Source organism: Electrona antarctica (assembly GCF_951216825.1).
Source record: "Electrona antarctica genome assembly, chromosome: 8".
NCBI lineage: Eukaryota > Metazoa > Chordata > Actinopteri > Myctophiformes > Myctophidae > Electrona > Electrona antarctica.
In genome coordinates this window covers 13013282-13085370 of record NC_136789.1, presented here as the reverse complement: position 1 = coordinate 13085370, position 72089 = coordinate 13013282, and the positions used below count along the sequence as shown (strand labels likewise).

Sequence of the window (72089 nt, the reverse complement as noted above, 5' to 3'; positions counted from 1 at the left end):
GCTGTCTACTGCAGGGTTAATAGTGGTTGCTGAGCCTTGGTGTGGGTTGGAGCTCTTCCCACCTACTGCCTATTGTTCTATTGTTGGCTTTAATTGTCTCTCTGTTCCTGTGCCAGCAAGCCTTTTCTCTGCATCCAACCAGGTGCTCAGTGCCCGTCTCACACTTCACTTGACGTGTGTGTACCTGTGTGTGAATGTGCACTGTGTGTGTGTGTGTGTGTGTGTGTGTGTGTGTGTGTGTGTGTATGTGTCTGCACACGTGCGTGTGTGCAGCGTGCGCGCAAACGCCTGCGGACGTACGCACCATTGTCTGGCCAGTGCAGTCCACTCTCAGGAGAGCCAGCCAGATTGTGCTGCCGGGTCCCAGAGCTGGGCCAATCTACACGCCTTTGTATCGGGATTGGTTGAGCATTGTTCGTCTGCTTTTATGTTCCACTGGAGGAGCACATATTTTTTTCTGCACACTGTTCCTCGCCTTTTCTCACCGAGCACAGTGTTCGTAGTACTCACCGCATTGTGTTAATACCACCTCTACAAAGAGCAAACTAAGTTACATTGGTGCAGACGAGGCAAGCGGTTTGACGGTCCCAGGTGATTTTTTTTTTGTCAAGAGTCATTATTTTCAGGTGTCACCTGGCACACACATAAAAATCCTAATTTACCCAGACTGGTAACACTCTGCAATTCCTGCAGTGTAAGACGACTGCTGTGCTGTCTGCACCATCTGATATAGGTGCTAACAATAAGCTCTATAACTTCACAAAGATAGCAACCATTTGTCATATTTTAAATAGCTTCTTCGAAACAATAAAGGGAGGCTCCGCACACTCAACTCCAGCACCTCAACTAAATCTTTCAGCTTTTTTTTGGTCAGATAGCTTCTTCGATAAACTATTTTCTTTGGTCGCATAGGGAAGGGGGCGGGGGGGTATTTAAATACTTCAATACAATCCATACAGTACAATGTGGATTGTAGGTAGCGGTTATGAGGCGGGGTAGTATTAAAGGCCCTTCTCTAACCTAGGCAGGAATATCGTTTTTATTCATTGTATTGACTTTCCTGCAGTCCCCTAGCCTCTGCTATCGTCTTTAATTATTAATTTCGGGGCATTTGTTATTGTATTCAGTGGGAGTCTTCAGCCTTTCCCTCCTCAGCTCCATGGAAATTGAATCTCCTCTCTGGTGTGGCGCTAATGCAGGCAGTTCAGTTCCTAATGGATTGAGAGCATATTGAATGCTTCAGTTGCTCCTCGGGGTAGGTGCAGCTTAGAGAAGGAATTAGCCCAGCGCCTTGAAAGATGAGAGGAGAGAATGAAGCCCAAATAGAAAAGCTTCATCTTTGTTCCTCTCTCTCTTCCTCTTCCCCCCTCTCAGCTCTTCATCTTACAAACACCTTTTTACTCGTGTTGACCTTGGTGTGTTTATGTTGGGCTCGTCACTATGGTGGGCAAGTGGTTCAATAAATCGTTCCCAAAAGTTTCCAAATGTCCCTTCCTTCACATTGCAACATGTTGTGTGTATATCATCAGTATTTTACAATGGAGTGGTCATTCAGGTTGAGGCTGAGGTGACAGGTGGCCTGACCATCTAGCCTCGGTCCCAGGCTTACTCATCTGCGAAGAGAAAAGCCAGGTAACAACCTAAGGCAGAGACGGTCTCGGCGGAAGTGTCGGGCCGGAACATTCGTCAGATGTATTTCCCCCGGATAAGATATTTTTTTTCGACCAATCACAACACTTTTGTGAAGCGTCAACGTAATTTCCTTGAGCGGTACTTCCACCCAAATCCCGCAACTTTCGCCCAGCGTGCTGACCACAGTGGTTCAGTGGTTCCCAAGCTGTGGGTGGGGACCCCAGGTGGTGATTGGTGATGATTGGCTTCATGTGCACCGTTGTTTTCACACTCAACTGTAAACAAACCAACATACAATCTAGGGTAACAGGCAGCACATTTCTAAATTGACAATTTAAGGACTTTTAAGACCTTTTTACCATCTCTGAAATTAAATTCTCATTGTGTCAAAAGTAAACAAACTATACTATAAAAACTGGTCAAATAGTGGCCAAATTGTCAAATATATGAAAGCCAGTCAGTAGTGAGCTTGTAGATCTGCTATTTTCACAATATCTATCCGTGGAACCAAGTTAAACAAATTGAATACCTCAACTTCTACATTCCATGTGCTTATCGGGGTGGTGGTGGTGGTGGTGGTGGAGGGGGGGGTCCCCAGTTCAAATATGATTATTTTGGGGGTCACAGCCTGAAAAGGTTGATATTTTTTCTTTGCAACTGAATGTCTAGAAAATGGAAATGAAGAGTTTACATAGTACACATACTGTAGTAGATACATAAACTTTCCTTAATGATTATATCTCATTATATCTCATCAGCCATCTTCCCCACTGTCTCTATGCGCCCAAGAGACAGTGGGGGCTGTAGCATGCCACTTGGACAGGCCGGGTCTGATCAGCCTTGGTCGGGTCGCCTGGAGGAGGGTGCTGTTGCAAGACCCAAAACACCCAAATATTCCAGGAAACAACACCGATGATGTGTCCAAGTGTGTGTGTGCATCAGTAGATGTTAACTATATCTGGTTTCAGTATTTATTTACGATGTATTTTCTCTATTATTAAGGTTATTGTAGCAGCCAATTTGTATTGGGGGTGGGGAGCTGTGCTGGGCGGGGGTCCAGAGTAGAGGGCAGCACGGGTCCATAAAATTGGACCCACGCATAACCATAATATGTCTATTTTCAAAACCTATTTTTAAAGTTGAAAGGTTTAATATATAATAAAGCTCGGGTCCTGCACCGGCATTTCGGGTATTCTGCATTTCAGATGCCCGGAACGAGGCCCGCAGCTTTGAAATGGAACCGACCCGTTCCCCGACGGCATGTCAATATTTTGCACCCGAACCGGCTCGGTTCTCGGTTCGGATCTCAGGTATTCGGGTCCGGGTGGACCCGTGCTGCCCTCTAGTCCAGATACATTGCCAAAGCATTCCTGGGGGTCGCCAGCCAAAACGTTGAGAACCCCTGATCTAGTATACTGCTATTGCACGGTACAAACGTGCATGGTAGACCTCTCAGTTTTGATCATGCATTCATAAATAACATGAGCTATAGTCAAGATTGGCAAATTGGGCTTATAATAATGAGATTCCCTAATGTACATTTCCTGGACTGCTGGCCATGGTCACATAATTACTAATATGCACAACAGGCTGGGCACTTTAATTTACCCAAAAACCACACAGAACCATTATTAAAGTGAGTGTTTCTAATTGCAAGTAATGCAATAATATAATTACGAGAACTTGTCCATAATTTAGCATACTGTAGCAACTGTGACACAACATAGAGAAACACAAAAAAATCTCATCTACAAGGTCTTAATATTGGCATAGAGCTGTGCTGTTGCATTACATTGCAATGTCTGGCAATTGTGGGCGAACAATCCGAACATGCTGCATCAGGGGAGGTCTATATATTATACAGTATACTAGTGTATTGTTTAACTTCCTGTATGGTATTAACGGCAATCATGATATTACTTTAGCATGTTCTTTATATAGACTCTGACTCTGAAATCATCTCTGAAGTTGATCTTCCCGTGTTTCATATGTCTCCTTGGTGCTGTTGCATCATGTGTTTTTCTATCGCTTCAGACATTTTTGGCCCAGCCTAAAACTGCATGTGCTAAAATTGATTTTGAGTTGAGCTTCGGCTTGGAAGGAAACTCTCTCTGAAATGCCTCAAGACGTATCGGGGGTAAATAAGCCAAGAATGTGTTAGGGATACTTAATAGAGTGCTGTGCCTTAAACAGCACGGTTTGATCATCCTGTTTAATTATATTAGATGTATAAAATTAAAATGGATGAATAAAGGTTTTTGGATGGCAACACATTTTGCCTATTATTTGCTGTGTATGTGCAGTGGCATATATATAATCAAATATGAATGCTCTGGAACCAAGTTGTGAGGAATTGTTGGTCTGATTTTCATTTGAAAAGTGGATGATGTGGTGACACAGCCACTCTTGCGGTTGTTTCATTCCTTATCAGTCAATGTTGTGCACCTTAAAGGCAGCAGTGATAAAGTGCTGTGAGCTTTGACCAAATACGCAAGAGGATTGGGACATTTATTTCAGATGGCTTCTCACGATGCATACTCAATTATTTCTCCCTAAAGCATGTTTCATAGTCCCATCAACATTCTCTCAAAGGTAAACTAAAGATTAGATAACACTAGTATGAACAATTGTTTTAAGTCCGAAAAAGTTACCAAATGGTTTTTTTTGTAGGATGAAAAGCAGCTGGAGGGCATAAATTAAACTGCCAACATCAGATGGGGAATATATATATATATATATATATATATATATATATATATATATATATATATATATATATATTATTTGACCATATGTGTGAACCATATGTGTGAATGAGCTTTCATGCGTATTTGAAATTTTGCCTAATTTCCCTCACACGTACTATCATCTACATTTCAGGTAAATCTGTGCGCCTGGGGGGGCTTTCAGGTTTTCAGTGTTGTTCCATTTGTTTTCTCCTTCTCTCCCAGAAATGATGTAAATTACCAGTTACAAAAACTGCACAACATATTGCCCATAGTCTGTTCAGTGCAGTGGCTGGCTGTTAAATTTAACATCACCTTCTATATTGACCTGATTTTATCAAGATCCCTCTATGGTCAACTGTACCAGTCTGACCACCTTCCTGCATTCGGTTACAGATAGCCTGCTGACTACCGATGTGGGACTACAATATTGATGTTACTGTATAAGACCATTTTCCTGACACACCTTCGGTATTGTTGTTGTTGGGGACTTAATGGATTCAGCATGTGGCATACAGTATTGGTATGCAGCTTGCATACCGATTGAGCAATTGATCGATGCATTGATGTGTATGTTTCGCACTCACTCAGATGCACATGGAAAAGTCACAATTGCATGGTTGCAAATGTATTATTCCTGAGGTTCTCCTGAGCTTAACTAATTAAACCCTATATACTTCATTGTCCAGTGTCGTCCTAGGGGGTCTTTACTTACCCCCCTCTTTTGCCCCTACAGCCTACACCAAATTTCACCAAAAGTAGCCGGTCTACAAAGCTCACGTTGTGAGCTTGGCTCAGATCGGCTAATTTTGCTGAATGTTTTGCTAATTTTGCCTATTTTCACAGGATCTTCACCTACTATTGTCAACCTACTGTTGTCAAATCAAGCTTTTTTCATCTCCGTTAAACCATATCTCCCCCCGAAACAATTTGAAACAGTAACCCATTCCTATATTTCATCAATGTTGGACTATTGTAATGCCCTACAGTATATTTTGGCGTTAACCAATCCATAGTCAGACGTTTACAATTAGTCCAAAATGCAGCTGCCCGTCTTCTCACCGGTACCAAAAATATTGATCATATCACACCAGTCCTAATCTCACTTCATTGGCTCCCGGTCAAACAAATAATTGATTTTAAGATCCTGTTATTTACTTTTAAATCCCTAAAAGCCTGATGATTTTAATGGTTATGTATTCTTGCTGTCTATGTCCTCTGTGTGTTGTATGTAATGCAATGTAATGCTTGATGTAATTTGCCTTGTTTTATTTTCTCCTGTGAAGCACTTTGGTCAATTTCGGTTGTGTGAAATGTGCTATATAAATAAAGGTTGATTTTATTTTATTTTATTTTTATACGATACTATGAAATGCTCAGAATAGGGATGCTAGGGTTCATGTGGATAAGTACAGTGTTGCTCAATTCTAAGGTGCATTTACTGGGAATCCACAGGGATTTTCTCCTCTCCATTTACAGTACATCCACAACTGGAGGGATGCAGAGGGGAAAAAATAAAGAACTGGTGATACCAAGCTGGACATTCATCTAACAGCACTGGCCGTTTGCAGCATGCACCACGCCACTATCCTCCCATTATAGGGCTTCATGTGCTCAACACTCAGCTGTCCTCTGGGATTCCCCAGGGCCCGGCCTTGGGGCCCTTCGCCTTCCGTCTCACTCCACTGAATCGCTTTGTCATCACATCCCACAAATCCAGCTCTCTGCAAGATTTCTCTGTCACCATGGACGACACCACACTGACTGCTGCCCAAACCACAAAGAATCACCGTGTAATACTATACAATCAATTTCCGCGTAAGGTCAACTTCACAGCCACAACTTGATCCATGCTTTTTTTTTCTCTCTCTCACAACATCCACCAAATCAGTTCCTTCTGTGCATAATCTAGTTCCTCCTATAGGGCTCGTCACGTCAATATATCAAGATTATATAGATATTAGAGTTGTCCTGATGCCATTTTTTTCAGACTGAGTACGAGTACATCATTTTTAGTACTCGCCGATACCGAGTACTTTATATTTTTGTTGAGAAACCACTTATTTTACCCCCTTTTTCTCCGATTTTACTTCATTGTCATGCCTTGTACTTGTAATGATACTGTAATGTTCAATTACCACAATAATAATAGCCTGAAACGATTGTTATTTTTTTGCTTATTAGCAATAAAACATTTTGTGTTTGACTAGTGTCAATTGGATGTTTTGGTACTCAGGTTGGGGGCCGGGCCAGGTTCCGAGAACCGAGTATGAGTACTTGATGGTGGTATCGGCCCGAGTAACTGATACCAGTATCGGGACAACTCTAATAGATATAGATATTGTGATATGAGACTAATGGTGGAAAAAGTAGAAATTCTCAAGTTACAAATAAAGGTCCTGAATTATTGAGTAAAAGTACAAAACAAGTATTGGTATCAAAAGTACCAAAAGTAGAAAGTACTCAATATGCAGGATGTCCCATTATCACAAGTTTTCAAATAAAATGTGTAAAAATATTTTTAAAATAGCAGATCTATGGGGACTAGGTTGGCGGAGGGTGTGTAGAGCCCAGGATCACATTAGATAATTGACACAGGGGTGAAAAATGGGTTACAAAATCGTGGGATAAAAAAATTATAATTAAGGTAAAATAGCAGATCTACAAGCTCACAATGTGTCGCATCGCGACACATTGTGAGCTTGTAGTCTATTTGTAGTCTATTTTCAAATGTCCGAAATGTATATAGGGCTGAAGTGGTTAATGTATGTTTTGTAATAATCAAAATCAATAAAGTAACTAAAGTTTTCAAATCATTGTAGTGGAGTAATATTTGCCTCTCTGAGATGTAGTGGAGTAGAAGTAAAATTATTGTTCATATGGCCCTGTGCTAGTTCCTCCTCTAGGCACCTCTTAGGTGCGGTTCCATTAAGCCTTTGTGAAAAAAGGAAGCGTACAGTATGTTCATTAAGTCGAAAAAAGAAAAGTGAATTGTCGGTGTTTCCATTAAACTGATAAAATGTGCATATGAAATAAGTTCATGAAATATGCAGTAGGTGGCACTGTTTTGCCAGTAAAGTGAGGCTCATATAAAGTAGTCCTAATCCATGTTCACACCATTGATTTGATGCGCTTTGTGCGTGCTCTCAGTTTAACGGACGGGACCCCATATACTGCGCTGTAATCTGATCCCTGGTCAGCGGCTGACCGACCGTCTGCTGCTTTCACAGTATTGACGACACCTACAGTCAAAGAACGTACAAAGAACGATTTGTTGTGTAATGCTTGTCTTAATATATTCGGGGCACATGTAGCCTATACTCGATTGGAGCATACATGGTCGTTTATACTGTAAATTGATTGATTGCAGCTGCAAACAGTTGTGAATAACTTGTTTCATCGGCTATATAGCCTATAGCCTATACGTTTAGGTTGCTTATTTTATGCAATGAATATGAATATATAAGAATAGATGAAGCATATGCATGGATCGAAATCGAATAGCCTGCAGGGACCCAGGCAGCTAGGTTATATAAAAGTTTAGTCTACTACACTACTCATAGTCCACTCATAGTGTGTGTGTGTGTGTGTGTGTGTGTGTGTGTGTGTGTGTGTGTGTGTGTGTGTGTGTGTGTGTGTGTGTGTGTGTGTGTGCAGTGTGTGTGTGTGTGTGTGTCTTGCATCCATACAGTAGCGATCCAGATATCAAAATGATCGGAGCGCCCCGATCAACTCGGGAGGATTCAGACTTCATATGGGATCTTTGAACACACTACACAATTATTAATCGGACAGGTCGGGTAGTAGTAAATTGGGACCTTATACTATCCACAACATCACTCCCTCTCCCTCTCTAGCCACCTCCACTGCCTCTCCATCGTTTTGTTATTTTATTTTCCAACTGTTCAAAAGCGATATAATGCGAGTTCAATGCTTTCTAATTAAAAACCTTTTCCGCAAGTGTTTCCATACACTATTTGCGCATTTCCCTTTTTTCGAAAAAGCCTAAATCCGCAACCTCCAAGCGAAAAAGTGTTTTTGAGAAAAATGGAGACTTATTCGCATTTTGATGTGTTTCCATCCAGGAGATTTTGCGCAAGAGCCTTAAGGCACAAAAAAACGGCTTTATGGAAACGCACCTAGTGCTGTAACTCCTCTTCAGTATCCTCAAGTGGAAGGAACCTTGCTCAGGTGCAAGGAGCAAGGTCCCTCAATGAAACTAGTCATGGATGTTCTTATGCCATCTATCCTTTTTTAAATTATTCTTTATTATTCATGTATCCCACATCCACCCATTTTGTCCACCCAGTGTCAATTGTCTAATGTAATCCTCATGCTTCCTTCAATGCATGAGGAATCCAAGCCGCTTCTTTTCACCTGACAGGGGAGTTTCCCCGGTTGGACGTAGCTCGTGGAAGGAACACGTTACTCCAACCAGTTATTTTGCCCTCCATCAGGTGCCCCGGCTGGCATGGGGCAGGCAGTTTAGAGACCAGGATTACTGCATGTTTTTTGTGAGGGTGCCTACCCTAGGGGACACGGGGAAAACATGCAAACTCCACACAGAAAGGCCCTTTCGCCAACCATACCTATATGGACACTGATGGCGCGGAGAAGAGAACACGCCCCCAGCACCCACAGCGTCCCCAGTGGGATTCAAACCCATGACCTTCTATAGGTGTGAGGCTGTGTGCCATCGTGCCCCTCTTATGCTATCCATCCATGATAAATGCCTCTCCGCATGCCTTAATTATGTCTTTGAATCGTTGAGCACAAAAAAGTTAAACCAAAATTAATGCTTTGCAGTGTATAGGTATAGCTATGTGTTTGCACAGTAACTTTGAGGGCTTTGAGTCCAGATAATGAACCTAGCAGTCAAATACAACATTATAACGAGCCAGCTCATTTTTATTTGTTTTACCCAACTACCTACCTGCCTGCCTACCTACTGAACCTACCTACCTAGTACCTACCTACCTACCTAGTACCTACCTACCTACCCACCTACCTACCTACCTAGTACCTACCTACCTAGCTAGTACCTACCTACCTACCTACCTTCCTAGTACCTACCTACCTGCCTACCTAGTACCTACCTACCTACCTACCTACCTACCTACCTAGTACCTACCTACCTGCCTACCTACCTAGTACCTACCTACCTACCTACCTTCCTAGTACCTACCTACCTGCCTACCTAGTACCTACATACCTGCCTACCTAGTACCTACCTACCTGCCTACCTAGTACCTACCTACCTGCCTGCCTACCTAGTACCTACCTACCTAGTACCTACCTACCTACCTACCTAGTACCTACCTACCTACCTAGTACCTACCTACCTAGTACCTACCTGCCTACCTACCTAGTACCTACCTACCTACCTTCCTAGTACCTACCTACCTGCCTACCTAGTACCTACCTACCTGCCTACCTAGTACCTACCTACCTGCCTACCTAGTACCTACCTACCTACCTGCCTGCCTACCTAGTACCTACCTACCTACCTAGTACCTACCTACCTACCTACCAACTATACTTATCTACCAGGGACAATGCACATATAGTTTTCACATCAATGTAAATGGAACTAGGTCGCTATGCTGCTTACACATCTGATCAGAGCGAAAATAATTATGAAACATAGCGTAAATAGCAAGGACGTATGGTGTTGCTCAGTTCAATGTGAGTAAGGTTGTAGGTTTTCAAGTTCTAGAGTGTCAAGAGTGAGTTGCATTTTGTAATGATGGAAATTGTATATTTTGTACATAAGCTGCAAGCCTATTTGCACATTAAAGCAAGGATGATAACGTGAGAGAATGTTAGAAATAAATTGCTTGAGGCCAAAGCAAAAAGATATGTAATATGAAAGGTCAAATGAAATGCCAACATTTCTATCTATTTTAATGCAGTACTCTACTCAAACAGGTTAATGTAAGCTGTTTATCATATTATGAGCAAAGCCACCCTTGTACTTAATATTCTGAATATTGACAGATTATACTGATGGCTAAAAAATCCAATCTTAGATATAAAAGATCATGCTTGATATTGGTATTGTAATACTATTTTTCAAAGACTATCTTATCAGATGAGAAATCTTGTTTGCACTGCTCGCAATACTAAATTGAAATAGGTTTGGAACAATGCTTTCGCCCACAAGTATTGTATAAAAATCGTATATACTTTTATATCGACCTCAACAGAGATTTGACTGAGACTCAAACATTGTACCTAGGTACATGTACTCAAGTACTGTACAATTTTGAGGTAGTTTTACTTTCAGTATTTACAAGTTTCAATACTTTTACTTCTAGCCATCTCAGAGGAAAATATTGTACTTTTACCTCCACTACAATTATATATGAAAACTTTAGTTAGTAGATTTATTTAATTTTGATTAGTATTACAAAACACATTAACCACTTCAGCCGTATACAGTATGTTGGCCATTTGAAAATAGCAAATCTACAAGCTTGTGATGCGACGCATTGTGAGCTTGTAGATCAGCCAAAAGATGTTTTATACATTTTTACTACTTTTACTTCTGGTAGACTACTTCAAGTATATTTTGATGCCAATACTTTTGTACTTTTACTCAACAGTACATTTTGTCAGGACTTCTACTTGTAGCAGAGTATATCTACATTGCAGCATTGATTACTTTTTTTTTAAGATTCGTTTTTTGGCTTTTCTGCCTTTATTGATAGTATCAAGTGAAGATTGACAGGAAAGAGGGAGAGAGAGAAGGGGAGAGACACGCAGCAAAGGTTGTCATGAACGGGACTCGAACATGCGCCTGGACCACTTGGCCAGCGGGCGCCTGCATTGATTACTTTTACTTAAGTAAAACATGCAAGTACTTCTTCCATCACTGTATTCATGTCACACATTGTCCACTGAATCCAAGAGAGAGCGAGAGAGAGAGAGAGAGAGAGAGACACAGAGAGAGGGACAGACAGACAGACAGAGAGAGAGAGAGAGAGAGAGAGAGAGAGAGAGAGAGAGAGAGAGAGAGAGAGAGAGCGACAGACAGACAGAGAGACAGAGAGAGAGTCAGGGCTTTTGACTGTCTAATCAGACACACAGACCGTTCCTCAGCGGGCAGATATCTGTGGGAGCAGCAAGCCTGGAGTAGAGAGGAGGGAATACCTTGGAGAGCCACGGACACATACTCAATATGTGTCACAGACTGGAGGACACTTTCTAATGAGAGCGGGAGGCGGGCGGTGCGGAGGGGGCTGCCAGCTTAGCTAGGGGGGCCTCTAGAAGAAGAGGAGGATGAGGAGAAGAAGAAGCAGGAGGAAGAAGAGGAGGAGGTGGTGGAAGAAATCAAAGGAAGAGAGCTGTTGGAGGACAGCATCCACAGGAGGAGGAGACAGATGGACAGGCCTGTAGCCCGGAGTCCTGGCTTGAGGGACGAGAGAGATGAACGTATCGGGCAGAGAGAGAGGGGGGGCAAGAAAGAGAACCCTGCGATTAGATAGGATTTGCTGATTAATGTAGTGTGTGTGTGTGTGTGTGTGTGTGTGTGTGTGTGTGTGTGTGTGTGTGTGTGTGTGTGTGTGTGTGTGTGTGTGTGTGTGTGTGTGTGTGTGTGTGTGTGTGTGTGTGTGTGTGTGTGTGTGTGATTCAAGAAATCTGGCATACATTAGTTTGTTGTTTGCTTAATTAAATGAACTCAGCACAGCAGGGATTGAGGATAAGTCTTTCAATTTGGTTGTATAGATAGATCATCCAAAGCTCCGTTATGCCTAGGAATACTAAAACTCTCAGAGCTCTCAAGATGGAGCTAATCGTTCTGTCGAGGCACATTTTCAGATCTCATAAATCCCACACACTAAGGTCATATTCCAGATCCATATCAGTCTTCAAAAGGAAATAAGTCAACTAGACAAAGTACCTCTCGGGGCACAGGTCTCCACCAGGATAATAGCGTTTAAGATTTGCAAAAATTGGCCTCATGGGGGCGCTATAACAGGCAGGTCAAAGGCTTTTCCTTAGCTCTAGGGAGTGCGCATACAAAGTTGTCCACAGATCGGTGCAGGTATAGGTGAACACATGAATTGGCCTGATATAGTGCCACCATGAGGCTGATGTGGGTTTTTTGAAGTGGCATTTGTTAGTCTGCCTGGGAATGTGCGTGCACAATTTCACGCAAATCACACGCTGTGTTCATGATTTGAGGCATTTTGCTCAAAACGGACCAATCCTGCAAACGTTGGAAGGCAATCTTAGCCAATGGGGATGGAATATGGCGAAGCGGACAGGTCCGTGTTGATCACATAACTATGGAGATAGTGTATACCAATTTGCGAGATGTATGGATGAAATGTGGATGAGTAATGTACAGAAATGTGTTTTGCTAAAATCGGCCTCATGGTGGTGTTATAACAAGCCGTTGTGGATACATTTGGGCAGAGGTTCGTCGTTGGCATCCAGGGTGTGTGTGAGCAGAGTTTGGCATCGGCCGGGCCAACGGTGCCGGAGATTAACTGTACGCAGACGGACAGACACACAGACGGACGGACAGAGACACGGACAGAGTGCAAAACATACTCTCCCCATGCCTTTGGCTGGTGGAGACAACAAACAAGTCAGTAGAGATTGCACAGGAGCATGACACACTATTGCTCAATCATCACAGATGTGACTGACCTACAGTATCTGTGGGCTTCAGTAATGCACAACCTCAGGGTCAAGACCACACCACTGTAGTCTACACTGTAACCCTGACTAGAATAATAACTATAAAGGCTGTTTCTCATTTCATTTGGATGGCAGAGTCCACACCACAACTATGACAGTACAGTGGTGAACAATATACAATTATAGTTATGAATAATACGTAGTGTAATGGTGTTGTTAACCTGTAGATCTCATGTGATAGAGTATAAATTAGGCCATGAACTGTGGCCCTCTGAGCAGACATGCATAATCAATGGCTATAGAGATGACCCTGAAGTTAAGAACAAAAGTGCATGCAGCCATGCAGCGCTCACTTTGCTTCGACTAGGGCATTTAGTTTTAATCAGTCTCCTTGACCATGTTGTCAATTTACCGAAGGGCATAATAGATTATTTTTCTTGCCTTTGATATGTTGTAACTTATTAATACAATTATTCCATGGCCAGTGTGAAACATCCATTTCATACTATGTGTATGGAGGCATCATCAAAGGTTGATATGTGCTTAATGAAGGGTTGCCTGCATAGTTTCTGCCCCTCTCTCTCTCTCCAACTCTCTCTCTCTTCAAGTGCACAGGCAAATTAAGCCAACTAATGATCTGCTGTTAACGCTCTGTTTTATTTCCATCCAATTATTTAAACACAGCCAATTAACTTGATTAATCGTGCTAATTAATGGATATTGCTTTTATGTAGCTTTTGTACTTTCAGGTTGGTATGGGAGCTTTCAATGCCAAATCACAACACATATCCTTCAAATAGTGCCACCATTAAAATCCTACAGTGCGTTTTTGGGGGAAGAGAATTAAATAATATGTTGAATAATATGGTGCTGCAAGTGGGGGGTTTATGCACGATAGTTAAGGACTGCGCTGCCGCTGGTACTCTTTTCCATTATTTAATGATGACTTGCCCATATGAACAAATAAAGTGACTATTAGCTGATTGGTGGAAGTTGGGAGTTCAACAAGGAGTGGTGTGCAAGAACCAGTGTGATTTTGAAAAGGAATTCTGCTGGAAGCCTTGGCAGGCGCAGTCATTTGGCATATCTGACAGAAGCTTCCATTGGCTGTGGTGTTATGTGCATTCTGGTTCAGACTGTTAATGAAAACACTGTGCCTTGGGCCTTTGTGCAGCCTGATAGCCTGTTGTTGTCCTTCCAGAGCGCCCAAATGTTGGATTGGTGCCGCAATATCTGCCTATTGCATTTTCTCTCTCTGACTCACTCACATTCTCTCTTTGCCAGTGTCACCTGAATGGAGAAATATATGATTTGAAGCATGTGCTATTGATATGGCACAAGATATTGAGTGATGAAGATAGACAGATTATTATTATTTTTTTTTTTGTCTGTTGTAGAAACTATTTTTGCACCATACAGCCATAAAAGTAACACAACACAGTAATAAAAGCCACAAAGACACGGCAATACATGTCACTTACTGTAACAATATATGCTGTCTGTAAACGTTCTTTACACAAAGTACTACTATAGGTTGTCATGGATGAACGAAGACAGCATTTACATTTAGGACAATGGGACAAAGGCAGCATGAAACTATGATTAATAATAGCTAAGTGCAATTGTTTTTTTTTTTCTGGTTTTACCCCCTTTTTATCTAGTGCGTTTAGTTGTTGCCAATTCCCCCCGTGTTTCTATAGTTCCTGTCATAACCATATGTCTCCTCCGACACACATGGAATGGCCAGCAGCTTCTTTTCACCTGACAGTGATGAGTTTCACCAGGAGGTCGTAACACATGCAGCAGAACAGGCTATTGCTCCCCAGTTCAGCTCGGCATTCCGAGTCGCTAGTGCAGCGACAGAATACCCTCACCTTCCGGCTTCACACACACAAACACAGCCAATATCGTGTTTTTTGCGAGTGCCCATGTAGCCAAGCAGGAACTTGACCCCTGTGCCACCCAGACCCCCTTTTGTACAGTTTCAAGGTCCTTTTTCACTTCACTTCAATTTGGGGCAACCTTAATAGAGCAGCTTTAAGCTTCGTCTTCAAGGATTTCTTCAATGGTTTCTCTGAATAAAGACTTGACATAAAGCATCTGCTCCTTTGATCTTGTCCTCATTTTAAACACATCTTAGGCTAGAGACCACATTGATCCTCGGAATCACAGCAGTTTTCTAATTTAAAGTAAAAAATTATGGTGCTAGTTTTTTCACATTGTTGCATCAAGAAAGCATGAAAGAAGGTGGCAAAGCAGACATACAATATTCACCATCTGGGCTTAAAAAATACAATCTGAAATGCCACAGGGCAACTGTGCAAATCCTAATCAGGCAGAGAGAGAGAGAGAGAGAGAGAGAGAGAGAGAGAGAGAGAGAGAGAGAGAGAGAGAGAGACAGAGAGACAGAGAGACAGAGAGACAGAGAGAGAGAGAGAGAGAGAGAGAGAGAGACAGAGAGACAGAGAGAGAGAGACGGAGAGAGAGAGAGAGAGAGAGAGAGAGAGAGAGAGAGAGAGAGAGAGAGAGAGAGAGAGACGGAGAGAGAGAGAGAGAGAGAGAGAGAGACGGAGAGGAGAGAGAGAGAGAGAGAGACAGAGACAGAGACAGAGACAGAGACAGAGACAGAGACAGAGACAGAGACAGAGACAGAGACAGAGAGAGACACCTGCCCGCAATTTAGAAAGAGGCTGGAATGTATAATAAATGCCATCACTCTGGAAATTAGGCAGTTTAAATTAATTGGGATTAGAGTGGATCAAACTGGTTCAAGTTGCTTGTGCTCCTGTTTGCAACCTCCCAGATGTTTGAGTGAGGACGGTCACATCATAAAAAACAGCAGCAGCTATATTGAGAATGTGACCGACACCTCATTACTTTGGTAGCATATCATCAATGGCTTTGTATCCATTCTTTTTTTTGTTGTTGTTTTGGTCACCTTTATCTGTCACTCTTTGCATTGTAATGGCATTGCTTTGACTGATATTTTGGGGAAATAGCTCAGCACGCCTCATCCATCTTGCTGGTGGAAAATACAACAAGGCTTTCTCATTTATGCATGTCACTTTCAAAATGGCTTGCCAGCTGTGTTGCGCATGTGTGCGTGTGTGTGTGTGTGTGTGTGTGTGTGTGTGTGTGTGTGTGTGTGTGTGTGTGTGTGTGTGTGTGTGTGTGTGTGTTTGTGTGTGTGTGTTAGAGAGTGTATGCGTGTGGTGGGGGTGGGTGGGTGGGGGTGAAATGCTTAAAGGTTTATCTTTGTTGTTGTGGTTTTCTTTTCTCATGCTACCTAACAGTGTAATGCTGTTTGTTATACCCTCTTAAAAATCTCAATTATGTCTGCTTTGCTAATAACTGCTGCACTACAGATTGAGACTAGCGTTTGAGTGCCATCTAGTGGTAAGCCAATTTGAAAAGACCTGATTCCGACCAGAACATTTCCAACTTCCTTCTCTGAGAGAGAACTGTCAAATAATTAAATAAAACATAGGAAGTAGCCTACAGTATACGCTTTTGATTAGTGTAACCGATTACTGTGCATCTGAATTCTCCTATACCCAATGAGGGCTTTCTCCATTATGTTTAGCCTTAATGCAGAAGAAAATGGAGACTGTAGCACTGAATATTGCAAATGAAGATGCATGCTGTTGAGTTGCTTATACAGCTTGAGCACAGGGCTGGTGCTCCTAAAAATTTCAGTAGGCAGCACCTGTGTGCCTAGTGGAAAACACAGTCTGTCTGGAGCCCTGCTTAAAACTCCCCACTGCTGTATAGATCAAAAACACATTCAAGAATGTACTTTTAGGATTTCTTTTTGGGGTACATTTCAAAAGTAAAAATCACACTTGTGTGAAGTGAGGGGCTCTCTTATATCATACATCATCACATTCCAGCCAATCACTTTTGGCGTCCTCACTTTTCTTTCCTCACTTTTTGAGGGGCGCCAGCCCCTCCTATACACAGGTTTAATGTTTGTCTTTAGTTCAATGTTTGTTTTGTAAACGCCATTGACAATGAAGGGAACATTTACATCATAATGTGCCTCATTACGTCATATTGTCTCTTTATTGTTAAGGGCGTTTAATGTTTGTATTTGCACCGTTTGTTTTACATCACCATTACATCACCAAATCAACATGAGTTAGACTTTAATATATTAGCGCCCCTCACTTCACACAGGTGTGATTTTTATCTTCACTTTTTAAGCCGCCAGCCAATCAAATCATCGATATGGGGTACACACAGACACACAAAGCTGGGCATAGCCCCTCAAAAAGGAAATAAGCTTTGTTAATCAATCAGGCAATTTCCTTTATATAGTGCCAAATCACAGGTTTTTTACATAGTGGTTCTGCAGGAGTCAAGGCTAGCCTAGTCTGTAAGTCTCTTTCTGTTTTTGAGTGGTGTTTTGAGCAGTGCAGCCACTCCAATGTATGTCTGTCTGTCCATTTGAGCACGTTATCGATTACTTTGATTGGCTGATGTATGATGTGATGTATGATGACGTTCTCATCGTCATACATCATTCATCATCATTATAAAAAGCACCGCTCACTTCACACAAGTGTGATCTTTGAAATAATAATGGAAACCTTGTGTGGTGTGGTGTGGTGACTGGTGACATAAGTCAGATATGTCACAGGGATTGATATCATAGTTTACTGATGTCACAGGCTGGCTACATGAAGTCTGAGATCCATATTCTACTTCAAAGGTCCCAATATTTTCCTTCTATTCTGTCTTTGACATTGCTTTTGCATAATTTGAGTGGCTGTTTAACACTGTGAGAATGTGCGACTCTAAAAGAGGCAGCGTTGATGATGGTGATGTTGGTACTTTTGCTGTTGTTCATTTGTCTATGCCTATGGAATTACTCCTCTAGTCTAGATCATACATGGGCAACTGACGGCCGGGGGGCCACATGCGGCCCCTACCTTCACTTAATGCGGCTATACTGACATATGCCTAGTATTAAAAATGTATTGTATTTTTTATGTCCAATGTATTTTTATATAAGTTATCATAACAAATGAAATACAAAAATACTTTTCATGATTCCAATAAAAAAAATAGCTGATCTACAAGCTACATCAATTACAAAAAAAGTTAAAATATGGAGATGAGGTTTCTGGTCCTCTGGAGTAAGTGTGGAAATATAGTGGCCCTCTCCCCAGGATCTCCATCATCACAGTTGCCCACCACTGCTCTAGATAGGCTAAAATGTTTCTTTTCATATAAGCTGAAACTTCTGTCAACTGGGCAAGACCAAAGCACCTCCCATCACATCTACATGTACTGTATAACATCTCTGTCCGTGTGTCTGCAACCATCTGTAGTTCACGTAGTCTATCTCAAGAAACATAATATCACATTACGTCGCTCATAACAAAATGTGTCATGTCTCCTCAACAACCAGGATATGAAGAGAATGTGGAGTAACTAAGACTCTAGGTTACACCAGCATTGTTGTTGTGATGCCATCTTTATTAACATACGTTTTTAAAAAGATTGCTATTGCACGCTCCTAAACAATTGACAAGCAAGTCGGGAGTGCACGGACGCTCACAGACATGCACATATGGTCAGCACCGGATTCAGAGCTGTGATAAGACAGTTCGGTTGCGCTCAGCAGGGACAAGCAGTGTGTGTTCCCGAGGTCCTCATCATCATACAGACAGACGGGCAGCGAAATTGCTTTGGTGCAATTACAAGTCAACTTCAACGTCACATCACAATTTAACAGTTGTAAGAGTGTGTGCAATTAGTTTCCAAGTTCAGACGAATTGTTCAGATCAAATTACAAAATAAATAAAAAGGCACATGACCTCAGTAAGTAGCAGCAGATATGAAATATGTAAGGATGTGGGTGGAGCTCTAAGGTCCAAACCTGGTATTGTTAATGAGCTGCTGGGCATGTCTACAGAAAAATAGCATTTGAACACTTTATGTACAGTTTAAAAATATATATATATTATTCATCCATATATAAAAGTATGTAAATATTATAGTGTGCCATTTTTACAATTCAGCTGTACGGATATAAATACTCAGTTTTACAAGCCATTAAGAATTGCATCAGGATTGTTGTTCGTGTTGGTACTGGCTGACCAATCACTGTTGAGCTGCCCAGGAAGGAGGTCAATGGAACTGTGGAGGTAGCCAAGCCAGAGCAAGTTAGAACTGTGGAGGTAGCCAAGCCAGAGCAAGTTAGAACTGTGGAGGTAGCCAAGCCAGAGCACGTTAGAACTGTGGAGGTAGCCAAGCCAGAGCAAGTTAGAACTGTGGAGGTAGCCAAGCCAGAGCAAGTTAGAACTGTGGAGGTAGCCAAGCCAGAGCACGTTAGAACTGTGGAGGTAGCCAAGCCAGAGCACGTTAGAACTGTGGAGGTAGCCAAGCCAGAGCACGTTAGAACTGTGGAGGTAACCAAGCCAGAGCAAGTTAGAACTGTGGAGGTAACCAAGCCAGAGCAAGTTAGAACTGTGGAGGTAACCAAGTCAGAGCAAGTTAGAACTGTGGAGGTAACCAAGTCAGAGCAAGTTAGAACTGTGGAGGTAACCAAGTCAGAGCAAGTTAGAACTGTGGAGGTAGCCAAGCCAGAGCAAGTTAGAACTGTGGAGGTAGCCAAGCCAGAGCAAGTTAGAACTGTGGAGGTAGCCAAGCCAGAGCAAGTTAGAACTGTGGAGGTAGCCAAGCCAGAGCAGGTTAGAACTGTGGAGGTAGCCAAGCCAGAGCAGGTTAGAACTGTGGAGGTAGCCAAGCCAGAGCAGGTTAGAACTGTGGAGGTAGCCAAGCCAGAGCAGGTTAGAACTGTGGAGGTAGTCAAGCCAGAGCAGGTTAGAACTGTGGAGGTAGCCAAGCCAGAGCAAGTTAGAACTGTGGAGGTAGCCAAGCCAGAGCAGGTTAGAACTGTGGAGGTAGCCAAGCCAGAGCAGGTTAGAACTGTGGAGGTAGCCAAGCCAGAGCAGGTTAGAACTGTGGAGGTAGCCAAGCCAGAGCAAGTTAGAACTCTTGGAGTACAATAATCTGACAGTCTGCAATGTTGCCATGAGCTGGACTTTGTGTGAAAGACAATTAAAAAAAAACTTGAATTAGCATAATTTGACCAGTAAATTAGTCCAAGGGATGTCCCGGACCCTAACTGCTCCCGGTGAGTAAGTTGGTTTCCTCTGTCATTGCATATTGTAACGCGCTTCGGATGAAGGTGCTTTATACTGTATGAATGCACATATTACACATATTTACCATATTATGCATGCCAACCATTCACTGCACAGCCCAGTGACAGCCTTGCAAAAGAAAATACTCTAATAAATGATGGTAATTTTCCTCATCCTCTCCCAAACCCACATGGTTGGGTGTGCACAGCACATTTCACACCAGATTGCTGAGAAAACCAGGGACTACACAGTACACACTACACAATGCTGGAGTTATGCCAAAAGTCCAAAACAGATTTTGGAGAAAATAATAATAATGGGATCCATACCAACAATCTATGACTCTGCAGCAAGCATGGAATCAGTAAGAAACATTGTAATTTGATTAACGTTAGGGTACAGTACAGTAAGGGCCGATTCATACTTCTATTTTACCGCTGTTTCGGCGCTGTAGTGCCGAAATGATTTCGGCTCGTCAGAAATTTTCAGTAGCACCGAAGTGCCGACTTTAGGACGGTCCCCGCCCCCCCGAACCTCAAATGACGTCACATTGTAGGCTCCACAGAGCCGAAACGACTTTTATTCGGCTCTAAAATAGGAGTATGAATCGGCCCTTAGTGTAAATGTGTTTCCAGCTAAATGTTGATAGCCAAGGAGATGTCTGTGTGTGTGTGTGTGTGTGTGTGTGTGTGTGTGTGTGTGTGTGTGTGTGTGTGTGTGTGTGTGTGTGTGTGTGTGTGTGTGTGTGTGAAAGAGCATTGTTATTGGTGACAGGAGTGTGTGTAATGTTACATAAAGTACTATTTGTACTATCAGCTATCTAGCTTTTGAAAAGGCAAGTATTCTGCTGTTATGCTGTCATGGAAAAATAAGGAGGATATATCATTTGTATACTTTGAACCTTTTGCCTCCTATGCCCATTAGAGAAAGCTTTCGTATTAAATAAATGAAGGTGGTCACCACTTTCAAGAAGAGCACTGCATTCATTGAGAGCCATTGGTTGGAAGGGTCTACACATCATGAACCATCATGTACTCTCACATTGTCTGGGACAGGTCTGCTTCTCAACATTAGTTGGATTCTAGGGACATAAAGCCGTGTTCAGGTTCTATGCACCACATATCTGGAACAAATTCACAAAAAACTGCCAGCCTGCTACTGTGCTACAACTCGGTTAATGTAAATCAAAGCTGAAGAGTTAGCCACTGCCACTTCGTTTTACTGTAAAGTTTATTATCTTAGTTCCCCTTTTTAGTTTAATTTACTCTTTAATAACTATTTTATTAAAATGCCAATCTATTGTGCTTCTTTTCCATTGTCTTTAATGTTTTGTGTAAAGCACTTTGAATTGACTTGTTGAAATGTGAATGTGATAAACTTGCCTTTGCAATTCATTTTGAAGTGTTTATGGTTACGATGCCACATTGGGCCTTTCTCAGTAGCCATAGTGTGTAACTAAATATATTCTGACAGTCTTCAAAAATGCTACTAATATGCTTTCACTTGAGTAATTTTCTTCAACACAATTAACCTTACTTTGACTTGAGTAATATCTAAATCAGTAACAGGACTTTTACTTGAGTAGGCTGCCCAGGATACCGAGTCACTTTTAAACAAAATCACACCCGTGTGAACTGAGTGGTGCAAGGTCTTATATAGCCTGATCAGCTGTGGTCTGACGTAATGTCAGTGACCATAGTAACCATGCTCATTTTTTTGGGTCCCACGTACAGGTACACACATACACGGACACATACGTAGATACAGACAAAGCTGGTTGTTGGAGTGGTTTGCACCACTCAACAACTCACACAATTGAGCCCCCCTCCCCAGTTGTACAATTCTCACCAATGGGAGAAAACTACTAACCCCACATTTACTCTCAATTTAGAGAGAGCCATGTCTGCTTGCCGTTTAGGCATTGCTGTATTTTGGAGGGTTTCAGTGCCGTGTCCTCCATTATCTTTCCTTCCTCCCGGCTGTCACAAAGAGCTAGGCACACTGAAAGCTGCCATTTGAAAGCATTTACACTTATCATGCAGCTGTATTGATAGCAGGCATTGAGGGCTCACATGAAAGGCTGACCCCCAGAAATGAAGGCACAAGGCTCAAAGATCTCTGCAGAGCAGACAGACACACAGACTAATGATTGAATAACAATCATTTTAGCATTAGGTCTATGCCATTTTAATTTTCAACGGGAGAAATGTGTGCATCTCAGATAAAAACTCTTCCAAATGAAAAGCAGTATTCATGGCTATAAAATAGACAAATGTTGTTCTAGATTTCAATCATTGAGTGAATAGGTTTATGACTGTCACTTTAATTCATAGCTGATTGCTCCCTCTAGTGGTCCCAGTCTTCCATTTGGATCATTAGGATGATCCTAGAGTTTGACAAATATCTGTCTGTGCCAGACAAAAAGTGGACGTTAACGTTCCCTCGCATATTATACATTCAGTTGAAAGCATCCTTCTCCCTCTTGTCATTCATCATACTGTTGAGACTTTGGCCAAGCAGCAGTAAAGAGAGTAGCAAAGAGGGCTGGACACAATAATTACCATGAATGATAGAAAAAGCCACTTGCTAGATTAGATTTAACAGATCTTGAACTTTTATCGTTTCATGTATATCAAAGCATCTCTCGATTGTATTCCTTTCCAATATGGCTCCAGGCCATATTGGATTCTTTTAAGCAGAGTCTTCCTGTGTTGGCAGTAATCCACAGAATGCCGTTTGTTTTACCTTCCTAATGTGTAGAGTGGGGCAGGGGGGCTTCCAGTGTCCAGTTAATAACAATGAAACAAGATCTGGATGCTCTGGATAGAAGAGTCTACTAAATGCCTTAATTGTAAATGAATGTCTTGCTGCTTTGATTCTATATGGTCATTATTTACTGAATGCAACCTCAAACATAATCACTAGCGGATTGGGCATGTAATACGTAGAGAACTGGACAACATCACCAAAACTGCACTTCACTAGACACGAGAGGGCAAACCGACCCTAGAACACATGGCGTAGGACAGTGGAGGGAGAGTTGAAGATCCTGCATCACACCTGGCCCAGAACAGACTGAAGTAGAGATCCTTTGTTGCTGCCCTACATGCCAGCCGGCATAAAGGGCAGTAAGTAATTAAGTAAGTACTAGTTAATGCATACAGTACATGCCCAAAAATATGTAGCAAGTAAGAAAAAACATTACATAGCCTGCCTACATACATGATGATGTCAGGTATGCATTCTGAAAGTGAGCAAGCACATTTTCTTATGTAGTTTGACGTGACATTATATTGTGCATAGGTGAAGAAGAAAAAATAGAGCCAAAGTCACGTGAATTATTGTCCCGCTGGACTTTTTAAATTGCATTGTAACCTAACTGTAGGAGTGGAAATACACCCTCGCCAGCAGATCCCCTTTGAATAATTGCACTCTTCACCGCGTAGCCAAATTATAAAGTGGACACACTGGGAATCAAACTCTTTCAAACTACCCTAAACCATTACAGGAGTGCTACAACTGTCACTTTTAATTTCACTCACAGAGGCTCCATTGTTCCACCGCCTGTGCTTCTCCCTGATTTTATTAATGTTGTGCGATTACCATACTTTGTCCCCTACAATATCTCAACATTGACCCTTGGTCTCCGACAATGTTGTTAATTAAATATATCTACCGCAGCATGAATTCACTGGGAAATGAAGGTAAGCAAATTGGTTTCCCCCTTCGTTATGCTTCGTTTATTTTTTAACTCCCACAGACCCAATCGACGTGTTCTCTGGAGTTATCCCTGATATTTGTAACAAAGGCACAAGCATGCAAAGGGAAAGAAATATCCAGGGAAAGAAATATCAAACGGCTCAATTACAGGACACATTGACAGTAGAAATGCTACTGGTTAGTGGTTAAAATGTGTAATCTGCTTAGAAAAATCATATAATGTATAATGTTGATAATCACTGAATCATAACTGAACGTACTAGATAGATAAAGAAACTACTGTAACAGCCATTTCAGATCTATTTTCCCTGTGCTTGTCCATGCAAAAAGTATTCAATCAATCAATAAATACAGGACCAACACAATGGTCTTATAATTACCATCTGTGAACGATGCCTTGCATCACATATCCTACTATGGCACTACAGGAATGATGAACACAGGTTGTGTAGATAGATGTTCAAATGCATGTCTTAGTCGGCTGTACACAGCTAATCTTGCATACTACACCGTCATCTTTTCATGAATAATCACAAAGCAATCATCCCTCCAGGCTATGGGATATGCATCCTGCAAAGCTATGGACTGGAATTAGCCAATCGGTGCCTGTTTGTCCAGCTTATGGGATCTAACAACTAACTAGCCTATTACAATGCTCCTGTCCCACCCTGCTTAGAATAGGGATGTACCAGAACTAGCAATAATATTATATTCACTGGCACCAACTGATGTTCACCGAAACGCACTTACTATAAAGATGCCAATACCCAAACACACTTAAAGTATGTGGGTGATCAGCAAGTATTACGTATTGATACATCAAATCTATATGATTGAATCGTATGATTGTGGACCAGCAAAACCTGACATAACATTCAAATCGCAAGCTTTGATTGGTGACACAAAAGGACTTAACAATCAATTTCTTTTTCATATTACAGAGAAATGTGAATGCCAGAAATCTGAGAAATGTAGACAATGTGTGTGAGAGAGAGAATTATATTATAATAAATGAATTGTACATAATAAAAATCCTCACCATTTTACTCTCAGAGTGTACAAATGTAACCAAATGAACCCTTACAAGTCCATTTGTATGTAGTACATTCAGAGTAAAATTTACTGTATACTCTTCTACATTTTTAACTAAAGGGAAAGTTTGTATCACTTTGTCATATTGTTTCTTAACATATTGAAGGGCAGCAGAACAGAAGGACTTAAAACGATGTGATAAAACATGAGTGGGCTTGGCAATGAAGAGGCTTTCCGGAGTTTCCGCCCAAGAATCCAATTACTCTCAATTACACTAGAGTACCTGTAATGTGTCCCTGGTGGCGATGAGCCCAGGGTTCCTCCGGGAGAGTTGTTAACTTTGATATGCTCTCACTCAGTAGATTGAGGCCCCAGAGGGATTTCTTCAGCTGAGGAGAGAAGGAGAGAAGAAGTGAGAAACAATTGGCAAGAAGGGAGGAGAGATGGATGAAAAACAAGACAAAAAAAAGTATGTAGAGGTAAGACAGACAGCGGTAGAGCAAGAGAAAAGCTTCATGAATGAGAAGATAATGTACTCAAAGCTGTGTTGTGTGTTTCAGAGAGAAAGTACATCTGCACTGCAGTCTTGATGTGCATTGCAGTACACTGACATAAGAGCATACAAGGGAGGGACAGACTTTGTGAAATATATTGTGTGTGCGTGTGCACGCATGAGTGCACACTGCACAGTCTTGTGCAATTATGTGCAATGGGATATTAAAATGAATATTAGACAGACTATTATGTGCATGTCTAATAGATGTACAGACTATCGACAGTGAATATAGGTGAGTGGATGTATGAACTTACTATATCAATAGCTACAGAGAGGAAGGAAACTCCATTAGATTTGTCTTAATAATAATCTCAAAATTGTATATAGCGCTTTTCTGAGTAACCAAAGACGCTTTACATGTCTTGCTTGAATGGAAAAAAAAACAAATTAATAGGAAAACGGTATTGGGGTCTTCAATTCTGTGGGAGAAGGAATACATACACTGAAGTGATGCCACCCAGCCAATCATGTGAACCACTACTTCATTCTCCGTTCTGTCACAACACTTCAAATCTTATCTCAAACCTTCAGCAGCAGCCACAACACAAAAGACATTGAATGTCATATCACCCTTCAGCTCCATGGTCAAAACACTGACTGAACATTATTCATTTCCCAAATAGCAACATTTGTATACACAGCATGGCGAAGAGCAGCACATACAGTACCCCCACCCATCAGATCAGGGCAGTAAATCCCCTATTTTTAACCATTGCACACTAGATCTCAGACTTATTTTCTTTGTTTTAACCCATTTTGACCTGAGATCAGATTCTAAAAATGTCTTCTACATCCTGACAGTTTTCTGAAAAAGCTATGTTTCTATGTCAGTCGTTCTTCGATTTTTCAAAAATAGCAGACCTACAAGCTCGTAGCGCGCCACTCGGCGGAGGGGCGCCATCTCAAGCGAACTTGAGCCACGAGACACCACCGAGCGTGCTAAAGCATGTATTACTGTAGGTGTCTGGCGTGTCCATACTACTCCCAGGGCAGCCAAGGGGGCGAAGCTAGTGCTGCACGATTCTTGCTCAAATGTTAATCACAATTCTCACACGATTCTCGTTTTTTCCATGAAAATATTTATTGTCTTTAGTCTGTAGTTGCTGAACATTACTACTTTCAAAATGTGGTGCCTGGAGCCAACTACAGTGGCATTAAACAGACAACATCAAAGTGCTTGACTTAAACATCTCTTAAAGTCTCTCTTGTAGCAAAAACATAAGAGTAACTCAAATTAATTGGACAGCCGACTAGTGCAGCACCATTCTTGCTCAAATTTAGGAATTGAGATTGCGTAGTTTGAATCTAGATGTGCAGCACGAGGCAAAGCCTCGATGTGCAAAGGCCCACTGGTGCCAGAATGTATGTACAGTATGGAAGCCCCCTGGCCACCCTGTGAGTATGGACATCCCAGGCACTTCACCGACCAGGCAGGGACCAGGAGCCTCCCCCCAAGTCCCCTGCCTGGGAAAACAAAACAGCAGTAATAGTCTTCCATACATTCATTTACATTGTCCATACTTTTCCAGACCTGGAAAAGTATTAAATTAAATCCCATACTTTTCCATACTTGCGTAGGAACCCTGAGAATTATGTTGCTAAGACAGATGCTAGGTTTTATTTTTAGCTGGATTCCTGTAGCACTTAGGCCTAATTGTTTTATTTGCACTCTATTTACTTGGCTATTTACCCTGTCATTTCAACTCATTTGTTGACTAGGTTCATGCCATTCACAACAATCATGCACTTTGTAAGTCACTCTGGCCTAAATTGTAAACAGTACCGGTATATTGTCTTTGCTGAAGTAGACTGAAACCCAGAACAAACTCCCTGCAAGACACAGAGGTAACTAAGGGGCGATTCACACTATGGTCCCGGGTGCGCACTCGGGACCACTTGGCAGATGTTGTGGTAGTGTGAATGATGTGTACCGTTCCTGGGAGCGGATCGCCCAACCGTCCCCGAGACCGCATGGGGGGCGGGTCTCTGGACCGTTGAAATGTATTCAGATACGGATCGTTCCAATGTGAATGCATGCGTACCTAAAGAAAGAAGTGGACTGATTTTTTTAAGAACGTGACATGATCTCTAGTCGACGAGCCAAGCGTCAACAAAAAAACACAGACGCTGCACGCCGCGTAACACCAGCGCATTTCTCAACGCCTCCCGTCTCCTGTTGAATCTGCTATACGTGCAGCACCGCAGTACGCGCTGATCTTGGACTACACGTGGCTCTTGGGCTTTGCTTGGCATAATTTCCAAAGTAAATCAAAATAATAATAATGCTAAAGTAGAATCCATAGCAAACTAATATCAACACGACACTGGAGCACAGAACTGACTGACACAGTGAATAGCAGGCAGGCTGACAGTGAAGTAGTATAACGGCAAAGAGCCAAAAGAGGCAATGCAATGCACTGTCTGGATTTATTGGAGACAATGTCGCAGAGTTGATGGTCAGTGTCCGTGCACGCCAGCCATCAAGCACACCGCCATCTGGAGGATCAAAGTGTGTTATGCAAGTGTACCCGGGTGCGCTGTTGAATCTCAGGCAATGTGAATCATGGCCATTGGGGACCAGGCAACCGTATTCGGAAACGGTTCCAATGAAACGGATTCAGTCCCTCTCAGTGTGAATTGCCAAGGTTTTATAAGGTACTGTAGTAGGTTTTAGTTATGTGAGCCTCTTTCATTACAATAACTCTGTACAGTTAAGGATAATGAATATAGCAGGGGTGAAGAGCCACTTGAACCATTCTCTAGCTTTTTCACCAACACGAGAAAGTGTAGGCTAGTATACCAAACAAACCTTTCTGTAATCCAGAAAGGATTTCTACCTCACAAGGTCAGAGCTGATTACTTTTACCCCCCCCCCCCCCCTCCCTCCCCCCTGAGAAGCTGTGGGAGTTGATAATTGAATCTACAGGTATCTGCAAGACCAACGACTTTATGGGAGCTACACACAATCTGAAGACCCTCTGTGAACTGCAGGAAGAAAAGAAGAGGAGCATCAGTATCGGCCCCTGACAGTGACCAGATGGCTTGGCCTTGCCGTTATCCATGTGGCCTCAACCTGTGCTGAAAAGCATTCACAGGATGTAGCACAAAAATGGAGAGAAGAGAGAAAAAAAAAGAGGTGCCATTATCCATATACTTAGTCCATTTGCAGACAGAATATATATGTGCATATTTCCTCCTGGATGTGGTCTGTGCATAGTGGGTTAACCTAATAAAGAGCACTGTTAAGTGCTGCTCCTTACTTCCAAGAGGAGGAACCTGTTATTGTTCAGTTTGGAATGTAAAAATCACACCTGTGTGAAGTGAGCAGCGCTCTTATCATTATATATCATCGTACATCATCTCCATGAACAACTGCATTTATGTGATTGGTTGGTTAAATTTGCATCATATTTGGCAGACATTTGACCTAATTTCTCCTTTCAGTGTCAATGGCAAATATGAGATGTGTGGGGACAAGATTTATGTCATATTTGGTGGACATTTGACATATTTTCCCCTTTCATTGTCAATGGCAAATATTGAGACGTATGGGGACAAAAGCTGTATAGGCTATAGGAGGGGCTAGCGGCCCTCAAACATCACACCCGTTTGAAGTGAGGGGCGTTCTTATCATCGTAGATCATCATACATCATCTCATTCCGGCCAATCAGAATTTGCGTCCTCACCTTCGTCATCAATATTTGTGTTTACGCAATGTTTGTTTACACAAACACTCAAAGCTGGCCATTCATTGTCAATGGCATTCAATGTTTGTGTAGGGACAAATGCTCAAAGCTGGCCATTCATTATCAATGGCATTTCATATTTGTGTTGGGACAAACGCTCAAAGCTGGCCATTCATCAATGGCATTCAATGTTTGTGTTAGGACAATGTTTGTGTTTACACAAACCGTCAAAAGATGGACATATGAGGGCCTAGTGCCCCTCAAAAATATAGATTATTTTGCTGCAAAACCTTATCTTTTTTAATCAACTACTGACAACTGTCCCATATTGTTCATGTTCATTATATGTATGTTTTATGTGGGCCTAAGCCAGGGATAACATAGGCTAGGCTAGAGTGGAAAATACACCCTGACAACAAGGCAAGCAGCTGGCTCGACACATTATACTGTAACTTCAACCTTACTGCTAGCAAGGTAGACAAACCATGTAGGGCAGGCCCTGATTAGCCTGGCTAATAAGCCTGACTCAAATCACACTCGTTTTTTGCCAACGGCTGATTCGGTCTGGCTTATTAGCCAGGCTAGGCCCTGATAAGCCTAGAGTAGACCTTTTTCCTCTGTTGCCTTTTACAAATAAGCCACAATCCAGAGCCTTTTCAGTGTGCCAACAACATGCACAATATAGCACAACCCGATTCTGTTTGACCTGAATGGAACATAATTTTTAATTCATAGGCCTCCATCACTGATAGTGATAACAGATAACACCTGTGTTTAGGCTATTGCCGACTACTGTAATAAAAGGTGTTATCATTCTAATAGTGTTACGTCAATTGATTGATTGATTGATTGAAGTATTTATTAACAGTTTGCAGAATGGGTACATTTCACATGAAAGCACAACTCAATGCAAGATAAAGCATTACACTTGTTTACAACAATGTCCACCATTTTCATTGCATCAGAACATTTAGAGACGAACAAATATAGGCCTACACTTCTATATAAAAACAGGAAATCATGTAAGGAGCTAAAAAGGGAAAGGAAACATACAGTAAGGGGGAAGGGGCGGGGGTCAAACATGACTGCTGCTTTGGAAACCAATTAACCAACTTAATTGTGTAGAAGAAAGTTATATCACATTATATGCATTTTGTATTGTTCACTCAACTCAGCCTACCTCTGCTGCTGGTCAGTTGGGAAAAGGTGCATGTTTGTTTGTTTGGCTGCTGCGCAGACGTTGGCTACCAATCATTTCCAGCCGCCAAAAACAGCCGTTGTGTATAATTTGTCAACACAAACAAAGTTAAAAGCTATTTAGCTTGTAGGCTATATCTGCTATTTTCCGGAGCTCGACCGCCAACCATTATGTGTATAAAAGCAACAGGAGATGCTGGCCAACAGAACGTAACTAATGAAAGAAAAGGCTAATTCAAATGTACCTAGATAAACGGATGGATTGTTCAGGTGCATGTTTCCGTTCTTGAAAGGAAAGGAGGAAGGAGAATAACTAACTGCGTTTCCCTAAAACAGTAGTCTACACTACACTTTAGTACACTAATTAAAATGCAGTTGTAGACTGAAGTAAGTTAACTAACATAAACTTTAACACTGAAGTTCTGCTCACATCAAGCCATCATAGCCTACTAAAAAGATGTGCTCAGCAGAAGGGAGAAGTCCACTGTATAGATAATGTTAAATGAGGTCACACTGACATCTAGTGGTAAGAATAGGCTAAAGCAAATTCCAATCAATGTGTTAAAGTTGCAAGGTTGATACTGTTTTTATGTATATGAATATGTCTTAGTTAAATTATGTAGATCTTCTAAAATCCCCAAGCAAGATGTCAGCAATCAGCATTATTGTAGCCTCGGAAACCCAGAGCCATAGGTGTACTGTACTAGTCCATAACCCTCTGGCTAAAAGTCACATTTGACACATGTTAATGCCAAGGCTATTATTATTATTATTATTAAGGGACCAAGCAGTCCTGCCCTTATTGTTTTTGTCAGTTTTTGTCTTCTCCTTCCCCCAAAAATATCACGGTTTTCGTGATATGGTAGAGTAATGGTAGAGGGCCATGCCAAACGGTGTGGATGCGAAGCCCACGACCATTGGCCAAAGGGTGGCGCTATAGCACTCAATTGAAAATGCAAACTTTGATCGCGCATAGCTCATGAACCGCTTGACCGTCGCCAATGAAACTTCGGTACATACATATGCTTCTCCTCATGCCGATGGTGATCGAGTTGTTTACCACAGAAACACATGATGTAACATAAACCCCATTCGCTGCTGGCTGTCTCACTAGGTGCGGTTCCATTAAGCCTTTGCGAAAAAAGGAAGCGTATGTTCATTAAGTCGAAAAAAGAAAAGCGAATTGTCGGTGTTTCCATTAAACTGATAAAATGCGCATATGACATAAATTCATTAAATATGCAGTAGTTGGCACTGTTTTGCCAGCAAAGTGAGCCTCATGTAAAGTATAGTCCTAATCCATGTTCACACCATTGATTTAGGGATTTGATGGGCTTTCTTTACAGTCAAAGAACGATTTGTTGTGTAATGCTTGTCTTAATATATTCGGGGCACATGTAGCCTATATGTCGCGGGACTCGATTGGAGCATACTGGTCGTTTATACTGTAAATGGATTGATTGCAGCTGCAAACAGTTGTGAATAACTTGTTTCATCGGCTATATAGCCTATAGCCTACACGTTTAGGTTGCTTATCTTATGCAATGAATATAAATATATAAGAATAGATGAAGCATATGCATGGATCGAAATCGAATAGCCTGCAGGGACCCGGCAGCTATATATAAAAGTTTAGTCTACTACGCTACTCGTAGTCCACGTGTGTGTGTGTGTGTGTGTCTTGCATCATACAGTAGCGATCCAGATATCAAAATGATCGGAGCGCCCCGATCAACTCGGGAGGATTCAGACTTCATAAGGGATCTTTGAACACACTACACAATTATTAATCGGACGGGTCGGGTAGTAGTAAATTGGGACCTTATCCTCTCCCTCTCTCTATCCACCATCCCATGCACCGTTCACTCCACTGCCTCCCCATCGTTTTTTATTTTATTTTCCAACTGTTCAAAAGCGATATAATGCGAGTTCAATGCTTTCTAATTAAAAACCTTTTCCGCAAGTGTTTCCATACACTATTTGCGCATTTCCCTTTTTTCGAAAAAGCCTAAATCCGCAACCTCCAAGCGAAAAAGTGTTTTTGCGAGAGAAAAAAAAGACTTATTCGCATATTGATGTGTTTCCATCCAGGAGATTTTGCGCAAGAGCCTTAATGCGCATAAAAACGGCTTTATGGAAACGCACCTACTGTTATCCACTTGTATGTTTAAAAGGAAATGTTATCACTCAATTCATTGTCACACTGTCCAGTAAACAAATGAACAATTTCACTGAAGCTGTGTCCAAATAGGCTGTGTGTCAGGTGTCAGAATAGACAACAAAGGACCTCTAGATCGTCTTCCACCATGTCTTCACCTCCTCATAGGACACTAGGACTAGACTAGAGGGTGATGTTTAAATGTCAGGAAATTGTAGGGGCTCAAACCCTAGTCCATATAATCTTTTATTAATAACCTATAACCTAAAAAAATATATAGTAATTAGAATTGATTTGCCTCCTGTGTGAATAGGATGGGATAGGGTATGTGTACGCTACTGTATTTTAGTGTAAGTCATAATGGTGGTAGGCCTACTTGAATTTGATTAAGTGATATTTGAAAGATTTGTTGTGACTCAATAACAATTGGCACATTTGATAATGAGCTACAGAATGGCCTACACAATACAGAATTTGATTGCCTGTTAAGAGTTTGCATCCATCTAATTACTCTGAAACAGATGCCAACGACTGCCGTTCACCACTGTCATGTCTACTGTCATTACCATTAGTTGTGGTATGATCTCTGCCATAGAAAAAATACAGTTATTGGTGTGGAGGGACGAGCCTCTACACTTTACATCACACTTGTCATTGTGTAAAATGATCTAAAACACAGCATGAGCACCTCTTAGGGTCAGATTACTTTTGGACGAAGCAGGGCTCGAACTGGCGGCCTTGGTCAAACCGGAGATTGAACTGGCGACCTTGTGGTCCATACTCCCCCTTCTCAGAAACGACAGTTTTAAACATTTCAGTGCTTTTTGAAACTATTTGGATAAATGATCGGTTCCAGCATGAAGCTGAATTAGAATTGTATCCATTCCCTTGGTTTCTCTCCGTTCTTCTCTTTTTCTTCTTCCCTCCCTCTTACAGTCCCTTGTTCCCCAGCTTTAGCAGAGCTCCTGCCATTTGACCACAAGGTCATGGGTTCAAATCTGGGCACTGCCAAGTCAGTGTATGAGTCTTGAAGAACCCCCCCCAATCAAAGCTGACTGCATATTGTTCTCATTGCTTATTGCCGTCCTGCTTGGTCCCTGCTTGGTATGCTTGCAGCTATATTTATTATTATTATTTACATTGTATTTATTGATTTTTAGATTTCTCACACACACATAACTAACTCACCTTTCAGAACACGTCACTGTACGCTGTATGCTGCATTGGTTGGTTCACTTCTCATTGACATCTCGCAGGCTGCATCATTGGTAGAATTTCATTTATAAAGCTATTCTTGGTGATCTGCCTCCCTGCATTTCCTCCAAATGCAATAGGGTTAAGAACGGTCTAAACCTCAGATCAAATGCCTGGCTACAGGCAATGCTGGCACTGCCTGTGCAGTACCAGAATTTAAATCTGTGGGGGGTAAAATAATTCTCGCTTTCTTTGGCCCCTGGTCGTGGAATGACCTGCAGACCAGACTCAAATTGGCCTTGAAAGTTCCACTAAGAAGTTTCAAAAGGATCATCTCTGATGTACACTCCAACATGATCAACATCTGCACATGTTCGGACGTGTACTAGCCTTTTACATATTTATTATTTCTGTACATATTGTACATTGTGTATTTTCTCTATATGCACAACTTTGCACCCTGTCACTTAAAGTGTATCAATTTGGAGATTGTATTATATTGTATAGGTACTTTGAGGTGTATCATGGATGTATTATTGGCTTGACATGTAGCATTGAAGTGTCATTTTATTTATGACTTTTCGCCAGTTCCCACTTTGTCTCAAACTCTCAAAGTGTATTTACTGGTTAAAGGACCACTTTTCAACCTATCTTCAGATTTTTTTTCTTGAGAACGATGGCTTTCATTATTGCATTGCAACTTTTCAGGAATAGAAAGCCTGTAGTTTCTATTAGCTTGGATTCCCTATCAATGTCACTGTCACTGAATGACACTCAAGACATTTCTGCATATGATTTTGTGTAACATGCATTGTGTAATATACCTGTGCAGGTATATTGTGACATTCATTGTACATCTGTCTATGCAGTTGATGATGGCTGTGGCCATTGTGAGCAGGGTGCCTGCCGCTTCTTCGCTTGGAAAGGAGCTAGCTAGGTGGTTCGGGGATCTAGTAAGGATGACTCCCAAGCGTCTCCCTAGGGAGGTCCTGCACGTCCCACTGGGAAGTGGGAAGAGACCGCGGGGCAGACCAATAGGCTTTCTTGGTTATAAATCCTCTTAGCAGACTGTTATTAAACTCTTAATAAAAGTGTCAATCGATGATTCCCATCAAGCGAATCAAAAAATGTGTAAACCATGTTAATACGTTTTTTCTTTTTTACAGTGGTAACTGTATGAGCAATACTCTGTGTGGTTGGAGACACAATTTGTATTCCTATAAAGGAAGGTTGTTGTCATTACTTCCTATGCTGAAACACATGGGTCATCATTCATTACACTATTCTACTTCAACATGGGTATACAGTAACATTATTAAAAAGAAGAATTCTATATGGAATAGCTAAAATGCTGACATATGAAAAGATAATTAAAAAAAATAAAAGTTTCAATAACTGCTTCTTCCTAAAAAAGTGATTGCATTTATTCCACATTGTTTTCACTCACAACATTAACTGATATTTACAGAAAATGTATTAAAATTAAATGTTGAACATGAACCTTAGCGTCCCTATTCTGGGCATGTCACAATAGCTGTAAGTCAAATAGAATACAATAATCTACAAGGTCACAACACTCCTGGATGTGTTGCTCCACTGAGTCCACTCCGTCTCATTTCTTCTGTGAAATGACCTTCTTCAAGCAGGACTTCACGTCTCCCCCCAAATCACATCCAATCTTCCAGATATTCCTTTACTCATTTGTTTTCTTTTTGAAGTCCTCCCATCTTCTTGGCTCTTTTCCTTGTTTATATTCCTGCCACTTGTCTAGCAATGTTCATGATCACATAAGAATGCTGAAGCGGTATGGCTGTGATTTGACCAGTTGTCTGTATCAAAAGGCACTGTATGGTATAACTAGTATAAACTATAAAGTATGGTGTATAGGGGGTCTATAGTGACTGCAGAATGGAGTTGAAGTAGCAATCTGCAGTTATCAGTGTTCCAGTTTTCTCTTTCCTGAGGGGCGCTCTTCACATCTGCTCCACAACTCCAAATCAAACTGTTCTTTCAGATGACAAGGCTGTAACACACACACACACACACACACACACACACACACACACACACACACACACACACACACACACACACACACACACACACACACACACACACACACACACACACACACACACACACACACACACACACACACACACACACAGTAGTCGTACTAAATTTGGAAAACCAGACTTCAGAAATACAAAATTACAGAATGCGCCTGGAAATGTCAAATGGAGTTACATAAAAATAAGAAATGTTGAATATTTTACCCACTTGAAGTGAATGAAAATGTTCTTGTAAATATCAAATGAAAAATTATTCTATTAGCACTAGGGATGTCCCTAGTCCCTTTTTTCGCTTCCGATCCCGATACCTCAATTTCTGTGTTAGCCAATACCGATACCGAATACCGATACCAGTGTTGTGATCTCATGTTGTGTTTATAGCTATCTAGCTATATATCTCGTGTTGTGTTTATAGCAGACTCCTCACTAAAATGTGCACTTGCAGTTTGGGAAACTCCAAAGCAAACTCCACATGTCCCAAGGGGCTGCCATAGTGTCAGCCCCTTACCCCTGTGTCGGATCGGTGGTTAGACTGGCATATTCACCGATACCGATATGACCCGATATGACAAATAATGGCCGATCCGATACTTTTCCCGATACCGATTTTTTTTTATTTAACCTTTATTTAACCAGTAAAATCACATTGAGACCATAGTCTCTTTTACAAGTGCGCACTGGCCAAGAGAAGAGGCAAATAAATGTTACACAGCTCAGCCAGTAACAACAAATACAGGACATGACAAGACAAACATATGACATCCATAATACCAAAAACCTACTACCAGGGAGGCTCAGAGAGAGTCTAAATAGCTAACCAAGTACAAACTAAAAAGTATTACGATACAGTATCGGGACATCACTAATTAGCACATACTGCTGAGAAAACCTATTTTCTATCCTACTATAAATGCGCCACGTCTCTGTGTGTGTGTGTGTGTGTGTGTGTGTGTGTGTGTGTGTGTGTGTGCAACAGTGTACGGTTGTAATGCACATAACTCGAGAACCGCTTGCCCCACCGACTTCAAAATTGACACACGCATTCCACACCCCCGCAGGGAGTGCAGTGCCCAGTATCGAGTCGGTCGGACCCACGGTTCTCCAGAACCACCACAAAAGGCTCTGGTCAGGCTCTGCCAGTGGGCCAAATCAGCCTATAACCCCTCACCTGTGCAATTTCCAGCCTCTGCCTCAGCCAATTGATTGCCATGGCAACCCCACACCTGCTAATTGATTAATTAACCAGTCCACTTTTCACAGTCAGTTTGCACTCTTCACACACAGGCAGACAGACAAATACAGAGATCTCCACGTTGGACACAACCAGACAGTTAAAATGGGAGCCAACGCGCACATACAGGTCTAGTGTTTGTAAATACATAAAAAATGGGATTATAATGCATTTCTAATGGATAAAGCCTTGGCCTGGAAAAGAGGTCATCAGGTGGTCCCACTCCCCAACCTTCTTACAGAGTTGTAAATAATAAGTACCGGTAAGTGAATAATACTGACCATGATATTGTCATGATATGATACTATCATGATACTGACCACTACTGCACTTTGTTGACTGGGCCTCAGAGGTCCATACCTGGACCACATACCTGTCTAGACGACTTGACCAGTGTAGCAGTGCGCAGGCTACAGTGCGATAGGCCAGGCCTCTCAATGCGCTGCAGCAGAACCCTGGTTCTGGGTACGTGACTCCATGACAGACCCAGCCCTGCTTTCAGCTCCCCATTGTCACCTCTGGTCACATGGTTTGTCACCTACAGATCATTTCCAATTATTTGTGGATTTATTTTTGTATCATTATTATTCCATTCCAGATTTATTCTAGTAACACTTGATGAGGGACACAACTTCATCTTTAGTTATACTAGAACGTAAAAACAAAACATGCATTATATCTGTTTTTGTGTGTGCCAGAAATGTGGCACTTGTTGGTCAAGTCGTTTTCCAAACGACCTCCAGACACAGAAAGACCCACGTCGTCTAAAATGTCATTAAAAAATGCCATTTCAAAGCAATAATACACAACAAGGACTGCAATAACAGTCCATGAGACAACAGGGGGCTTTCAGGTACTGTAGGATGGGGCCAAAAATGCCCAAAGGCGCTTTTTTCTAATGTATTCAATTGGGAAAGCCGAGTGCTTAAAGGATGAAAATGGATTTAGAGTGGCAAACATGAGAATCATTGTCATCCTTGATTCCTTACCAGCACAGCAACATTGAAGTCCTTTGCTATGGTCTTAAGAGCCCCTGCAACTTGCATCATCAAGGACATGCCTGGAGGAACATGGAAGCACAAAGATCTGTCTGCAAAATGCTTTCATCATTACAGATACCATGTATTCATTTAATCTTCCTTCTCTTCAATATCCTTGGGATTCACGCTCTTTTTGCTTGGCTTTTGTTATCAAAGGTTCCATCTTTTCAGGAAGTCATTTCCAAGGGTATATGTTTTATTAAACCCCTCAAACAATACAATCCCCACTGATCACACGATGCATGCTGGTACCATTTCAGAAGCAGTGGTGGAATGTAACCAAGTACATTTACTTGGGTACAGTACTTTAGTACAATTTTGAGGTATTACTACTACTGTACTTTACTTGAGTATTTCAAATTTCCAATACTTTTACTTCTACTCCACTACAGCTCGGATCCAAATATTGTATATTGTACTCTACTATATTTATTTGAAAACTTTAGTTACTCTTATTATTACAAAATATACATTAACCACTTCAACCCTATATACATATCGGCCATGAAGATCTACAAGCTTACAATGAGTCACATCGTGCGTCACCAAATTAATATACTATTTGAAAACTTGAAATGAGACAATCTGCATAATGAGTACTTTTACTTTTGGTACTTTAATTACACTTTAATTACATTTTTGTACTTTTACTCTTATTTTGAATTCCGGACTTACCAGAGTAAGGGGCGACTCACACGGTCGCAACAGATTGATGTATGCTTGTTGTATACAAAGGGTGTGATACATCTTGCCCCAATGCATTTCCAATGGGAGTCACAGACTGGGGCAGTCGAAACACAGCCGAAAGCCATACAACAGCTTGTAGTCCAAAATGTTGTATCAAACCATGTGACTTCCATTGGAAATGCATCGGGCGGCCATGACACTTACAACATTCATACAACAAGCATGCATCAATGTTTTAAAGGTGTGAGTGAGGCCTTACTCTACAGTGCAGTATTGGTACTTTTACTTAAGTAAAAAATGTGAGTACGTTTTCTACCACTGCAGGTGCACTGCTGGTACCATTTCAGAAGTGAAGATGTCGCTGTTGGGGCAAACCTTGAACGTCCACCAAAACCGTTACTTTTCAGGAAATAGGGGAAACAAATGTCCTGTGTTCCAATGTAGTTATTGTTTAGTCACAAGCTTTGATTAATACTTTTCATTGGTTCGATATTTATAAAAACCCACAGACAGACGTCCCTATTCTGGGCATGACATTATAGTCAAACATTTTCAAAATTGCTATTTTCAAAAATGCCAAAAGCAGATCAACAAGCTCACATGTTGCAGGGCTTCTATCGGTGAGCTTATACATTTTCACTGCTTTTGCACAATGCGAAGTATAACATTTATTGGGGGGGGGGGGGGGAGACGACAACAGTGAAATGCCCAACAGCGACGATATGCAAGGGATAATCAACGACATGCTGTGTGGTTATTGAAAAATAATGCATGATGGGGAGTTAAATCTGTAGATTTATAGTAGGATTAGCCTCTGCAGAGTGCATTATTATTCAATAACCACACAGCTTGGGGTTCATTATCCCGCTTATAGCACGGCTACTTATCAACATTTCAAATATCACTAATGCTTGTTCATAAATTAGTTTGGGCCAATACACTTTAACCAAAATATATCACTAACCCTACCCTTAAAGTGTTGAATAGCTCTACATTATGGTAGTAATCAATCATTGCTAGACAGTGTTTGTTTAGTAACATGTGTCCTTCCTCGACGTCTCTCCAGCTCTTTAGTGAATAGAAAATGCATTTTCAGATCAGGATACCAATTTCATTCAATGAAAAGAGAACCCAAACAAGATACAAAATAAACAAGCGCAATTGGAAGTGGCGACACAAAGAAATGAGCAGACACATTGAAACTGGAACACAGTTGATAAATGGGTACTCTCTCCTGATTGGATGAAATTGGCAAGAGCTGGGGAGATGATGAGAGTCATATTACTGAACAAACACTCCATAGCAATGATTACTATCAGAATATATAGAGCTTCTTTAAAGTTTTAACCTAACAAATATCTACCTACCTTTAAATAGAAACCGTGTGTTAGCACTATCTTTTTAAATAAACACTACCTTAATACTCCAGCAAATGGGAGAAGCCATAGTAACAACCTACTGTAGAAACAACTCATGTTTTTATTTATTTTTATTTTTCATACAGATACGTAAAAAACATATTGCTGCTGTCGGGCAGAAACCTTGTAACTCCATATTTCAACTTTTTCGACGTATTTGAGCTTGTAGATGAATAAGCTATTTTCACAATTTTGTCTTTTTTTAGAAAATGGGAGTAAAAGAGGAACACTTTTTGGACATACAAACAGCGACGATGTGTTTATGTTCTCTCACATTTGGAAGTTACATTGAAATGTTATTATAACTGTTAATTAATAGCAGGAAATTAAATACCGGTACCGTATGTTCACTTCTTGAGGAAGCCACTTTCTTATAGGCAAGATCAATTGACAATTTAGGCATTTAGCAGACGATCTTAATCCAGACCGATTTACAGTAAGCATTAGAAATTAAGTCTGTATGTTTAATGAAGTATGTATGTTTGATTTGACTTTCATCATTCCAATGCCTATAAATACATTAATCATTTTTTCTAAGCTCATGCAGTTCAATGTTGGTCTCACGTGAGAGAGAAGACAGAATATCCTTATGAACCAACCAACTTGCACTTGGTCCCACTTTAATTATTCGTTTCCAAATCAATCCTACATGTATGTATATTCAGAGATTCTCTGGAGTTTAATGGATACTCTGAAGGCCACTTGTAAGTTAATCGGGAAAGCTTCACATATTAGCTCCTACGTTATGGAACATTATGAGAGAGTGAGAGAGCGAGATAGAGAGAGAATTATGAGAGGCAGCCTCACTTGTGGGCATTTTAAGTACCCTGCATTAAAAAAGGAAAGCATCAGTGTCATTTTAGACTTTAGATATATATATATAGATAGATATATTTATATAAACAGATAGCTTCTCATGCACATCCAGGTGGGGGAGGTGCTGGTAGGCAAGGTGTAAATGCAGGCCAAAGAGAACTTCCCCAGGGAAAGGAAGGGACTGCACACTCCAGAGCTAACAAATTCGTATTAAAGAAAACACCCAAAAAATCAAGTGAAGTAAGTGGTGCAACTCCGTGTGGGGGTCCCCGGGGGGGGGGGGGGGAGTTCCAGACCCACAGGAACCGGCCCGATTCCGGCGAGCCGCCCTGCGTCCGAAACGGTTGAGAAATGACAGAGTTACCGTGTGGGGGTCCCTCTACTGTACTGTACTGTCACTGTACTGTACTGGCACACCCGACTATAGATCCCAATCCAATAACGGCACTGTTTGGTGCCCCTCCAGAGGGAATACAAATACCAACTCATCAGGCTGAAGCTATAGCTTTTTCTTCTTTACTTGCCAGACGCCTGATACTATTTAATTGGAAAATGGCAGCGCCGCCATCTCACAAACGTTGGGTGGAGGATGTTATGTCACATCTCAAACTCGAAGAACTTAAATATACAATCAGGGGCTCCACTCAGAAATATACCAGAGTTTGGCAACTGTTTCTTACCTACTTTGCGGTAGTATTTTCTACGTAGTCATTGGCCAACCCCCCCCCCCCCCCCCCCCCCCACTCCCCCTTCATTTTTATTTACCTATTGTTTTGTATTTTATTGTATTTTATTTCAGTTATAGTTGATTTCATTAATATACAATTTGTGGTTTTTACATTGTATTTCAGACTTTTATATTTTATATACATGAATGTTGAGTACCGGTGTCCTGTATCTGTTCTGTAATTGTTGTCATGTATCTGTTGTCTGTCCTGTCTTATGTGCAAACTTCAATACAAATACTTGAATAATAATAATAATAATACAAGGAACTCCAGAGGTTGTTCCCCGACATAAATGACGAGTCTCTTGGTTCTCCACCGCTGGCAGACAGACGTGCTCACCACTGTGTGACTGAACTCGAGAATTGTAGACACTTATCTACTGCCTACAGATCAGTATGGGAAGCTTATTAGCATCCAGATTATCTGGGATAATATTGTGTCAGAAACCATTCTCCATATTTGAACTTTTTGTGGGGGGGGTTTTCTCCATAAATTAACCCTACTTGATCATACTACAGCATCGCACAAAAGCATCAAAAGTAGCAGATCCACAAGCTCTAAACACATCTCAAAGTCATTTTGAGGTTGTAGATATGCTACTTTTGAATTTGAATCCTGAGAAGAAGTAACAGTTTTGGACATATGAGGTTTCCACCCGACAGAGACGATATTCCCCTAGAAGAGCTTTCTTGGGTGGATGGGGGAAATGTTCTTGTGACATTTGAGAAAAGCTAGTGTTATGCTACAGTAATCCAATATCTTCCAGGGCACTATGCCGTACTTGTTTCCTACGAATGGACAATATTGTTCCGTTTAAATATTTTTGTTCCCCGAATGCATGGAATCCCTGTAATATAACATTCGTTTTTATTGATTTGTTTAGTGTTTGAATTTGAAAGGCTATGGTGGCAAGTGAACCTCGGCTGTAAATGAAATCGTCACCAAAAGAGATTACCTTCATGTTGTTTGCCTCCCATTATGGGAGATATAACAGCTGCAACTGAATCCACGATCACTGCCTTGACTGAGCCACCACCAACTGATGCCTAAGTCAGCATGTGGAAGCAAAAGATAAGACAGATACCCAGTCAAATCCTCTGTGTTAATCTATACATTTATAACTCTGAGAATATAACCACATTTGGTTACAGTTGTACATTCTCAGAGTTAAAGTAACAAGGTTTTGCAATTACAGATTGTGCTATTTTAACTGAAGAAAAAATGTATTGATTGATTGAAATATTTATTAAAAGTTTGCAGAATTACAGTACATTTCAAGCACAAACTCAATACAAAGACTGTTAACTGTGAGTGGACGACAATTAAGCATTACACTTGTTTACAAGAGGGTCCACCTTACGTACAAATAGACACTTCTATATAGTCAGAGAACAGAACAGGAATTCATCATAAAGGAGGTAAAGAGGGAAAAGAAACCTATACAGTGAGGGGAAAAAGGGGTGGGCGGTGGTGGGGATTCAGATTTTATGGGGGCCAGTTTCGAATTGCAGCCGTCCGTAGGTGCCCTTTGAGAGCGGTTTTGAAGGAGTCAAGGGATTCGCATGTCTTAATGACTGTTGGTAAATAAAGTATAAAGTATAAAGATTATCCGCTCACTAACCTGTTGAAGCACACCGCCTCGAAGGCTGTGCACACAGCTAAGCAAGGAGAAGATGTCAAAAACACGGAATGTGTGGATCCTCTGAAGGGCTTCCATCTGTAAAACAACATGGCATTGATGTGAATGTGGCTTCTTGCTGTTAAACTGATTATTCTTTATCAGTTAACAGTTTTCCATTTTCTCCCAATTAACGAATTCGCCACCGAGATCGTCTTTTATTTACATATTTATATATATTGATTACGGTTCACAACTCTGTTCTGCTAGAGCCTGTAACACTCCGGTCCCTGTGCGATGAAAAAATCCAGGGGAAAAACAGTGAAAAGCCGCTGTCTATGTGAACAGAGTTTTTAGAATCCTAATATCTCGGATCCTTCTTCCAGGCTTGGTTTTTGATCTGAGAGAAACGGCTTTCAAAATAAGTCAGTAACCGTTGAAGTAAAAGGTTGGCGTTCTACGAGTATCAATTCAGCCACCAGATGGTGGTGTCGGTGGCGAATGAGTTAAGTTGTCATTATGCCAGGTCCCCCATGTGCTGCAGTTCAAACTAAGCAACAGAAATGGGGAGAGGGGGGTTAAGTGACTTTGAACGTGGCATGGTTGGTGATACCAAACACATGTTTTAGAGCCACTGCCGTGGAGGATTCAAACCCCATTCTGAACAAAGGTGGCCTGGAACTTCAGCTCTGCACGACCACAGTATATTATCGTCTCTGTCGGGTGGATTACATGTTTTCAGGTTACATGTTTTCAGGATGCAAATTCAAAAACAGCAAAGGTATCATCAGATATACATGCTTGAAACATGTTAACTCACCTGCTCTTCCATGTTACTCGATTTAGCTTTTAACATTTGGAGCAAGCGGACAGCAGACAGCCCTCCTGTTGTGTCTATATACATCACCCTCTGCTTGAGGTGCTGAGATATGTGCACTGCCACACCAAAGCACACCTGCAACAGGCAAGAAACACATAGGAAACAGTTAGCTGTGTACAGTGTGTCTTTTGTATATAGTTGCTGTGGAGCAGAAACCTCTTATCTCCATAGTTTAACACCCTACTAAATCATACTACAGTGTCATGCAAAAGCATCAAACGTAGCAGATCTAGGGCTCCATCTTGTGCCACCCTTATCCCGTATCCCTAAATGTATTTGCCATTTTTTACTATTTTGAAAAACATTATAAAATAGTTCAACTAGCCGATCTATATTGAGACAGTGAGCTTGTAGATCGGCTATTTGAACTATTTTAAAAGGTTACTTTTGCTATTTTTCAATTTGAATCCTGAAAAGTAACAGTTTTGGACATATGAGGTTTCCACCTGACAGAGACGAAATCATAGTTGCTGTCGCTCAGAAACCTTTTATCTCCATATTTCAACTATTTTGTTGTTTCGTAAAATTACTCCCCCACTTTGTCTTACAAGAGTGTCACTCAAAAGTAGCGAAAATAGCCGCTGTTACCTGGTAATCGAATTGAATTGTGAGGGCAGTGCCAATGCACACCTCTAATTGAACCAATGAAAGTATTAGAAGACCCCCCCCCCCCCCCCACCATTTCCTGAAGAGTAACCATTTTAGGTTTCTGGACCGGCAACAACCACAATATTCCACAGCAGTAGCAGTAAGAATGGTTTAGCTCTGGGGTCTCGTAACAAAAAGCCTAAATTAAACTATGTGGTGAGTAGGTGGTAAACATTCACCTGAGATTTGCCACTTCCTGGGCCTCCAGTCAGCTCTGTAACCTCTCCAGTGTATAAGCCTGAATCCAGCAGTTTATCTAAGCTGGAGGGGAAAAGGCAATGGAATGAAACATTGATAAATAAAGGCCTGTTTGGCCTGGGCCATGGCTCAGTGGTCCAGGCACCTTGGCTGGTAATCCAGTCTGCCGCGGGTTCGACTCCCGATCCCGTTGGCCTTTACTGCATGTCTTCCCCCCATTTCCTGTCAGCCTACTGTCTATTAAAAAAAAATAAAGGCCTGTTTGTTGAAAATATTTTCTGTCTGGCAGAAACCTCCTATGATATTTTAACTTATTTCGTAAATTAACTGCCTACAGCGTCACACAAAAGCATCGAAGGTAGCAGATCTGCACGCTTGAAAACGTTTGTGCTTGTAGATCTGCTACTTTTGCCTTTTCTTAATTTGAATCCTGAAAGGTAACACTTTTGGACGTTTCCACCCGAAATAAGGAAGACGGTGAGGACGTGAGCAACACTGCAAAGGATGTTATTTCTTCCCATTTGTGAACTATATTTCTTCTACTATATGCGTATTTCTTCTACTATGCGCCTGTGTATGAAGAAGCTTCTATGTCTAATTATGTAACACAATCATTTAGCAGACACAATGACCCATGTGCACAGTCCAGAAAAGGACACAATATTTACTGAACACGTGAGCAAAGCTTGTCCATCTATTATACAATTGAAAAGGTGTGCCCAAAACGCTGTGCGCACGCACAGGAACAAAAGGCACCAGCTACTACGTCACTGACACACTGCAACACGCTGCAACACACACTGCAACAACACACTAACACGACACAGCCTTACCCTCCGCGTCGATCCACGGCTATCTCCTCATGTCGCGCCGCACGGCCACATTTAACAACACCCGCGTAAAAACTGTCATTGCACTGCCACTAGAGCCGCCTCCCGTCCACACTCACAAACAACATCAATATCAATAATAAACACAAACACGCCACAAGCACCGACACCCCCGCCTAATTTGTTGCCACGTCTATGAAAACAAGCCCAGAAAATATGCCATTCAACACGCTACTTACAACTCGCTTACAATTCGCGGACCTGGCAACACTGCATCCTGTTTTCCCATTGGCTACGGTTGCTTACAACACGCATTTGCACTGCATCTTGGGAGCAACACAGCTTAATGTAGGGGTCACCGATTGCTGTGCTACATCCCCCTCATGTTCTCACCACCCCGTTCGGCTGCACCACACACACTAACCTACACAATTCTCCACATGCAACACAGGGCCCTTATTGGCTAGCCCCCTCACATGGCGATCCCCACGCAGCCAACCACAGGGCAGCCAGCCACACACACACACACACACACACACACACACACACACTCATTCTAACTTGCATGGACAGCGCCGCGATTACATACACAGTTTACCATACGTCCTCTTTTGGGGGCCTGTCCGGCCAGTCCGGGTGGTTTTATAAATACCTTCAAATGTCCGGGGTTTTACACGTATCGCCTGTAGTGTATCGCTACGCTCACAGACCATTCACACCAATGTGTATTACAATGCACGTTCAATGGTTCGTAGTGGAAAAACACTGAGAGGTGGACTTTCAGCCCCAACCCCGGAATGTGTATTCTTCATAACTCTGCATGCGCTGCACGCTCACACCACTACCACTGGTCCCGACCGCAGATCAGAGAAAGGCTCGCTGGCTGCTCCGCTGTCTGCAGATAGACAGACAGCGGAGAACTATCTCATCATTGACATGCAGAAAAAGTAGCCTGCTGTTTTCTCAGCTTTCTGACTGACCAATGAGAAGCACATTGTATTGTCTGCAAAGGAACTATGTGTCTGTCACAAATACAAGTTCTGTCCTGCAAGCACATGTCATGTCAACACAGACAAGGCAGCTGTGCGCGCGGTGAGTCCTGCAAATTATAATGACCCAATATTATTTTTTACAACCTAGCAAAGCATAAGATATGATGGTTTGGAGAATAGGCTGGTCTCTCTTTTTACAACAGATAAGCCATTGCATACAGGTTCTCAAACTTTTTAATTTCAAGGACCCCCATAACTCTGAGAGTCAAACCAAATGGACCCATAACAGTCCCATTTCATTCCATTTCCACAGTAACAGAGTTAACAGTTATAAAACACTCCATTTGGTTACATTTTTACACTCTCAGAGTTACAGACCTGTAAGGGTCCATTTGGGTCCATGTGTTACACTCTCAGAGTTACAGACCTATAATGGGTCCATTTGGAACCCCCTCAAGGAACCATGAGGGTCCCTGGAACACACCTTTCAGAGCCACTGCTTTAAATAAATACATAACTAATATAGAGCATATTTGATGCATTTATTGTTAGGCTCTAGATTCTTTTGACATCTCAATTTAACACAACCGCCCACGCACGGCACATGCACGACGTGCACGACGTGCACGCGCATGTGCACATCCACATCCACATGCACGCGCGCATGTGTCCTCTTTTTGGTAATTCAGAATATGGTATGCCTACACAGTTAAAATAATGCAAACACGCAAATCGCACGAACGACTGCGTCGACACCTGGCGTGGAACAAACGGGACGAACCGAGGCGCATATATGGATAAGAACAACAACACTACACGCGCGCGCGCGCACGCGCTGCAACACACAACAGCTGCATAAAACGCGTGTCACTGTGGACTTCTGTATCTGTGGACTTCTGTATCGCAACGCGGGGCAACGCAACTCTGGGATGAGCGGGCCGAAGGCCCGCGAAATTCTAGTATAATACAAGACATAACATTAAACACACTATTCTAGCTCATGCATGGTTAAAAAACTAAAATTATTGAATGAGGTTATGTCATATGGTGACAAAATCCCTCCCAGCAGGCAGATTATGCAGAGTTGGAGTTCGATCACAGACCGTTTCTGAGGAACCTATAATGACTAATAATTTCGTCAACAAATAAAAACTAGACTAAAATGTTAGAGAGGGACTAGTGGAGAAGAGATCCAGTAGAAATAAATTCATTTTGTTTGCTATATTCAGCCATCAAGTGTAAAATCTACCATTAAGACACCATCAAGGTCTGGCAAAATATTGTTTGTATCATCAACTGTAGATTTAGTAGACTAAAACCTTTCAGATGACTAAAATATGACTATAACTAAATCAAAATGTAACACTGAATGTAACTCAACACAATATCATTGTGTTGAGATCAGAGTCTCCATATTTAGTTAATCGGTCGTAGTTAATATACAGCACTGTCACTCTGACAAATAGTAGAGCGGGTATTGCATAAACATGCATTCCCAACTCGCATCGTTCCCAACTCGCATCGTTCCCGACTTGCGCGGCCGCGGCCCCCCCAAGTAGATCAGTGCCCGTCTAAACTTGTCTTTGAGTATAACAAAGGGATGTAAACTCCATACATAGCAGACAGAGATTTATATTATTATATATTATATTTTCAAAGATATACAGTACTCCATTTGCTGTCAAAGTCGGGATGAACTTCCAAAATGTTTCTAAACCCTGTATTATTATTAGTTGTATTATTTCTATGAGTTGTTTGTAGAAATGGTCAACACCAAAATTCAGTAAATTTCAGTTGGTAGACTTCTGCTAAATCCCTGCATAAGTAATTACTTAAAAGTTATTTGGAAGCTTAACCAAACAATCTGTCTCATTAATCTTAATCAGGTCACTGGTGGGCATGCTTGCAGACTAGACATGCCTATCAGGTACGGTAAGCCCTCTTTAAGCTCTGCTGCCTTATTTGTCTTCCAAGGGGGGGGGGGGGGGGGGGCAAATGTGGGGGCAAATGTGCCAATTTAATGACTAATCTTTTTTTTTTTTTTTTTTAGAAATTCACCGAAAATAACAGATCAACAAGCTCACAATGCATGAGCACGATGCATTGTGAGGTTGTAAATTGGCTATTTTGAATAAAGCGTATACATACTGTACATACAACACACACACACATACACGCACACTCATGCCATGTGAAGAATATTAAAGTCACAAAATACAGTAACTAGAGAAATGTGCTCCTCGGAGCACAGCTCTCCACCAGGACAGGTAGTAAAAGTCAATCCGGTTGGGATATGAAAAGTCAGACCCGTCTGAACTGAGTGGTTCAGACGTGAACTGTGTGTGCGTGTGTGCGTGCGTGGTAGCCTGAAAAACAGACAAATCTGCCACAGGAAAATAAACTCCCTGGGAGTCTGGCCATGCCAGGCAAACTCAGGCGTTTCCACATAACGTTGGGGTATAATGATGATGTCACACCCTCTATAACATACCAATGTGAAGTTTCATGGTAATCGGACGCTGCGTTCATGATTTGAAAACGAGCCACTTCTGCAAACTTTAGATGCCAATCTTAGCCAATCAGGAAGGAATATGACAAATTTGACCGATTCGTCTTGATCACATTACTATAGAGATAATACTGATACTGATCATTTCAGTGATGTTTGGAAAAGTAATATCAGAAAATGTGTTTTGCACAATTCGGCCTCCTGGTGGCACTAGGAGCAGAGGTTCTGCTCTAGCCTCCAGGGAGTGTGTGTGTGCAGTTCCACGCCGATTAGTCCAACCGTGCCGGAGATTAGCTGTACACAGTGTGGCAACCCAGGGGAGATTTCACCATACAACAGGAGGCTCAGAGGCAGTTTGCAAAACAGAAAGGGTCTTTATTCCATAACGGTGATGGAAAGGGATGGTGGGTCAAATGATAACTTAGGTTCTTCCCGGCTGGGGTCTTTGTCCTTGGGGTTAATAAATACAATACTGTTGTCTTGTGGGCAGAGCAGAATAGAGCGCAGGGAGCCTATTTAGCCTATAAGGTTGGTGGGGAAATCCAGCTTTCCCAGCAGGGTTGGAGTTGACAAGCCTAGAGGTGGAGGGAGGGACAGAGAGAGAACTGGGTGAGCCTCAAAGTATGAGGACATCCGAAGTTCATCCAAAAATAGCTGATCTACAAGCTCTGTTTAACAACAACATGAGGACATCCAAGGTTCATCCAAAAATAGCAGATCCACAACCTCTGTTTAAGAACAACATCCACTCACTTGTAAGGTCCTCCTTACCAGCCTCTTTCTAGGACCTGGCTAAGAGATATGTATGCGCTTCATTTAGCGGAGAATATCTCAACTGTTCTTGGCCAATATGACCGCTGCGAACAACGTGGGAACTGTGAAAAATTCTCTATCCGGGGCGAAATACCCGGAAATGACCACACCAGACAGCTACTTCAAACATGGCTCCATCTTCTAAACTGTTTGTGCGACAGATTTCCTGAGATGCGCAAAATGTTCAGAATACTCATGTTTGAATACTCAATAGACCATATGCACACGGCGGTCATCTTTCCACAAGTTAACACAATCCATGCCAGTACACTACAATAGAAACGCAGACCAGTGGCCAGTGTTTCTATTGTAAAAAAAAAAAAGTTTGGAAGCGCTCGTTGATTAATCACTCAACAGCCCTGCGTTTTGAATTTTCACATAATGCAGGAGGCAGCAGGATGTTGTTACTGAAAGGGAGTGCTTCCAAACTCCAACACTTGGAACATTTCTTGACATAAAGTAGCTCATAACATGTCTATGGTGGATTTTTATGAAACAAGCCCTTTGCAGATAGAAAGAGCATCATTCAAGCTTTTCGTACAGCTGCAATTTTAGTGAGTTTGACATAATTTAATACAATTAGATAGGACTTTGTCTGTTTAGATGTATGGGCAGTCATTGGCAAATTGCGGCTAGTTTCCACCCTGCCATTAACTTGTGGAAAAATGACCGCCGTGTGCATATGGTCTATTGAGTATTCTTAACATTTTGAGCATCTCAGGAAATCTGTCGCACCAACAGTTTAGAAGATAGAGCCATGTTTGAAGTAGCTGTCTGGTGTGGTCATTTCCGGGTATTTCACCCTGGATAGAGAACTTTTCACAGTTCCCACGTTCGCAGTGGTCATAACATATTAGCCAAGAACAGTTGAGATATCCTCCGCTAAATGAAGCGCATACATATCTTAGCCAGGTCCTAGAGTATTTGCTAACTGGCATCAACTGACCTCGCCGGGTGTTTGGAGCTGGTTATATAGAGTTCAGCTGGATGATTAATGGATGGGCTCCAGGTGTGACCAATGCCACTTATCAAGTGGCTGTAGAACCTGGACACGTTTTTCCCCGCCAAGGCACTGGGGCTCCTTGTGTGTGTGCTTTGCTTCCTTCAGGCCGCGTTGCCATGTCTGCTTATTATAAGCAACTTTTGACTTGTTTTTTTCTGTAAAGTCACAAATAAATTATTGGTAGTTGCTGGTTGATGTTTTTTTGGGCTTGATTCTAAAGTGTACAGTAGTTGCTTATTTGGGCTTGCTTCCACATTTCTTCACATCAAGGAACCCAGATTAATATGTAATTGTCCACAGACATCCATCTGAACATATTTTGTGCCTTTTTTATTAAAATGTTTAAAAAATATTCAAAATATTTCGATTTATTCTCAATGTGTTTTTAAATAACAGATGTACAACCTCACAATGTGTCGCTGTGAGCTTGTAGATCAGCTATTTTCATTTGTGGTTGTTCTCATAGACCTGGTCACTTGTTTCTCTTGCAAAACTGGCAACACAGCAAGAGAAAGAGGAACTTTGAGGAGCTGTTGCCACACTTACCAGAGAGCCGCAGACGTTTTCTCTGTCGGCCATCTTCTTTTCCGTTTTTTTAGACAGCTGGTGGATGGAAATTAAGCTCCACCCCCGCGACTGACTGGGGCAAGCGTTCCGGGAATCTGGCCGTCGCGGCAACCTGCCGCGTGGGTGGAGCTTCTTTTCCATCCACCAGCTGTCAAAATAAAAGCTGGCCGACAGAGAAAACGTCCGTGGCTGTCGGCTCAGGTGTGGAAACCCTGATGCACACACAAACGCAAAGACTTATGGGCCATATGAAAAAGGTGAATACACCTCCCACAGCCTGAGCTTGACTGACAGCTCAGTTTCCCCTGGTTTGCCACAACAGACAGATGGACAAACATAACAAACGCATACGCAGTCTCAGCCACGCTTTCGGCCTGACAGTCAATTAAAGGGACATTTCAGACTGGAAGAAACTGCAGTCACTCAATGTTAATAGTATTTGTAGATAGCAGTAGCACAATTTGAGATTTGCACCCTATGACCAGAAAAATAATGAAGCATTTAACTAGGGTTTGACTGGATTGTTGAATTACTACAATGACCATTATGCTTTGGTGCACTGTGAAAGTGTTATTGCACTATGGGCCATGGCACTATGGGCCATATGAGAACACGCTATGCTCCATACGTGAACGCACTATGCTCCATACCTGAACGAACGCTATGTTCCATACGTTCACGTAAGGCCCATAACCAATCCCAGAATGCACTCTGTTCCAACCCGGAAGAACGCCTCATGCGCTGGGTGAGCAACTCAATGCAAGTGGATGAGAGGAGAACTCTATGCCTAAATCTGGTTGCTAAAGGGGTGAAGTGGCCCTTTAAGCCAACAGTAGTTTAGACTTGAAATATACAATACACACACCTAAATAATGTTAGTGTCTGCATATACCTTCCTTCACCAGCCACTTCCTCTTTAAAATCCTTATAGAGAAGGAGAAGAGAAGTCAGCTTATAGCAGGGCAGATAACATGCAAATTACAGGAGAATCGTTCACTTGCGGATACAAGCACCAAAATTGGCACACATACTCCTTAGGGGTTGCTCTTTTGAGAAAACCACTGTGCCAAAAGAAATTTCAAGATGGCGGCCATTTTTCAAGATGGCTGCCATTGAATATACAGTAATATTGCATTTCGCAATAAAATCCCATAGACTTGTCCTATTTGAATGATCTTGGTGTCAAATCATACATTTTTCACTATGTAGATTCCAAATTTGGACCCACTGACTTACTCACTGGCTTCCTTGTACCATATATCAGTCCCGGAACCCTAATATTCTGCTAAATTAGAGGTTTGTGTTATGTCTGACTCCGGTAAAATGGATGGCAGTTTATATCTTAGTATAATTAGATGTTTAGTATGTGTGTGTGTGTGTGTGTGGGGGGGGGGGGGGGTCTAATATGCCCTGCATATTTTAGCTAGTGTAGATTACATGTAGTTTACCATGTATGATGTTCAGTTAGACAACCGCGCCTGAATTGACAGGGTATGCCAGCAGGGGAGAGCCGAGCCAATGGTAAGGGCTATACATGACTTGTTCATGGACTTACCAACATGGTGTACAGATCACACTGGACTTAAATGATACTGGATGAACGATCGGGCTAGGTGTAGATCATATATTTTATTGTCGAACCTAGTCATATCCCATACCTTATTGTGCATGATGGCGGTAAAAGGATAACCCCTCTGCCTTGATTCACTGAATACAGATAATGGTTATACTGTGATACCTTGATTACCATTCACCAAGATGTCTAATATAGACCCAGGACCGCCTAAATTCAAGACTGACTGGAGCAAGTGTTGTCTTTGCAAAGAGAAGAATAGTAAAGGGCTCTCGTCACCACATGCAAGACAATCACAACATGATGGATACACTATGATTGCAACTAATATTCCCCTCTTTCACACAATGAATGAGATGCATATTAATAAAATGGATCCAGACAGACTTGATGATCGTGGTGGCATTGAAGAAAATCTGAGGAGGAACAAGGCGCAATATCACAAAAGTTGTCGCATTACGAAACTGGAGAGTGAGAATCACAAAACGAAAAGCAGAGTGCGCTCAGCCAGTGGAATGCAGCTGGGTGTTGATGCATCTGCTGTCAACTCCTGAAGACTGAAGGAGAAACTGCTGTCAGAAATACCTGAGTTGGAGGCTCACAAGCAGGGAAGGGATGTTCATTTGGCTTTCCAGAAAGATGTAGGCTTTGGCTTGTCAGAAGCCTCTGACTCTTATAGTGAAGCTATTGTCCTTTGCAAAGCAGCTAACATCTTGCAACGACATATATGCTGGACCACAAGTCCCTCCAAAGCAGGTATTTCTTACAGCAGTTTTTCATTCAGTCATGTGGAGTTGACAGCTGGTCCATCAACACCCAGCTGTTCCAGGCACTGGAATAGCACATACAGGTGAACTATATGTCTGCAAGTCGAAGGACTGAAGGACCCTCACCAGATCTGGTGGTCTCCACTAGATATGTGACTAGCTCTGAGATTTCCTGTAGGTGGGCAACTGGGCATCCTCTTCGGTTGAATGTTCCTTTTCCAGTCTCTTTGTGGTTGTGAGGTACAACCTCTCTATTGTAAAGGTCTGCCAAGCATGCAACATGGAGCTCCTGTGCAATAACATCTCCACCACTGAGTCTTGCAAGAAGTTTTCCGTCATTTAAAGTTTGGGCACATTCATTATAACTCTTATTGAGATTCATCGTCATAGCTTTCTATGACGACGCATACCCTGTGAGTTCAGAGTATGCAGCATCTTTGTCACATCTGAAACATGGTTGGCTTTGAATGCTGGTTCTACTCCACTCTCTGCTTTGAATGCTGGTTCTACTCCACTCTCTGCTTTGAATGCTGGTTATACTACACTCTCTGCTTTGAATGCTGGTTCTACTCCACTCTCTGCTTTGAATGCTGGTTCTACTACACTCTCTGCTTTGAATGCTGGTTCTACTACACTCTCTGCTTTGAATGCTGGTTCTACTCCACTCTCTGCTTTGAATGCTGGTTCTACTCCACTCTCTGCTTTGAATGCTGGTTCTACTCCACTCTCTGCTTTGAATGCTGGTTCTACTCCACTCTCTGCTTTGAATGCTGGTTCTACTACACTCTCTGCTTTGAATGCTGGTTCTACTCCACTCTCTGCTTTTCATTTTGTGGTTCTCACTCTCTCCAGTTTCGTGTTGTTGAACATAATGCGACAACCTTCATGATATTGCGCCTTGTTCCTCCTCAGAGTTTATTCAATGCCACCACCAGGGGAATATTAGTTGTTGTTGTGATTGTCTTGCATGTGGTGATGAGAGCTCATACTATTCTTGTCTTTGCAAAGACAACACTTGCTCCAGTCAGTCTTGAATTTAGGCGGTCCTGGGTCTATATTAGACATCTTGGTGAATGGTAATCAAGGTATCACAATATGATCATTATCTGTATTCAGTGAATCAAGGCAGAGGGGTTATCCTTTTACCGCCATCATGCACAATAAGGTATGGGATACAACTAGGTTCGACAATAAAATCTACACCTAGCCCGATCGTTCATCCAGTATCATTTAAGTCCAGTGTGATCTGTACACCATGTTGGTAAGTCCATGAATAAGTAACTGAACATCATACATGGTAAACTACATGTAATCTACACTATCTAAAAGATGCAGGGCTTATTAGACAACATTTGGGAGTCCTAAAGAACAAAAATACTTGGATGCACCCGGGACGTATCCTCAGTGATGTATCCCAAGGTCATCAAGGTTTCGGGTCTCACGAACATCATACCCCTCACTCGGGTGACCCAGCCGGGGTGATCAAGTCCCAACTTACGTCTCAGTAGCTACCCACGATCAGACCCACTAAGGAAAGACCAGGGCCACACAATCAGTTGGAACTACTCTGCCGGGACTGGGAGTTACATAATTCTGGCATGTGGAGGGACTAGGCTCTGTGGGTTGACTCCTGTCCGGGCTCCTATGTCTCACCAGGTCCACTCCTGCTCTCACCAGGAGTACCGCCAGGACCTGTGCGTTGCACCAGAGTCCCAGCACCAGACACTTCATTCAGGAGTGGTGGTTTCTTGAGCCGCAATGGTTCTGCAGGCTCCACCTGGGCAACGGTTTATTTAGCTACACCAAACAAATTACTCAGCTGATACTGAACGGTGTGAGCGGTACTCCCCCCCCCCCCCCCCCCCCCACACACACACTTACACACACACACACACACACACACACACACACACACACACACACACACACACACACATACTAAACCTCTAACAATACTAAGATATAGACTACCATCCATTTTACCCGAGTCAGACATAACACAAACCTCTAATTTAGCAGAATATTAGGATTCCGGGAGTGTTATATGGTACAAGGAAACTAGTGAGTAAGTCCATGGGTCCAAATTTGGATTCTACATAGTGAAAAATGTATGATTTGACACCAAGATCATTCAAATAGGACAAGTCTATGGGATTTTATTGCGAAATGCAATATTACTGTATATTCAATGGCAGCCATCTTGAAAAATGGCCGCCATCTTGAAAAAAAATTGGCACAGTGGTTTTCTCAAAAGAGCAACCCCTAAGGAGTATGTGTGCCGATTTTTGGGCTTGTATCCGCAAGTGAACGATTATTTCCGCTATCTGCCCCGCTATTAGTGTCCTGCAATTTATTCCACATAAGGGGTGCAGTCATATACCCACTTCAGTCCTACATAGGCCACATGAGCACTTTAAATGTAATATATGTAAAGTACATGGGCTATTTGAAGATATAAAAAAGAATTGGAATTGTTTTTAACATTTTAAATACACAAATCTTGAATGGGTGGGTCCCTAGCACAAAGTATTTTCAGATTTAGGTCCGTGGACAAATACTTTCATTTGGGGGGTCCTTGACATGACCACTGGTTTAAACAACATTAGGAAGAAAGCCAAAACAAAATAAGCAACTACACTTACTAAAAAAATAATGAATCCAGGGATTTTTAAGAGGGATTGGAGCATGCATAATGTCTCCATAAACTTTACTATGTCCTTATCTTATAGGAATTATTCTATTGATTCAGACTGTGTTGATTAATTACTTTCTCAATTAATAACAAAATAACCAATCAAGAGATTTGCAATTTGAAAAAAAAACTGCTAAAAATATTTAGTTGGGTAAATCTGCTTTTTCATGCATCTTGTTGATAGCTTTTTCACATTAACGTGACTGCATGTGTTGTTAGCTTGAAAATATGTTATTTTTGGCAGGTAAAAAACCTTCATGTGATGAAGTATAATAAATAAATAGTTTTTTGTTTTTTTAGCACTTCCTATTTTTTCCACATGTAATTGAAAAGGTCAAGCAGTATATCTGATGATAGAATGGAGTTGGCCTTTAAGACTTCCTCTGGGACACTTCCTATTTATGAACCATCAAGTCATATAAAATAGTTAATATAGGCATAATATAACTCTTTGGTATGAACTTTTGTCGTCCTTGGATTTTCTGGTAACATACTATATTACTTCCTCTTACAGGAAAAAAATTATGGCAAGTCTACTTCCCAGTTTGTGTGCAAATGTGGTTAAATCCTAAATTAACGTGACAGACCAACCACATGACCATCCTTAGAGCCCCACCGCTACTGGGGTTGGAATCTGGAACCAGAGCAATCGGAGGAACCAGATGCAACATTGAGGAGCCGGAATCGGTTCCAATCACATTTGGAACCGGTTCTATCACATCTATGTTGGGCGAGCGCTGGCGCTTTGGCATGGGGGGTCAGATCAACATATGGAATGAATTCTGTACTAGCCATATATGGAGCGTGTCTTGACTGTACAGAGTTTGATGAGGTCAGATCAACATATGGAATGTCAGAACAGGAAGGATGAGGAGGGATCAACATGTCAGAACAGGTCAGCTCCATATATGGAGATATAAGGGTTAAAGGTTTGAGGTCAGATGTGGAGATGCTGGCCGGCTCCATATACTGTATGCAGATCTAGGTGATGATCCAGTCTTCTCCATGTATGGTTATCCAGGGTTAGATGAGGTCAGTGTCGTGATCTTCATATTTGGAGATGGTCATATATGATGGTGTGACGTGTCACAAGGCGTGATGTCACGAGGTGTGCCCATATATGGAGGCGTGATGTCACGAGGCATGACCATATATATGGAGGCATGGGGTGACTAACGGACGGACGGACGGACGGACAGACGGACGGGAGATGCAGGTTTTCATAGTAAATGTGACCTACGGTCGCAATTTGGTTCTCAAACTTTTCAAGGACTAGCACAACATGTACACGAGAGTGTACATGTTAAGAGAGGAGTGGTTAAAATCCTAAAGCATCCCAACCCTAGCCGCTGCGGGGACTAAAGCAACGAAAAGTCCCAACAAACAACTCCCAGACAGTGGCCTTTTTAGAAACCTTCTCTCCTATCTAAGCAGATCTCAACGGCAATCTCTCCCAGGTGGTAAGATCAGATCACGCGCATAGAAATAGATAAACGCCTTTCATAACTGCACCAAGATGAACACTTCAGAAACTGTGCATCTTGTTCATACATGCCGAGTCATTCAGAAACCGGCTATCTCAGACACAATAAATTGATGTCAATAATGACAATAAATGCAGTGCAGTTATATTTAGTCTGCCCATGTCAGGTTAGCTTTTTGCATGGTCAAATAAAGACAATGCAAGCCACAGAAATATATACACATATAATATATATATACAAGACAGACGCGTAAACAAAGCGAACAAAGTATTGTGGCAGTCTGACACACACACACACACACACACACACACACACACACACACACACACACACACACACACACACACACACACACACACACACACACACACACACACACACACACACACACACACACACACACACACACACACACCTCTGTATCGTTCCAATTTCAGTTGCCCTCTGGTGGTGTTACAGCGTGACACACAGACAGACAGTCAGTTTTGGCCAGCTTCTATAGTTAGTGCTCACTTCGTTCGCAATCACTTCGTTCGCAATTAATTGTGTGTGTGTGTGTGTGTGTGTGTGTGTGTGTGGGGTTGTTTTTTTGGCAGATTTCCAGGCTAGCAAAAGTCATACTAAGTGCCTGGCTGGTGCACAAAAATAACTGCAAAAAATGTGGTTAACAAATTACCTCTTGTCAAAAAGGAGTAGAGATAAGCCGAGCCTTAAACGAACAAAGGTTATAACTTATTACCCAAGCAGAAGTCTCAGAAGACGCCCTCAGCTGTATTTATTACGATCATAAATGAAACATGAAAACATGAAACATGAAATGAAAACACATCTTAGACCTTGGGAGACTGTTGATTAAAATTACAAAAGCCTATCATCACTACAAAAATGCATACCAGTTGGCTTTGAGAATTCTCGTTTACACCAGCAGAGGGCAGCCAAGCTTCATAAAACCCAGAGGATGACATCAGCCTGATGGGTGATTGTCTCAGATAGCTCACATCCAGTGCAATAGCAAATGTATGTAAACCACTGAAAAGGAAAGACTTGACAGCCAAATACCTGTGCTCCTTAATATACACTGAAATAGTATGTTAACTGTAGAAATTCTACCAACCGGGGGTGGGGGGCAGCGGGGCAGTGGCTGTGGCTCACCAGGTAAAGACGCATTCCAGATAAATAAGGCTTCCTGCAGCTTGTCTGGGTTCAAACCAGTGCTGTTAGCTGCATATCATCCCCTCTCTCTCCTGCTGTCACTACCAAAAATAAAGTAGAAATGCCAAAAAATAATCTTTAAAAAACTAAATTCAATTCTACCAACCAATCATTCTCCGGTGTGATGTTGCAGATACATATGACCATAATATAAGATGGCCTTTATTAATCCCAGGGGAAATTGGTCAACACAGCAGAAGCAATTCCGGGTTGAACCGTGACCAGAGTAGAACTTAAAATATAATATTTATCAGCGAAGCTTTGTACAGTGCGTTGAGAAGGGTAGATCAGCCACCAGTGTCATGTAGGCTAAATCAATATGCACTTACTGTAAGCCTGTTAAGTTGCTATGTTAATTGTGTGGACACTACTGCATCACAATACGATACAGTACTGCTAGTAGTGATGGTCATCTGGCTCCTCCTTAACGCCAAATTCTAATAAATTAAGACCAAAAATGAAAATGTTGTCATTATAGTCAACTACACACCAGCTGAAAGCAGAAAACATATTTTCTTTGCCCACACAACACACGTGAGGTGTGAGCCAGCAAAACGTTTGAACGACATTCTCTAAAACAACTGAACTCTCCAAAACTCAAATCTAATTTTAATTAAGTTGAGGATATAATAAAGATGTTGGAGTGTGTTTTGTGTGTTCTGTTCTTCTTTATATTGTGAGCATGATTTCATCCCATCTATCACCAAGAGGAATGTCTGGACTGGACTACAACAGCCCATGTTTCCTGCCGTTCCAGACAGACCAGCAACAACACCTCCAGCCCATTACCTAGGTATGTGTAGACACAGAATTCCACAAGTACTGCTTAATAGTCAATCCCCAGTGGTGCAGGATCACCAAGGCACTCGATTTTCACCTGAAAATCGAGTGCCTTGGTGATCCTGCACCACTGGGGATTGACTTGATTTAATTCTTTGAGCAAGGCAACCAGTATGACCAACACATGTCGACTCTCAAGACTCCATTAACGTCTCAGGGTCTTCGTCAGGGACCCTGATTTGATGCCATGAATAGAATTAACTCAGGTTTTCACGTGAAGATTGGTGATTCTTTCCTTAAGCAGGACAGCTTGGCTTTTTTGTTCCTAGAAGCTAAGCTTGAGGCTGAGATGATGCTCTGACACCAATTGACAATAATAGTGAGTGTGATGTTCTAAGTACCAACCAAGAAGTACCAACAGCCTCATCTCATTCATAGTACTTTCGAGGCAGACATTTTTCACACAATCCACACATTTTACACCTTGTTTGAAAAAGAAATACCTCCCATTGCCCGTTTACAGGAATAAGTTAATTTACAGCCGATATAGTTCCAAAGTACTTATAGTAGTCCTTCACAAAGTCTATACTATACTGTTCAGTTGCTCAGCACTGCAAACTGGGGAGCCTTAAGATGTGCGATAGCTTTGACTGTCGCACACACTCTCCCACTTTTTTCTATGAGGATGCCTGACCTGCCTGGCAAGTAAAGCCATTGAAACGTATGACAATTCTAACCTATGATTTAACTAAGAATACCAGGACAAAGGGAAAATCGGGCAGCTAGTTCACAATAGAATCACTAGAAATGAATGTTGTCTAGCCAGATGTCAGACCTAACAAAGCCTTCAGATTTGCAGAGAGCAAACTGCAGGATCAGACTAGTAGAGGGCAAAGTAGCAGACAATGAGTCTCACTCAGTGTGCTGGACAGTTACTTTGCGCACACTTGCAGACTACAAAAAACGAGATGCCCTTAGTCACTGTGGTCCCCTACTCTGGACAAATAATATCCTAACTCAACACCACCCTGGAGAGTGCATGGAGACACTACGAGACAGTAGTACTGTATGGAGTCCCAACCTGCTAAAAATATGTATAGTCACCCAACGTTCACTTTTCTACTTTTATCGTTCATTATACATCATACTCAAGATAAAAGGTTTGAAATAATCGTGATAGTGATTTGAAGTCATATCGCCCAGCCCTAGCTAACGTACCTAAAATAAAAACAGGCCAGTGACACTATCATAATGAAGATCTCAGAGCACATGATACAGTACGTATTATACATTTTAATAGCACCGCTCCTTGACCTTGAACACCTGGACACTCACATGGTATTGCCCATAACCCCAAACTAAAAGGACAGTGGCAATATAAGACTGCTACTGTATGTGAGAGGACAGAGGACATCAAGTGACACCTCCCAGGGCTGCTCCACTGATACTTTGAGACCAGTTCTAAGGATGCTATGGCATTGTGTTTCAAGCTACTTTTGATGCTTTTGTGTGACACTGTAGTATGATCAAGTAGGGCTGCTGAGCTAGTGGTTTTCAACCCTTTTCATATCAAGGTCCATTATATATATATTCGCCATTTTAGCCACGGACCACCATTTGATGACATTGGCTCTCAGACCCAAAACGTGAATACGATTTTGTCCACAATTCCATGCTGTATTGGAGGACCATAGGAGAGATAACAGGCAAACGTTGATCAAAATAACTATTCTTCTACATTCTCAACTTGTGTAGACTACTTGAAAATTAAGTAATGCTGATGTTTAACAATAATTTAACTTTTGAAAGCGTAAAATGAAACCAAATGTCCATTTGGTTTCGTGCTACACTCTCAAGAGATTGATTGATTGAAATATTTATTAACAGTTTGCAGAATTACAGTACATTTCAAGCACAAACTCAATACAAAAGACTGTTAACTGTGAGTGGACGACCCAATTAAGCATTACACTTGTTTACAAGAGGGTCCAGATAAAGATCTATAAGGGAACATTGGGTTATCATCAACTCTCCATCATTTAGCTGGGGACAACGTGGATCCTTGAGGTTATCATCAACTCTCCATCATTTAGCTGGGGACAACGTGGATCCGTGAGGGTGGTCCCTGCCGGACCACTCGTTGAGAACCACTGAAGTAGGACATTTATTTGACGAAAAAACTAAATAAATATAACATATGGAGAGAGGTTTCTGCCCGACAACAATGATTTCACCGCTGTCAGGCAGAATCCATGTATTGTACTATTTTCACTACAAAAGTTGTGAAAAAAGTTGTGAAAATAGCTGATCTACAAGATTGGCTATTTTCACTATTTTAAAATGTTTTAAAACAATAATTAAAAGAATGGTTTTGGACAATGGACATACATGGTTTCCACCCGACAGCGATGATACTAAACATCCCATGAGTCCATAACGCTGCCATCAATTCGGTGTAAAGCGGTTTACTTTTTTTACGATGCGCTTTTTGAGACAGCCATTCACAATATAATTGAGCATTAGGAATACAAGGAGTTCGTAATTGCATTTTGTTTTATGGTGGCTTTTCCGTTTTAGCGCTACCTGCTACCAATCACAACTATAATCCTTAAATCACACAGACATACTGTAAAGGGACGCTTTCTCTTGTACATCATTATTATTGTTTCGTGATTTGGTGGCTTATAGTATGATTATTGGGATTATTTACCTCGGGTTTCCAGTGCCGAGGATGGCTGTGGAGCTCAACAGTTCATCATACAGGTCGGCGCCTGAGACTGGGAACGCTGTGTGTTGGGCCAAGAGCACTCTGCGAATGGCAAACAGAGCCTGCCAAACAAAAAGGTGCAAAATTGAAAATATTGAAAAACAAAAAAACATTTTCAGATGGGGGTCTGTGGCCAAATACATATCATTTTGGAGGTCCTTGGCATGAAAAAGTTTGAGAACTACTGATTTAGATGGCATTTGTAGAATCTGCCTCATGAGAAAGTGCAACAGGAAAAAACTGGTAAAGCCAGACTAATTTGCAACCCTAGATTGCCTGACTGGTCCCATGACATTATTCTTAGCCCCCACTTCAAATACTGCAGCACAGAGATCAAAGACAATAGCTGACAAAATGAAGCACAGGCAGTTGTTGGAGAGAATAATGGTACCCAATTATGAAGTCAGTTGACATGTCTTGCAGAAAAGTATGCATATACAATAGTTCTCTTCCACTGATCAAGCACAAGTGGAAGCAGGTTTGGTTGAAGCTCAAAGTAGTTGAAGTAAAAATCAATGATTAGATGTTAGCCAAAAGAAAATAAAAGTAGTGAAAAATCTAAAATCCCACGATGTGTCAGTGTCACATAGCAACGCATTGTGAACTTGTAGATTTTCACTATTTCTTAGTTGATTATAATGTACAGAAGTTTTGTGTAGGTCCCTGCCTGGGCGACATTAAATAGAGTAGCCCAAGTATTTCAAATCATTTAATTAGCCAGCCATATTTGTTACATGACGTGAACATCCATCCATCCATCCACAGTCAGTGATGTGATGATTACAAGAGATGCCGTCGCTTAGACATTACCGATTTGGGCATAGTGAATCCTTTAATTTCTCAATGACATTACTTAACTCTACCAGTGAAAATGGTCAGTTTTAAGTTATTAGGTATGCGGTCAGCTGTAGGCTTGGCTCAGGGAAGAGGATGCCCCTGCCCTGCATAGTCCCTTGTCTGCCATTTAAACAGCTGGTCAAAATCTCAAGAATGGGCATGGGACACAAGCCCAGGCTTGATCACGTCCGCCTTTGATGAGGGTGTTGAAAGGCTGAAACACTGACAATTTTTGCTAAACACATTTCATTACATTACTCGTACACATTTCCATTCCATACATCACGCAAATCGATATACACCATCTATATAGTCATGTGATCAACACAGATCTGTCCCATTTCCCATATTCCATCCCGGTTAGCTAAGATTCCCTTCCAAAGCTTGCAGTATCGGTCCGTTTGGAACAAAATGCCACAAATCATGAACACAGCATGAGACTTCCGTGAAATTATACACAATTCACTATTCACAATACACTAAAGACTAAATGCCACTTAATTCTTTGTATCAGCCTCACGGTGGCACTATAACAAGCCAATTCGTGTTTTTACCTATAACTGCACCCATCTGTGTACAACTTTGTATGCGCACTCCCTAGAGGCCATGGAAAAACCTTTGCCCTGCATTTTTCACATCTGCCTGTTATAGTGCCACAATGAGGCCAATTTTTGCAAAACACATTTCTTTACATTACTTGCACAGCATTTATCCATACATCACGCAAATCAGAATCAGTATACACTATCTCTATAGTCATGTGATCAACACAGATCTTTGTTTTTTAATAATCCATTCTGATTGGCTATGATTGACATGTAAAGTACAACTGGCCCCTTTAGAACAAAATGGCTCAGATCATGAACACAGCGTGCGATTTCCGTGAATTTACGCATGCACATTCCCACTATGCCATGGAAGAAATGCCACTTAAAATGTTTCAAATCAGCCTCATGGTGGCGCTAAAAAAATAATAATTTAAAAAAAAAAACATGTTTATATTACTCCTAAACAATTTGTCCAAACTTTACAAACAATCCTATCCTCCTGGTGGAGACCTGTGCTCAGAGGGGCACTTTTTCTAGTTTCACTTATGTCAGTGCAGTGATGCATACTACAGTAGCCCACTGTACCTTGTAGGACACAGAACATTTCTGAGCAAGTTCCTCAATATCAGATGACACCAGATCCTCCACTGTGAAAAGAACAAAGGTTTTTGCTATTAGTTGCTGGATATCAAAGTGAATCATATCATCATCATCATCATCATCAATGAGCCACTTGGCGTAGCACTCGACAGCCTTAAAATGCATATGCAAAGGCTAAACCTATGTAATTTAGATAGCATATTATGTAGACATAGCACTCTATAGTATTAGTGTATACTCAGTTTCATTGTACAGATATTCTACTATTAGACAGATGTTAGGTAGCCTGATTTTCAGACAGTCCACTCAGAGAGTGGGCGGGGTCTATGGGCTGGATCCAGGCTAATGTCTATGTATATGATGTATATTACCATGTTTTATTCTTGCTTACTGTAAGTCACTCTGGGTTAAGAGCGTCTGAAAAATACCTAAATTGTAATCATCATCATCATCATCAGCATCATTATCAACCAGTGGTGGATGAAGTACTCAACCCCAGTACTTGAGTCCAGGTATACTTTAGTTTAAATACTCCTGATCAAATATTACTCAGTCAACTAAATTTTCTTTTTTTTATGATTTGAATTGTGTTGTTATATTTCTTGGCATGAAAACAAGACCGCAAGGACTTTTTTCAGTGCTATCCTTTTAGACTGAGTGTTTGACAGTATACTCTGTGCTGTTTACATTTCTGTCTAATAAAGTAGTCAATCAATCAAGTAAAAGCTGCCAAGTCAACTTGAGTTACTGGATCACCTTTTCTAACCGAATAGTTAAAATAGCAGATCTACACGCTCCCAGCGCGTGGGGCATCAGTCACGATGCGTTGTGACCTACGTATAGGTCTGTAATTTCACCATATTGTAAAAATGTGTAAGTGGTTCATTTATAATGTATGTTTCCCTTTCCTAGGAATGGAGTCAATTAAGTACCGTACAACATTACATTTGTCTTTGAAATGTAGTGATTATAGTGAAGTGAAAGTCAAATTGCTATAGTATCCAAAAGTGCATTTACTTAAATAAAGTACAGATACTTTATTGTATTGTATTGTATTGTATTGTATTGTCTGTATTGTATTATCTGTTTCTCTATTGTATTTACTTTTTGTCTAGTTTTGTTTCATTTGTTGTCTTAATTGTTTGTATGATTCTTTTATTTACATCCTCAGGCATTTCTTTGGGCTAAAACTGACTGAAAAAGCAATACAACTTCATAAAAAAGGAACAGTAGGCTACTCAAGTAAATGTATTTACTACTTAGTTACTGTGTCCACTCCACTGGTGTGATGATGATGATGATGATGATGATGATGATGATGATAGTATACAATACAATCATCAACACTAGCCTAAGATTTAGACTCTCATAGGAGGTAGCCTCGGTCCCAGGCTCACTTAACTGCGAAACATAGGAGGTATTTTTCGATTCTGACGTCTGCTCTCGTCAGAACCGAAAAATACCTCTACGAGAGTCTAAATCTTAGGCTACATCTAGCTCTGGTCCATAGCCTTCTACTGCTTCTACGAGTAGAAGGCTATGGACTAGAGCTAGGCTACATCAACACATCAGACAGACACCATAACTTATGTGACATAGCCTATCTACCTGTTGAGATGCAGGCTGTACGCAGGTCTCCAATCAGCTCTTCATCCAGCCCTGGACATACACCGGCTCTCAAAACAACCATGATCTGTGCACGGCCACGTTTGCAGCAATATTAACATGCATCAATGTTGTGAATTCACTGCTAATGTACCTGCATAATGTTAATGAATGGCTTGCGTTATCAAACGCGTTATCCGTGGCTATTGCTGGACTATACGGCGGTGGCGGTGGGGTCCAACCCATCTGATTTATGTTCCTGTACTACATCAACGGGATGATAGAAATATTAACCTAATCATCTACTGTGATACAAAGTTTGACGTTTACTCCACACTTCTCGTCAAAGTTATTTTCATCGCGCGATATAAATGTCCTACTGTACTCGCCGTAGTTGTGAGCGCGCCGTGGCTGATGGGTAATGTTGTTTATCTTCATGATTAGTCGTAGTCTGCAATCAGAGTAGTCTGACTGCACTCTGCAATGTAGGCTAAATGGCTAATGTAAAACCTTTTTTACAACTGGAGGGAGGCACGCAGGGAACTCATTTTTAAAGATGGCAAAGAATGACAAATCATGATTCATTTCAGCATAGTAGGCCAAATCTAAGTCTACATGATTAGGTAGCTCCTTTCGGAACCCTACGTTAAAGTTTCTGACATTTTGATGACTTTACGTTTACGTAGGGTTCCTTATCATCGACTTCAAGCGACATGGGATGCAATCTGATTTACCCTGATTTACCCCTGTGCCGCGCTGTGGGTGTCACGCTGACATATTCCAAAAGAAGCATATGAACGCTATAGGAGACAACGAACCCTCTGACCCCCCCCCCCCCCCCCCCCGCGAACGGCTCAGAAGCCGTTAAGTATTTTTAATGTTTGTACGACCGTTTTGGCAGCTCTCTTCCTTCCTTCCTTATTGACATCCTATTGTACATCACCGTGGCTGGCTACCTGCGACAGAACGCCGGAACTGGCTATCTGCGCGTTCCTGCCTCTGTCGCAGGTAGCCAGCCACGGTGATGGAGGCGGTACAATAGGATGTCAATAAGGAAGTCAAGGAAGGAAGGAAGAGAGCTGCCAAAACGGTCGTACAAACATTAAAAATACTTAACGGCTTCTGAGCCGTTCGCGGGGGGGGTCAGAGGGTTCGTTGTCTCCTATAGCGTTCATATGCTTCTTTTGGAATATGTCAGCGTGACACCCACAGCGCGGCACAGGGGTAAATCAGGGTAAGTCAGATTGCATCCCATGTCGCTTGAAGCCGGTGATACCGGACCCTACGGGGTAGGGGTCCAAAGGAGCTCAACCCGGGGGGTCCGGAGACGGGCTACATGATTAGGCTATTGTGATGAAGGCGGTTCTATGTGGGACCAGAGTTGGTCATATAGTCACCAGGATTCTTGTATGGTTTTCTTAAAAATATAGTTTTGACATTTTTCAAATCAGCCTCATGGTCCATCCATCCATCCATCTTCAACCGCTTATCCGTAGTCGGGTCGCAGGGCCAACAGCTCCAAGAGTGTTTCAGACTTCCCTCTCCAGCCGCCTGGGGCACCAGGTCCTTAGGGGCGCAGCTGAAGCGCTCCAAAAATATATATTTTTGAAATAATGAAATAAATAAAAAATAAATCGAATAAAATAAAATCTCTGGTGGGTGACTAGGCGCCCCCTCCCCATTGAACAAATAAACAAGAATAAATACACTTTGCGCCCCTGTTCTGCTCCAAACAACAACAATGTTGTGAGGAGCGTCTGCTAAATGCCTAAATTGAAAATTGTAATGTTTCATTTGCTTGAAGGGATATCGTCACACACTTGGCAACCCTGGCAAAATGCCGTGTTAAGCCTGTAATAACTGTCGTGTATTGGTTGCTTGGGTCACATGACCAGAAACAGGTAACAGGAAGCAGTTAACAGAATTGTGTAGAGACCAAGCCCCCAGTGAGGCTCTCCAGCCTCACTGGGGCTCCACCCTCCACCCTTCTTTTACTGTTAATTATTTTTTAAGGTGTGACAATAAAGTCTTTCTGATTCTGAAAAGAATAAATCAATTCAATCTGTTAAAGATTGTTCTTGTGTCATGTAGTTATTTTTCAACACTTAGTTTCAATTAAGATGCATTTCTGATATATTAATAAAATGCTTTTTATATTTTAATATGCCCCCCCCAACCCCAACTCACAAAAATAAAAGAAAACAATAGACATCCATTGAGATATGCATAACATGGCTTATTTATTACACATGTCTGGGACATACAAAAGCAGGCATAGCCAATTTTATGGCCTGTAGGGAGTCATTTTTACTGAAAACTAATGGTTGGAACAGATTCAGCACCCCCAACAAATCCCTATTTACACACCTCACAAGCTCATATTGGCCAAAATTAAAATGTCCTGTGTTAACTTATATAGGCCCTCCGGGTACCCCAACTTTGATTGGCTAAACTGTTTTTTTATTTGCAGAATATTGCCACACATTTAGCTAATTTTCCATTATTACATGATTTGAACATTTGATATTTAAGGCCTAATATTTTTATATTTCTAAAATTGCTACAAAACCACATATGTCATTATGACATATGTGATATGTCATATTATGGCATAAACTAGCATAAAAGTTGAAGGGTAAATTGGTCTGAGAGAGTTAATTACTGCACGTTATTTTAGACCATTTCCCCAAACTTCTATTCTGTAGCTATACCTTTTCACATTTTGGAAAAATAAATATAATAATATTCATACAAATTTTAAACTATATTTGACTGGTGGCAGGGGTCTATTCTTGGTCCTTATTTCCCCTCTACACCTTAGTGACTTTGTGACTTTCTGCAGGTGCACATTTCATTGAAATGTGACATTATGAGCTTTTACATCTGCTATTTGTTTTGAATGTTTGCTTACTGTATTTTCTCAAAATGTTTCCCTGTTATGACATAAATGCAAGGGGGTCAGGTAAAGCAAAACATAAATAAATAAGTAAACAAACTAGAAAAGTCCTCTCTTAGGAGTGCAGATCTCCGCCTTACTGTGTCAGTCGTGGAGGTGCAGCCATCGATCAGGATTCAGGACATGAGGGATGAGGAAGCTATGTGGAAAATAGAGTTCAGTGAAGCGATGCCGGAGATTAGATGGTCACAGACGCACTTTTTCTTTTCATCTTTTCGCCCACTGGCCATTCCGACTTGGCGGAGATAACAAACAACATAAACAGTAATCGGACTCTCTTTTCCCAGTATGCAGAACACCATAAGGGTATGGCTCTCTAGAATTGTGGCTCTAGCAGTGGAGTGTCTGCTGTCAGAACCCTTTACTTTACGTTCTTTACTGGCCAACTGCCTTGCCTTGAGAATGATGGTTGTGGACATAATAATTATGTTATATTGGGGAAAAAAAGAAAAAAACATTGCCTCAGTTTCTCCTGTGGCAAACTCTCACACAACAGCAGCTCAGGGGCCCCCATATCATAAATAAAATCAAGAAACATGCACAGGCCCTCTGGAATTAATAATATGCTCCAAAATAGTATTATTCCCATAACAATGAATATTCTTAGTAGTATACTGTCTACTAAATGTATTAAGTACAAGCGTGTGCTTCTTTACAGTATGCAGGCCTACTGTATTATTTTATTAACCCCAGGTGTACCTGCCACACTTTGTGGCTGGTCCACATGTGTGGACATGTCGTTTAGGAATCTGAAGGCTCCTCCTAATTTACACATGCAGACATATAGAAGGTGTACAAAATAGAAGGTGTGCAATAAGGGGCAGAGACCGTTAAAATGTTACTAGGTCTATACTCTCAGTCTGATGTTAAAGGTTTTCTGAGTTCTACAGAGGTCATGCTGAGCAGCGTGTCCCTTATAGTGAGGTCATTGATGATGTTCCTCTGGGCTATGTGGCCACAGAGTACATCCTGCTTTGTCCTCTAACCTGCAAGCTCTGAATATGATCCGGTTAGTAGTGGGTTACTGTACTTTCTATATTCAGCCTGAAGTCTTCCAGATATACCGTACTTTTTGGGACCATGATGTTGGACAGAAAAGTGTTGTGGCAAGCTGCCCATTAGATATAGAGGTAGGGATGGGGGGGAGAATGGGGTGAGCCAGGTTAGTACTAGTAGCGGGGTAAAACGAGCGCGCCTCCTTGTTCTTTTGGGGCAGGATCCATAAACACGCGTGAGGGGTACGTCAATAGTTTTTGGATTAAGGTTGGTGAGGGGTACGTCAATAGTTTTTGGACTAAGGTTGGTGAGGGGTACGTTAATAGTTTTTGAATTAAGGTTGGTGAGGGGTACGTTAATAGTTTTTGAATTAAGGTTGGTGAGGGGTACGCTAATAGTTTTTGGATTAAGGTTGGTGAGGGGTACGCTAATAGTTTTTGGATTAAGGTTGGTGAGGGGTACGTTAATAGTTTTTGAATTAAGGTTGGTGAGGGGTACGCTAATAGTTTTTGGATTAAGGTTGGTGAGGGGTACATTAATAGTTTTTGGATTAAGGTTGGTGAGGGGTACGCTAATAGTTTTTGGATTAAGGTTGGTGAGGGGTACGTTAATAGTTTTTGGATTAAGGTTGGTGAGGGGTACGCTAATAGTTTTTGGATTAAGGTTGGTGAGGGGTACGCTAATAGTTTTTGGATTAAGGTTGGTGAGGGGTACGTTAATAGTTTTTGGATTAAGGTTGGTGAGGGGTACGTTAATAGTTTTTGGATTAAGGTTGGTGAGGGGTACGCTAATAGTTTTTGGATTAAGGTTGGTGAGGGGTACGTTAATAGTTTTTGGATTAAGGTTGGTGAGGGGTACGCTAATAGTTTTTGGATTAAGGTTGGTGAGGGGTACGTTAATAGTTTTTGGATTAAGGTTGGTGAGGGGTACGTTAATAGTTTTTGGATTAAGGTTGGTGAGGGGTACGTTGCTCCCCTGCTTGCGGTTATGTTTAGGTTAGAGTTAGAGATAGGGTTAGTACTAGTAGCGGGGTAAAACGAGCGCGCCTCCTTGTTCTTTTGGGGCAGGATCCATAAACACGCGTCAGCGGGTAAATTGAACCACCCCCTTTATCTAGGAAAAAAAAAGGAGAAAAAAAATGTCATTTAATTTTAACTTAAATCTAGTAAGCATCCATCATTTACACCTGGCTATGAAGTTGGGATGAAATGGTCTTTATCTTTATTTTTTTCTCAAATTATGCTGAATGACTCAGATGAGTATAAAAGGCTGCCAAATACAAGTCCCGAACTAGCTGACGCACCCCCCACATGGAAATATAAATTGCAAAAGCTATATAGAGACATATATTTCCTATTTATCCACATGCACATACTGTATATGAACCTGAATATGGCATATGCAGCATATAGGCTATATTCTGCATATAATATATATATTTGCATAATATGTTAATATAGGCTATTTAAAATAAAACCATAACACCACCACTAGCCTTTTCATATCGCGCACCCCCT

At 41.6% G+C, this 72089-nt stretch overlaps 1 protein-coding gene across 1 annotated transcript; it reads right to left on the bottom strand.

Moving 5' to 3' along the window:
* Positions 1-34897: 34897 nt before the first annotated feature.
* rad51d (RAD51 paralog D) lies at positions 34898-67042 on the bottom strand. The gene is made up of 10 exons (XM_079507549.1): positions 66624-67042; positions 65001-65062; positions 62974-63092; positions 45023-45104; positions 44136-44270; positions 43319-43414; positions 42653-42743; positions 37998-38068; positions 37382-37546; positions 34898-35728 (listed from the first exon to the last, which is right to left on the bottom strand). The coding sequence occupies exons 1-10, from the start codon at positions 66703-66705 to the stop codon at positions 35642-35644; spliced, it is 990 nt and encodes a 329-aa protein (XP_079363675.1). The 5' UTR covers positions 66706-67042; the 3' UTR covers positions 34898-35641.
* Positions 67043-72089: the final 5047 nt, after the last annotated feature.

What these genes read in the sequence shown, in the direction of transcription:
- rad51d (XM_079507549.1), bottom strand. Translation starts at nt 66,705, where the DNA reads ATGGTTGTTTTGAGAGCCGGTGTATGTCCAGGGCTGGATGAAGAGCTG. An exon ending in AATGTTCTGTGTCCTACAAG is followed by an intron (nt 63,093 to 65,000) that starts GTACAGTGGGCT and finishes TTTGTTTGGCAG; the next exon opens with GCTCTGTTTGCCATTCGCAG. An exon ending in ACTTCAATGTTGCTGTGCTG is followed by an intron (nt 37,547 to 37,997) that starts GTAAGGAATCAA and finishes AATGATCTGTAG; the next exon opens with GTGACAAACCATGTGACCAG.